We start from the raw sequence: 68630 nt of genomic DNA on the forward strand, positions 1-68630 counted from the left end.
TGTCCATCTTTCTCTCTCCCACTCTCTCTCCCACCCTCCTAATTTATCTCTGTCCTATCTAATAAAAATAGAAAGAAAGAAAAGAGAGAGAGAGAAAGAGGAAAAAATGACCACCAGGAGTGGTGGATTTTAAGTGCAGGCACCGGTAACCCTGATGACAAAGACAAAAAAAATTTTTTTTTTCTTTTTGCCTCCAGGGTTAACATTGGGGCTCAGTGCCTGCACTATGACTCCGCTGCTCCTGGAGGCCATCGTTGCCATTTTTTTTTATTGGATAGGATAGAGAGAAGTTGAGAGAGGAGGAGGAGGTAGAGCTGGAGAGAGGCCTGCAGACCTGCTCCACAACTTGGAAAGTGCAGGTGGGGAACTGGGCCTCTAATCAGGATCCTTGTGCTTAGTACTATGTGCCCTTCACCTGGTGTGCTATGGCAGCCCCTCCACCTCTGACATTTTTTTTTGAAAACCCTCAGAAATCTTTCCCTTTCTTTCCAAAAGCCTACTCAATAAGAGATAAGTAGAAAAGAAAAAAAAAAGAGAGAGAGTAGTCAGAAAGGCTGGCCTGAGCCAGATTAAGCAATTCCTGATGGGTGGCACTCAAAGAGGCTTCCATGGCTGGCTTCCGTTTCATGCCAAGTGCCAGGTTTTCTTACAATGGCCCCAGGGCAGACTCCTCACTGTTCTGGGGGCCTGCCCTGGCTTCTGGCTCTCCTGCCCTTTTTGTTAAAGCCATTTCACTACATCTCTGCACTTCAAAAGTCTACCTCTTCTGAAGACACTTCCGGTAGGAGCCTTTTCCCAGCTTGCTCTTTGGCTATTAGAAAGTTCTCTCTCCTTTTCTCTCTCTCTCTCTCTCTCCCTCTCCCTCTCCCTCTCCCTCTCCCTCTCCCTCTCCCTCTCCCTCTCCCTCTCCCTCTCCCTCTCCCTCTCCCTCTCCCTCTCCCTCTCTCTTCCTATTTCATAAGGGTGAGGTGGGTGTCTTTCTTACAGCATTCTATAGTCATTTCCCCCCCTCTTTCCACTTCATTTTCAGTCTTTTAGCCCCTTGTGTTTCCTCATTTCATACAAAAAGTGGGTATTCAGTGCAGGGACTACACTGAGTCCCTATGGCCCTGGGACAGGACTGAGGAGACTTGGTGGGATTCCTAGTGCTGTTTACATTTGTGAATACATAGTCACACATTTATGCTCCTGTGGAATGGAATGTACACCATAAATCTGGAAACCCTATCCCGGACAGTCCTGGTCCTGTTACTCTGCCCCCTCCCCCCCAAATGCCAAAGGAAAACATAAACACATCTTGAAAGACCGTCTGAACTGAGCCAACAGAAGCTGAACGAGACTGCCCTCCCTCTAACACAGTCTGAGTGAGTGTGGCTGGAGGCGGAGTGAAGTGGACACATTCACCACCTGCCATATTTGGGGTGGGCTTACCTCTTTGGAATGTGAATCTTTCTTCACTTTATCGCTATTTTTAAATGGGATCTGTGTAGAAGGAGAGAAAGAAGCAACATCTTTACAGTCTACCTGCAAATATATTTCCCAATATGACCAGGTCTTAAGTTTAAATTTAAGATCCCCATAAAAGAGCAAGAAATAGTAAATGTTCTTATTTTTCTTTTTAAAATTTTTTTGTTAATATTTATTTATTCCTTTTTGTTGCCCTTGTTGTTGTTATTAATATCATTGTTGTTGGATAGGACAGAGAGAAATGGAGAGAGGAGGGGAAGACAGAGAGGTGGAGAGATAGACAGACACCTGCAGACCTGCTTCACCGCCTGTGAAGCGACTCCCCTGCAGGTAGGGAGCCGGCGGCTCGAACCGGGATCCTCACGACAGTCCTTGCGCTTTGTGCCACATGTGCTTAACCCGCTGCGCCACCACCCGACTCCCTATTATTATTTTTTTTCTACGCAGCACAGAATGACTAATTTAATGCATCCATTTTACTGAGTTGGCCCGAGTTGGGGTAGACACATTGTGTCCAGTTTCTCACTGTTCGACCTGCTGATAGGCTATGCTCAGGGTGTGGGTGGTGGGGACCGTGTGGGACATACACACTTGACTTTCTTTCTTTCTTTTTTCTTTTTTTTTAATATTTCTTTTATTTATTTATTCCCTTTTGTTGCCCTTGTTGTTTTATTGTTGTAGTTATTATTGTTGTTGTCGTTGTTGGATAGGACAGAGAGAAATGGAGAGAGGAGGGGAAGACAGAGAGGAGAGAAAGATAGACATCTGCAGACCTGCTTCACCGCCTGTGAAGCGACTCCCCTGCAGGTGGGGAGACGGGGTTCGAACCGGGATCCTTATGCCGGTCCCTGCGCTTTGCGCCACCTGCGCTTAGCCCGCTGCGCCACCCGCCCGACTCCCACACACTTGACTTTCTATCAAGTTGAGAAAACAGCTGCTCTTTGCTTTCAGTTTGGCCTGAGAAAGTGCAGGTTTCCTCACTGCTCAGTGCTGCTAGGATGTGATCACTCTCAGTGAACAAATATTTCTTTTCATTATGCTTAATAATGAGGCCCTTCTAAAACGAAAACATGTATTTCCTCATGTTTTTGAAGAAGCCGTGTTAAACTGAAATGAACATTTTATTAACTCTTAAGTTAATCATTACGAACCACAGGAACTACCTCCGATGTTCAACACTGGGATTGTCTCTGGAACCACTAAAAACTATAGGACCACTGACTATTATCCTTTGGCTCCAGCCCACCACTTGAAAAAACTCTATTGTGGGGGAGTCGGGCTGTAGCGCAGCGGGTTAAGCGCATGTGGCGCCAAGCACAAGGACTGGCATAAGGATCCCGGTTGGAACCCCGGCTCCCCACCTGCAGGGGAGTCGCTTCACAGGCGGTGAAGCAGGTCTGCAGGTGTCTGTCTTTCTCTCCCCCTGTCTTCCCCTCCTCTCTCCATTTCTCTCTGTCCTATCCAACAATGACGACAACAACAATAATAACTACAACAATAAAACAACAAGGGCAACAAAAGGGAATAAATAAATAAAATAAAATATTAAAAAAAAAACAAAAAAAACCCCAACTCTATTGTGGGAGGCTGAACGGTAACGCAGCGGGTTAAGCTCACATGGTGTGAAGCGCAGGGACCAGAGTAAGTTTCCCGGTTTGAGCCCCCGACTCCCCACCTATAGAGGAGTCGCTTCCCAGGTGGTGAAACAGGTCTGCAGGTGTCTGTCTTTCTCTCCCCCTCTCTGTCTTCCCCTCCTCTCTAGATTTCTCTCTGTCCTATCCAACAATGGTGAAATAACGACAACAATAAACGACAAGGGCAACAAAAGGGGAAAAATGGCCTCCAGGAGCAGTGAATTCATGGTGCAGGCACTGAGCCCCAGCAATAATCCTGGAGGCAAAAGCAAAACAAACAAACAAAAAAACCCAAACCAACACAAAGAAAAAAACAATTCCATTGTGTCCATTTCATTTTCCTTTTCTGTTGCTTCTCTTACCCTCCCTTTTTGCTGTTCTTGCTCTCTTAGCTTAGCTCTGTTTTTTTTTTCTGTATCTCGCTGATGAAGCCAGATGACACTTCTTGCCCATATATAATACCTAAACAGTGAATTCACAGAGAGTAGCAAAGACTCTACAATGTATAAAGCACCCAAGCTTTGTCAGCTCCCATACATTCTGATTAAGCATGATTCTAAGTGGTGTTTCTCCCCTGCACACACCTTTGTTTCTCCCCTTTTGGCTTCTTGGCTACGATGTGGACAGTGAGAGTGCTGAGTAGGCCATTGCCAGATCAGTGATTTATTCCTCCCCCACACATAAAGTCAATTCTGTCTGAGGCACAAATAAGAGGTCTTATAGTTGCAGTTGTTTGGATTCATGGATGGGTAAAATATTAATAGCAGTGTCTAGGTGACTTTAGAAGTCAAATAATTTCACTGGTTTATTTTGGCTTTGTCAATTTTACTTTTTTTTTTTTTACTTTTTTTTTTTTTAACTTTGTCAATGTTAACCTTTTTTTGCATATTAAAAAAAATCCCACCTTCACTCCCATGGGAAGTGGAGAATTCACTTGTATTTACACATGAACCATGATTACCAGAAAAACTCCAGAACTGTATGTTTGTATGTATATATGTATTTTTAAAAATTATCTTTATTTATTTATTTATTACACAGAGACAGCCAGAAATTGAGAGGGAAGGGGATAATAGAGGGAGAGAGACAGAGAGACACCTGCAGCCCTGCTTCACCACTTGTAAAGCTTTCCCCCTGTAGGTGGGGACCAGAGGCTTGAACCTGGGTCCTTGTGCATTGTAACACGTGCACTCAACCAAGTGCGCCACCACCTGGCCCCCTGCATATATGTATTTATCTATTTATCTTGTTCTTTATTGCCACTGGTGCCTGAGTGATGAATCTTTGGCTCCCTGGTGGCCATTTTTCTTTAGAGACAAAAAGAAATTGAAAGGGAAGGGAAGGGGGAGCTAGAGAGGGAGAGACAAAGAGACACCTGCATCACTTCAACGTTCCTAAGGTTTCCTCCACACCCTTGTAGGTGGGGACTGGGGGCTTGAACCCTGATCTTTGCACATGGTAACGTGTGTGCTCAACAAGGTGAGCTGCCAATTGGTCTCCCGCAGGGCTCTCCTATCAGCTAAATAGCCCACTGGTAAAGCAGAAGGACAGAGCTGGAGGATGACATCAACAACATCCTAGCATCGGAAGGATGTGCCATTTTGCTACCCACTGAAGCAGCTCGCTTCTAGGTAGGCTTCACTTTTTTTTCACCAAAATTATTCTTCTCCTTTGCCTTCTCCCCCTCCCCTGCTCCTTCTCCTCCTCCACCTCCTCCTCCTCCTCCCCCTCCTCCTTCTCCTCCTCCTCCTCCTTCTCCTCCTTCTCCTTCTCCAACCAGAGCACTGCTCAGCTCTGGCTCAAGGGACTGAATCTGGGACTTTGGAGCCTCAGGCAAGCGAGTCTCTTTGCATAACCACTATGTTATCTACCCTCTCCTCTTCACAATTCTTTTACATTTTTTGGCTGAATTTTTATGGCCATTTGTATTTGAAGTTAATTATATAGATGACTAGCTTGTAACTACCTATGTTGCCTATGTCATAAACAGATCAGATTTGCATCTAAATGCATTAGTCCATTAGTCCACCTATATATTGAAATTGTGTCAGACCCTGCCTTGGGTTTCTAAGAGCTTCCAGGCTCATTGGTAAGATAAAAGACAATGAGACATGGTGTGTGTGTGTGTGTGTGTGTGTGTGTGTGTGTACACCACACAATGAAGTATGGGTCTTAGATTATAACTGTGGATAAAGGCTATATATGCCAGAAAACTTCAGGAAGGTAAATATTCTAGAAATATCAGGGCAGACTTCTCATGGGAGCTTTAACCTGGGGTGGGAGGCGATCTTGAAAAATTTGTGAGGTTTGACCATTTTATCTTCCAGATGGAAAAGATAGTACTTATGACCCTAAGAACATGGGACATTGGAGGAGTAAGAGGAACATCCTTTTGGCAAAAGCTGGGGCCGGGGTCACAGCTCCAAGTTTTACACAAAGGCTTGGAGAGGTCCAGGCTGGACAAAATGTGGAAGTGTGGTAATTAGAGCACTGCTCAACTCTGGTTGATGGTGGTGCTGGAAAATGAACTTAGGACCTCCAAGTCTCAGGTATAAAAATTTTCTGCATAACCAGTATAGTATCTCCCTGTTCCTCTTTTTTTTTTAAAAACGTATCTTCATTATCTTTAGTTATTTGATAAAGATAACCAGAAGCCAAGAGGAAGGGGGGCAGAGAGGGAGAGAGGCAGAGAGACACCTGCAACACTGCTTCACCATTCTTGAAGCTTTCTTCCTACATGTGGGGTCTGGGGGCTTGAACCCAAGTCCTTGCGTATTATAACATGTGTGCTCAACCACCCGGCCCCTGCCATTCATTCTCTCTTTCTGGTCAGCATACTTATACAGAAGCTAAGATCTGAGCCTTTGGAACTTGGGTCTCTACTCTGAGATGTTTCAAAGCAGAAAGGGGCTTTGTAGTGGGATGGGGCAGCCCAGAAGCCCCAGGAGAAAGACTAAGGCTAGCCAGAGTGGTGGAAGTGTCCTCTAACAACTCTTGGGAAAGAGCTACAGAGACTTCCTTGCTAGGGAGGGGAGTTCTGGTGAAGTCAGACACCAGATTCTGAATTTAAGGAACATTTTCATTTTGCCTAAGGTCCTGTGGAAGATCTCATATTCTCAGGGACAGAAAACCACCTCCCTAAGAAGAAAATCTTTTACTTTTGGATGGGGAGTAGGGAAAGGGAGAGGACTTTTTCTCCTTGACACTAATAGAGATCCCAGGAAGCTGGGATCAAGGTGCCAGGGGGGATACACCAGGGAAGGTGAGTTGAGGTGGCAAGTAAAGGACCAAGGGCCCCACTAGGAAACTTTGGCTTCTCCTTCAGGGCTCACAGAACTTGGTCCAGCTGGAGCGACTTCCTCACTCCCTGGACAAGGCTGCAGCAGTGACCAACTGTCCCTGGCAAGAGCTGCTCAGCCTAGGCTGGCAGTGCCTACTCCCCAGGGACTCCCGAATCCCGGCCAGTAAGATCAGACACCATGTCTGAAACTCCAATGAGACAGCCCCCACCTCAACAGTGTGCACACTTCAACCTCCAGCTCCCTTCCCCATGTTACAATCCTCCCCAACAGGTCTGTGCAGCAGCACCCCGGGCCCCCTTCCTGGCCAGCAGCTCCGGCTTTCATTGCATAGTTGGGGTGGTGGTGGTGGTGGTGGTGGTGGTGGTGGTGGTGGCTGTCGTTCCTAACCCCCAGGTGAGAGTCGGAGGGCCAGGTATCCCGGGAAGGGTCAAGAAGATAGGCCTGTGCCCATCAGATATGACCCTACTTGTCCGTCTCCAGGATTTAGGACTCCAGGGACTCTGACTCCTCTATGTCTCCCAGCCACCTACCCCGACCCCAACCCTGGCCCCCCAGTACTAGCCCCCAAAGAGTACCCACCCCTTGAGGCGCCTTTCCCCAGTTTTCCCTCCTTCCTCTCCAGTCTTTCCTGTCCGCTGTCTAGGGCTAGCGGCCTTCGCCTCTGCAAACACCCCCCGCCCCTCCAATCCGGGCAGAAGTCCGAGGGGGAGGGGCTGCAGGCCCCCCTTCCCGCCTGCGGTCCGAGGGTACCGCGCTGCAGCCCCGGGTGGTGGTGGTGGTGGGGACAGGACAGGAGGAGGCTCTGCGCTCCGCCCGATCAGGCCACTGGGCACTCTGGGGGTGGGGATGTGGGTGGGGGCGGACGGAGAGGGGGGGTCCCGCGGGGGCAGGTGCGGGCTCCGGCCCCGCGGGGCGGGCTCCGGGGGCGGGGTCTCAGGTTACAGCCCGGCAGGGGGCCAGGGGCGGCCCGCGGTTTGGGCGAGCTGGCCAGCCTGGAGAGGGGCTGGGCGCATATAACGGGCGCTGCGGCCCGGGCTAGACGCAGAGAGCTGCCGGGTCTCCTGCCTCTTCCTCCTGCTCCACTGGCCTCCTGCATGAGGGCGCGGTAGAGACCCGGACCCACGCCGAGCTCCTGCCGCCTCGCTGCGCTCCGCCCGGGCCCGGCTCCGCCAGGCCCCGCGGTGAGCCATGACCCGTCTCGGGGCTCCCCAGAAGCTGGTGCTGCTGACGCTGCTCGTCGCCGCTGTCCTTCGGTGTCAGGGCCAGGATGTCCGTAAGTTGCCCGCTACCCCGCCCCCCCGCCATCCTGCACCACCACCCGCGCCCCACCCTCACCTCCGCATCCTCCTCTCAGGCCCTCTCCTGCCCTGGAGCCCGCGGCTTGTGGGGTTAGAAGGGCTCCCCGGGGCCATGCGCCCGGAGATCCAGGGCGCACGATGCACCGGAGCTCAGCTAGCGGAGTTCTGCAAGCTACGCGCCCTGCCCTCCTGGCAACCGCCGCTTGGAGACATTGGCAGGTCCCTGCTTGGCGCAAGAGAGAGACACGCGGCAAGTGTCCCAGAGATTTGCGCACAGATTCCAGGGCGCTCTTGCTGGGATAATTAGGCGCTCACACACACCGCTGGCGTAGCCGCAGCGCTCCGAGGTCCACAAAACAGGTCGCGGGCCGGTCGATTTTAGGCCAAGTAGGAGTGAGCGCAAGGAGCGAGCAAGCGCCTAGATAATTACTTTACAGTGGTGTCCAGCGGTTGGCGGTGTGTGTGTGTGTGTGTGTGTGTGTGTGTGTGTGTGTGTTAGACAAAGGAGATGCCCTAAACTGTTGGGCTGCTTTTCCAGGCCCTAGACAGGAGACCCCAGCGCCTCCTGCGGGCCTCTTCTCCCTCTGGCTATTTCCGAACAAGGTGCAACCCTCCTGCTCATCTCGGCTCCTCTCCTGGGTCTCCACAGCCTTCAGAAGCTTATCTCAGGAGAAGCTATCTGAAAGGCGAAAACAGTCCAACTTGCCTGTGTTTTTCAAACGCCCCGGATAATAGCGCCCCCTCCCTGTAGACTTTCTCCCTCTTAACCCTCCGAGGTACCATAGTGAGATAACCTAGAATTTCTAAGTTTCTGGGGACTCCCGGAGTGAAAGGTTTCCGCAGAGTGTGTTTGTGCGCCTTGCAGGAAGGGTGGGTAGGTGGGTATGGGGACGCGGGTCTATTGCTGTAACTATCGATATTTCAACCAAATACAGTTGGAGAGGGCAGCTTCACAGTCTGCTCCAAAGGCGGTTTGGATGGTACCTTTCCATCGCCTCTTGGTCTGTAGGCCCACTGTCTGGGATTATATTCAGAACCAACAGAGCCTGGAAAGTGTATTAGGTTGAGAAGATTTTTTTCCACGTGTTAGGACATGTTTCCAACGGCTGGAATTTCGGCCCTGTCTTTGTAAGTTACAGATTGTAGATCAATCTCAGAGAAACTTTTTTTCCCCCTTGGGTAAGGGTGAAGCTGATGGGGGGGTCAAAGTTTCTCTCCCAACGAGACAGCTATATGCTTGTCTCTCTGGCTGTCTCCAGAGACGGTTTGGAAAGCTGAGGTCCCCAGGGACCTCCTGTCCTTTAGAGCGGTGGACACAGGTAGGAGAGGCAGGACTGGAGGCTCCCGAACAGCCACAGGAAGCTCGGAGCCCCAAGTTGTGCCTCGTCTGCTGGCAGGTGTGCTCCACCCACTGGGCTCTCAGGCACTTGTTGCAATACCTTGTGTCTGTGAGTGGCGTTGGCTAGGTAATGATCATCCTTTTGGTACTTAATCTGCATGTACACACCCACAAAACTGTCTTCCTGACCGGCCTCTGTCGTCATCAGCCACGGAATTTGCTAAGAGCCTCTAAAATCCTCCCCAACTTCTTCCATCTGGTCTCAGAAGCGCTCACTTGAGTGGCAAAGAGCGCTCACTATCTCAGCTTTCCCCGGAAGGGAGTGAATTCCACAATTGGGGTGGGGGGGTAGGGGTGTGGGAAAGAAATCTGCCAGTCGCTCCTCCTCTTTCGTGACAGCGTCCTGGCTCGTCCTAGTGCGGCACCCCCCAGGGGGTCTGTGACCCCAATTGTGATGGGGGGTGAGGGGGGGCGAGGGAAGGCGCAGCCCGTGTGGACCTTGGGGTGGTCAGGAACCTCTTGCCCGGGCACACTCCTCCGCCCCATCTTTCCAAGAGTCTGAGAGACTTGTTGGCGGTGGCATCTTTGACCCACATCTCAGTTTCACAGCTGTCTCCCCTCCGAAAGCGCCCCTCGGCTCTGGGGGGGGGGGCAAGGGCGGGCACGGGGTGGTAGTGGGGGAACCCTCAATCCTCCTTTGTGAGACTTGTTTGCGTTGAGAGATTGGCAGCGATAGCTTCCAGATGGGGCTGAAATACTGCCCATATTTATTTAAGCCGGTTCCTCGCGGGGACCGGTGAATCAAGACTGTGTGCGCTTCGAGAAAAGCCCCATTCATGATGGCGAGGCCCGGTGGGTTCTCCGGGACTCCTCTCCCTTTGCCCCCCCTCCCGCCCGCAGCCACCTCCCCGGCTCCAGCCCTGCGCAGAGCGGCGGCGGGGCAAGAACTGTTCCCCGAAAGAGGCTCACTTTTTAATGGGCTTGCCACAAAGAGTCACTTGTGCTGCGCGGCGGGAATGGGGGCAACCCGATCGGGCGCGCCGGTTTGCTATCGGCCGCCCTTTCCAACTGCAATTACGGCGGCGGTGCTGGGCTCCCCAGTCCACACCTAGCAGATCCGGTTACGCGGCTGGCTCCTCTCTGGGCTGGTCAGACAATCCCACTTTTCACCCTCCGGGTGATTGCGGCCGAGCGCCCCGCCCCCCCCAGGCCGCAGCCCCCAGGCGACTTGCGCTCCGGCCCCGCCCCGCCGGGGAAACCCGATCCCGGGGCCGCGCGGCTTGCCGAGCTCCTCCCTGCGCACCCCGCACCCCCGAGGCCCTGGCTGCGCCCCTCCTTCCCGGCCGCCGCTTGCTCAGGAGTCTTTCCCTCCAAAGGCTGAATGGATTTCTTTTAGAGGGAAACTAGAAACACACACACGAGCCTCATCTCTAGATGCTCAAAGTGTCCATGGAGAGCAGAAGGCAGGCCTGCCGCTCCCTCCGCCCACCTGCTCTGCGGCGAGTCCTTCCCTCTTTTACCCCCCCCCCCCAGCCGCTCGCCTGCTCTCTCGGGAGTCTGATGAGAAAAACATCAGAGCACCCCGCGCTCCCCAGCTCGAGGTGCGGGCTCGGCCTCCTGTTCTCTCTCTCTCTCCCCCCCTGTGGGCACAGGCTGCCTTTGTTTGCAGAGTGGATTCCAGACGGCAGGGCGCTGGTGGAGGGGGGGGGGTCTCTGGTGCAGTTCTTGGGCTGCATTTTTGAGGGAGGCCCGGCGAGACCAACTGATCTTAGTTGAGCTCTCAAAGCCCCTCGCTGTTCAGATGGTGAAGACAGAGTTTGTCCACTGCCTGAAGGCCAGCACAGGGGCCCGTTGGCACCGCTTCCCTCCCAAGGCGTTTTATATGCGGGCTTGGGTTCCAAGTGCATTTTCCCCACAGGCGTGTTCCCTTCCCCAAATTGGGCCTGATCCTGACGTGGTTTAAAGAATGACATAAGCTCCGAATCCAAATAGTTCTTCTTGTCCACCCTGCCTCCATATTGGCTTTTCTGGAAACTGGCTGTTTACTAGATTCTAGTGTCTGTGGATAGAATTTTCCACATGCTCTCTGGATTTCAGCTGTCTGTTGTATTTAGCAATTCCTACAATTCCTTGAAGAAGGTGGGCGTGGGGGGGGGTGGGGGAGGCCTCTGTCCCCGGACTAAGGATTCTTTCCACAGCCCCCTGCCTTTCCCAGATGGAGTCACAGTTCCTCCTACCTCCTTCCCAGCATTACATCCTGGTTTAGATGGCCAAAGAGTGTGGAACAATCGCCCACCCTCACTTTCACTGAGGGGCCGGGGTTTTGCAGTGGGGAATAAACAGTGTTTGTTGCACATGTGGAGCGATGATTGACTGATGTCTTAGGGAGGTAATTTTGAAGCCTGGAAGGTGACTGGTGCCACATTCTTCACCATTTGAATGCCATCAACTTGACTGAGACCTCTTTCTCTTTTTTTTTTTTTTCTCTTCTGGCCCTGCACCTCTTCCTCTCCTCCACTCTCTGCTTCTCCTGCCCCACCCTTGGTGCAGAGGAGGCTGGCAGCTGTGTGCAGGATGGGCAGAGGTATAATGATAAGGATGTGTGGAAGCCCGAGCCCTGCCAGATCTGTGTCTGTGACACTGGGACTGTCCTCTGCGACGACATAATCTGTGAAGAAGCGAAAGACTGTCTCAACCCGGAGATCCCCTTCGGAGAGTGCTGCCCCATCTGCCCAACTGAACTCGCCACTGCCAGTGGTCGTAATTTATTTATTTTCTGTTTCACATAAATAAATTACTCGCAGGTGCAGCCAATGCCTTCCCATAGATGCTGGTCACCTCTGCCAAATGTGGTGGGGTGTGACTGGTTATCCATGGGACCCCTGCAGCTAAGACTGAAAGGAAAGGCCACTTCTTGCTTGTAGGTTAAAGCCAAGTGAACTTGAGACACTGGAGGGTCCTTTCTCCACCTGACACCTCCATGGAAGGGCAGATGTGATTCCACAAAAGTCACACTGCATTGGAGTCACCCTTGCAAATTACTAAACCACCATGGCGATCCAGTGCTCTGCCCTGCCAATCAGCAGCCGAATTCCTGCTTGGTTACCTGCACTTGCCTTCGTTCCAGAGGCCCTCTACACATTGGAGAAACTTCTGCCCACCAGCTGGGCAGATAGAGAGGGCAGGCTCCCTGTCTAAGATAAGGGACACTGGTGGTAGTTTCTTTGGGTCTCACCTCTCTCAAGTTCACTGCTTGCTAAGAAGCAAGTTACTAGGAGGAGGAGGGGGAGGAGGAGGCAGTGGTGCTCTGGAAGTGCCTAGGTTGGGAGACAGGGACAGAGCACTAGGTCTGCACTCTGCTGGGTAGTTCTTAACCCCCAGCTAGAACAGACTGCTGGGTGCCAGGTGTGCAGGTGACACCCCCATGCCCGGCACTTAGATGCGTGCATGACCTTCCTGCAGGGTAGGTGTGCACACAGGTTCGAGGACAGGTGAACAGGGTGTGAGAAGTTGCCTTTCCTTAACACTTCACCAACACTGGGAAGCTGTTTTGATGGTTCACATTTCCAGGTCATTGGGGTGACGGTTTGGGGGGGGCTATGCGGTGAAGTGTTGGTTTGTTGCCATTGAGCGGGAGGGTTACTGATCTGGGTTGGCACTGGCTGCAATGCCTTCTATAACTCAATGCCCTGCTCTCTGTTTTTCCCTCTCCTTTTTCTTTTTATGCAATCACTTCAAGGAGACCCAACTTGAATGTAAGACGTTTCTAACTACCTAACATTCCTTTTGGGAGGGCTTGGGCTATGGAAGGGCTTTCTACCCCAAGGGAGAAAGGCGGAAACCAAACTTTCTGCTAGTTCAGAGCTTTTTTTTTTTTTTTCCTTGGTGACTGACAGCTCTTGGCCTCTTCATTTCTCTTTGCCTTGCTCCTGCTCCATCCTTTGGCATGCCTTCTGTCTGCCCTTCAAATAAAGTCTGGGTCACCTCCATCCCCTGGGGTACCCCAGAACCACAGTAACCCTGATGCTCCAAGAGAGGATGTCAGTAGAGTATCAAGCAACAGCCCCCATCTTCTGGTTGTGTTTGATCCCTTAAAGAACATTTGGATTACAAGAACTTGTTCTTAATCCATCTTCTGTGTCTTACATTCTCTCTCTCTCTCTCCCCCCCCCTTTTTTTCTTTCTTGCAGGGAAACCTGGACCAAAGGTGAGGGTTTTGTTGCTTTTACTTTTGTCTTCACATTTTCTTCTTCAGAAGCCAGGCTATGCTAATCCAGCCTGTGATTTCTGAATTGCTAGCAGAAGCCTGTATGTGTGTGTGTGTGTGTGGGTGGGTGGTGGTGGTGGTGGTAAGCATGGTGCTGGTGCTTCTGGGCAGGGCTCTTTATGCCATAGAGACTTCTGGGTTTGCTTGGCTCAGTCCCATTTCAACAAGTTCCCATTTCATGTTTCAGGGACAGAAAGGAGAACCTGGAGACATCAAGGATGTAAGTCCGGGCTATTTTCACACTGGGCTACATCTACTAAGTCATTCTTCTGGGCTCCCTTCTAACTTACCATCTTGGGGGGTCTTTTACAGATTGTAGGACCCAAAGGACCCCCTGGACCACAGGTAAAAAAGGAAGGACTCATTCTCTCTCTTTCTCTCTTTCTTTCTTTTTAAAAATTATCTTTATAGATTTATTGGATAGACACAGCCAGAAATTTAGAGGGAAGGAGGTGATAGAGAGGGGGAAAGACAGTGAGACACCTGCAGCACTAATTCACCACTCATAAAACTTTCCCCTTGCAGGTAGGGACTGGGGGCTCAAACCTGTGTCCTCGCACACTGTAGCATGCATGCTCAGCTAGGTGTGCCACCATCTGGCTCTAGGACTCCTTTCCTTGAGTTACTAAAGTGTGGGTCCTTGGCCTGGTTGATAGCTCAACATTTTCTGTACCTTCAGGGACCTGCAGGTGAACAAGGACCCAGAGGTGATCGTGGTGACAAAGGTGAAAAAGTGAGTAGATCAACAATATGTCCCGACCCTGTGGACCCCCTATTCCCCCAGACCCTTCCAGAGCCCTCAGGTCTCCTCATAAACTGACCACCTCTTCAAGGGCAGCCTAGGCCATGGTTCTTACATGAACTCTGCTACAGATTGGTACCTTGTTCTCTTTCTGCTAAGGGTGCTCCAGGACCTCGAGGCAGAGATGGAGAGCCTGGGACCCCTGGAAATCCTGGCCCCCCTGGTCCTCCTGGCCCCCCAGGTCCCCCTGGCCTTGGTGGAGTAAGTATCCTTATGTCCCCTTCCTTCTGGCTACGTCTCCAGAAATGTGGCTTCTAAATTGCCACTTGTGTTACCTGGCCACCTCCCAGAGAGGCCAGCAGTGTGTACATAGCCTGTCTGTGGTCTCTCCCCCACAGGCCTGTAATTTTGTGGAATCACAGATGAGATTATGCCACTAAGGTCTGACTTTTTTTTTTTTTTCACTCACTGGGTTTCTGTGAAGAAAGTTTTTAGTTACCTGGCTCCCTGGCATCTGTGGGAGTAGGGGTGGGTAGGTGGAGGAGAGGGTAACTGGGCATTTGTCGTCCTTTGGAAGAAGAGTGACCACTGTCCTTGGAAGGCACTGATTCTTAGGTCAAGTACATTCCAAGCAACCATTCATTCTCATGAAAGAGCTCCACTGAGGGAAGGTGTGTGGCTAAAGTCAACATTGGAATCAAACCAGTCAACAGATTATATTATTGCCTGTTTTTTGCAGGCCTGTCATTGTGATGTTTACCGTGTTTAAAAAATTTCAACTAAAATGGCTCACAGACACCTACTACATCCCTTACTGAAGTATTTCAAGACTGTTGATTTTAGTCTTTTGTTGAGCATTAAAGTCTTGGGAGGGGGTGGTGGTAAAAAAGAAAAAGTTACCCTTAAAAGGTGATATTTTTGGTTCTATTTCTCCCCCTTTTTTTTTTTCTTTTTCCTTTTGCCAGTGCACTACTCAGCTCTGACTTATGGTGATGTGCTTGGGAGCCTCAGGCATGAGAGTCTGTTTATATGACCATTATGCTATCTCCCTCACCCTCTGTTTCTCAATATATGTCAAATGCATCTCATATTTGAGAATAAAAAAATAAGTTTATAAAATGAACTGCAAGCACTTCATCTCTCAAGAAATCTGTTAGCACAGGCCCAAGACCACTTTTTTAGGAATCGTGAGTAGTTCTGATCGATGTGAGGTGAATCATCTCAACAATTAGAAATGATGTCTCTTCTCTCTGTGTGTTAAATCCAGGTCTAGCTTGCCTTACCAAGTAGCAAAAACCTGGGACCTCTTAAATCCCTAATGTCGGGTTTCTTTGCAGAACTTTGCTGCCCAGATGGCTGGAGGATTTGAAGATAAGGCTGGTGGTGCCCAGATGGGAGTAATGCAAGGACCGATGGTAAGAAGAGACATTGATTCTTTGCACGTGAAAGAGCAGGGTTAGGGAAACCTTAGCAGAGCCAGAGAACCTGACTACCTCATGCTATAGATAATTGCTTAGAATAACTTGCTGCCATCGCTTATGTAACCTCCCATTTGGGTTTTAACGGCGATGGATGCCAGTTTCAGTGATGCCCGGGAGTGGTTGGGCAGAATGGTGATGGAGAGGTACGCATAGGCCGATCTGTCTCAAGGCCAGTTGCTATTGCTCTTGGAATGAGAACTGAAGAATGCAGACAGCAGCCACTGTTCTCCAGGGTCCACAAGACTTCCAGCAGGAAATCTCAACCCTGCAGCTCTGACTTGGCACCGGCTAAATGAGACTCAGACATTAGTAAACATGGCTGCCGTCCAGGAGGTAGTCAGGCCAGCTTCTCTATCCAAGTGGTGCCTATAAATAAAAAATAGAAATGAGAGAGAGCAGCTTTGTAGCCCCCCTGACCACAGAATAGCTCCTTGTCCTTTGTCTGGACTTTTGGCTGGGGATGGGGATTGGTGGTTGTCTGGATGACAGGCTTGCAGGGGGTGGGGTGAGGGGGGCGTTCCAGTAAACCTCACCCTTTTCCATTCCATTCCAGGGTCCCATGGGACCTCGAGGACCTCCGGGCCCTGCTGGTTCTCCCGTAAGTGTTCCACCCTCTTCTCTTTGTGCAAATGCTTTCACGCTCTCTGGTGTCAGCTTGTGGGGGTCAACCTGTTGTCTTTTCTTTGCTTCTTTAGGGACCTCAAGGATTTCAAGGCAACCCTGGTGAACCTGGTGAACCCGGTGTCTCTGTGAGTACTGACAGGGGCCCTGCAAACCTCTCGGGGAGCCCCAGTGACTCAGTATTTACACCCCAGGATTGTCACCTCCCCAGCTCTGCCCAGCACTTGTCCAAAGGGGAGAGCCTGTAGGGGCTCCATATGCCACTATTTCACTATTGGGGAACCCTGGAAGAGCAGCTAGGGTGACTAGAGCCACTGGGCCTCTCTTATAAGTGTTTCTTATCCGATACCTCCCACTGTGGTTCCTCCCCTGTGGTCCGTGTGCCTTTGCTGTTTCTTATCATAAAGTGCGTGTGTGTTGGGGGGGCACCTTTCTTCTCTTTAGGGAAACTTCTTCCCCAAAGCTACTGTTTGCTGATTGGCTGTCTCCCCACTTCTTAAACTCCCTCCCTTTGTTCGTAGGGTCCCATGGGCCCCCGTGGTCCTCCTGGCCCCCCTGGAAAAGCTGGTGATGATGTGAGTATCCCTGAAGTCTGAGCAGTGGCCCCTCCATTTGGGGGACTGATGTGAAGCAGGGCAGTGGCCTGGAGGCCCTGTGGTCCAGGATGGAGTGTCCTGAGGGCAAGGACCAGCAGACAATCTGCTGTCCATCTCTCCACATGCAACTGAGCTGGCCAGTGCCCTGCAGATAGATCTGGACCCAGGGAGAAGGGGAATAATGAAAACATCATTAACTCCAGGAAAGGAAACCGAGAAGTAAGGGGAGGAAGAGGGAAAACACAAAAGGAGAGGACCAGAGAAGGAAAACAAAGAAACCCTCAGCAGCCCAACATTATCTTAATTGTAAATGAGCTGGGGGAGTGCAGGCTGTCTGCAAAGGATGCAAACAGAGCTGGCATTTGGGCTGCTTGCTCTCCTGAACTGTATTCGAGTCTCTTGAGGTCAGAGACGCTCGAGCAGGCAGCCAGGCTGGGAGTGGAGAGAGAAAGCCAGTGGGGGTGGCTGAAGGCCAGTGGGGGCACAGGGTTGTTCACACCGCATGCAGCTCTACAAAGGTCTGTGTAACCCAGGCTAGGCAGGCTGGGGAGTCTAAGATCCCAAGGAGGTGAAGGAGGTGAGTAACAGGCAGACTAGACATACAGAGGGCAGTGGGAGAGGCTCCTGCTGGTGTGGTCATGCTAATGTGTGTCCTGGAGGAAGTTGAGGTCTCCTCTCCCCCTTTAGGGTGAAGCTGGCAAGCCTGGCAAGTCTGGAGAAAGAGGCCCTCCTGGACCTCAGGTAAAGCCTCCAGCTTTCCTCACTCACTGCCGGCCTCCTCCCCGAGCTTCACTCCTTACAGTCAAGGCAGTGGGCTCTCCCAGCTGGTTCACTTAGCTCACTTCCGAAACAAAATCCCTGCGTGTCTTATGCCTTTCTGCTGACGCTCCAACTCAGGACCTCAACACAGACTCCTGGGGGATTCTGGGCGGTGGCCACATACACCCATGTGGTGTAGGCACACGGGGGAGGGCGGGTAGCTGGGGCTCCCCTGGGAATTTAGAGCAAACCATGTGCTGAGTTTCTCCACTGCTCCTGCTAAACCCTGCAGATCCCCCGAGCAGCGCTGCACTGCGCTCTAATCATCTCCTCTTTGGGTTGCAGGGTGCTCGTGGTTTCCCAGGAACCCCAGGTCTCCCTGGTGTCAAAGGTCACAGAGTGAGTATCATGGGTGAGGGTGCCAAAAGAAAGATTGTCGCACCCCCCCCCCCGAAAACATTTGGGGTCACGTGTATTTCTTCTGTTTGGGCCTCTGGGGTGTGTGACCTACTGTTTCCTCTTGTCCCCCAGGGTTATCCAGGTCTGGATGGTGCTAAGGGAGAAGCCGGTGCCCCAGGTGTGAAGGTAAGGGCCGGGGTGCATGAGTTGGAGGTGGGGGTCAGGGGCGTGTGGTGGGAGGTGACTGGAGAGGCTGTTGTCCTTAATGGCCTTAGGGCATAGGGTCTGCTTTGGGTGGGAGGACCCCCCTGCTATATCCTGATGGACAGAATGGGCAGTCCGGGGCTTAGGTACAAGCTGAGGTGACCAGAGCCTCAACTGTGTCCTCAGAACTTTTCTGGGGGCTGTCAGTGGCTCCTAGTCACTGACCCTGTGGGTTCCTTTCTTCCCCCACAGGGCGAGAGTGGTTCCCCTGGTGAGAATGGTTCTCCAGGTCCAATGGTAAGTATGGCTTCCCCCACCCCCAGGGGCCCTCCAATACCCCCTCACTTCCCATCAACCACCTTTCAGTCATATAAGCCTAATCAATAATCTTTTCTATCATCACCACTGTGCAGTTTTGTAGATTTGATTAGATTCTGAGGAAAAAGAAAGATAGATGAAGTAGATGATCTGGTCAACACGTCCTTGAAATAGCTCCAGTTAGCCCGCTCACCGTGTGCTTCAGCTTTTCAAGTTCTGCCGGTCTGCAGTGTCTGGGGTTGTGCTTACTTCAAAGTTTCAGATGGGCAGACAAACATCTGGGGTGAGAGGAGGAGTCAGGCAGGACAGAGGGCATCACACGCTCCCTCCAGGGCCTACAGGCACAGTGACAGTGCAGAGTCCTGAAGCACACTCATGCTTGGTTTCCCTGGTGTCTCCTGCAGGGTCCCCGAGGCCTGCCTGGTGAGAGAGGACGGACTGGCCCTGCTGGTGCTGCGGTGAGTAACTGACAAGCCCTGACGCCGACATTGTGTCAGAACTAGTACTTTCTAGGGTCTTCCATCTTGGGTTCTTTCAACCCTCAAGACAACCCTATCATGTATAGAAAGCATCCCTTAAAGATTCTCTCTGAGTGTTCACCTCCCAGGCTGCCAGGCCAGGTCTGCAGAGTGGGAGGGGCAGGTGGGGCATGGCAGGGCTGGTTGGTGAGGGCCAGACTCTTTTTACACTACCCCAGACTCTTCAGCTAAATCCCTCAGTCTCTCCAGTCCATCCAGCTGGAATTTATGCACTGACTTAGATTGGCTGTGGTGCTGTGTTACTTGGTCTGTCTTCTAGTTGCTCAGAAGATGTCCTAGAACAGAATAGCCATGTAGCTTCAACTCCAGGGGCCTTACACTCAACACTGCTGCTGCTGCTGTGTGTTGCCATCGACCTAACCAGCACCTCACCGTTAGACTCATCACTGTTATGTCTAATCCAGCCTTTCTTCAAATCCCTTGAAGTAGAACCTGTTACTTCCCCATTTTTAAAATTATCCTTACTGAGGTTGGAAGGTAGATAGCATAATGGTTATGCAAAGAGACTGTCATGCCTGAGGCTCCAACATCCCAGGTTCAATCCCCCGCACTACCATAAACCAGAACTGAACAGTGTTCTGGTAAAAAAAATATATATCCTTATTGATTGGATAGAGACAGCCATAAATCAAGAGGAAGGGGGAATATAGAGAGGGAGAGAGACAGAGGAACACCTGTAGCCTTGCTTCACCGCTTTCAAAGCTTTCTCCCTGCCGGTGGGGACCAGGGGCTTGAACCCAGGTCCTTGTGCATTGTAATGTGCGCTCAACCAGGTGTGCCACCACCCAGCCCCATAATCTCCTCATTTTTTTTCTTTTTTAAAAAAATATTTATTTATTCCCTTTTGTTGCCCTTGTTGTGCTTATTATTGTTGTTATTGATGTCATTGTTGTTGATGTTGTTGTTGTTGGATAGGACAGAGAGAAACGGAGAGAGGAGGGGAAGACAGAGAGGGGTAGAGAAAGACAGACACCTGCAGACCTGCTTCACCACCTGTGAAGCGACTCCCCTCCAGGTGGGGCGCTGGGGGCTCGAACTGGGATCCTTAGACTGGTCCTTGTGCTTTGCGCCACCTGCGCTTAACCTGCTGCGCTACCGCCTGACTCCCCACCTCCTCATTTTTAAAGACGCAAGAACTAAGCCACAGAACCAGTTTACTTTGCTAGGGTAGGAAGTCAAGTGCAGAGATTTGTGGCTGCAGAGGTACAAGTGTCAAGGTTCTGTCCCACCAGAGAGCCCTCGACCAAGGCTGGCCAGGTGAAAAGTGTGGTTAGGCTTTCCGCTGACCCCACACCGCAGCTGCCCGAGCTCTGTGTGCCGTCTCTGCCTGTGCAGCTGTCTAGGTCCTGCACCTCTTTGTCAGACATTTCCTTCCAAAGCCCACCAGCGACTAGCCAGCAGCCTCAATGCTGGTTTGTCTCCCTGTCCTGGGTTGCTTTGTGGGGGCAGGGGGACTAGAGTGCATCTTGCCTGCCAAGCAGGCCAGACCTGCTCCTGCAGACTGGCAGGACTCTGGCATGTGACACTGGGGCTAGAATTAGTGGCCACATCTCAGAGAGTGGCCACATCCCTGTCCCTGTGTTTTTTTCTGCCTGGGCCCAGCAAACCCTGCTTTTGGTCCTCTGTGCTGGTTCCCTGCCTCATGGCAGTCAGGTTGGAAGGCTGTGCTTGGGATTTGGCCTGGAAGTTTGGTAGTGTCACAGGCTGGGTGGGGCATAGGGCCTCTGCCCGCTGCAGCCACGTGCCCCGATCAGGCCCCATTACACAGAAGGCCCCGGATGCCAGCTTTGCAGCCCCCTTCACTCATGCCAGACCCCAAGCCAGTCCCCTGGCTGATGCTGCAGGGAAACTGATCCAGGGCTTCCATCAGAGAGGCCCAGACGGGCTCTGGCCAGCACTGAGGCTTGATGTTCCCTCTGACATTTTATTCTGTCAAGTTCTCTCTTGTTTTCCTGTTTAATGCCATCCTGGAAAGTCTCAGTCAGGAAAAATGGACTCTAACCAGGGAGAAAATGTGGCTCTTATTTCAAACCTGAGATCCCCATGAAGCATCCTTCAGATTCTGAGGAGAGGCAGGCAGGCAGGGCCCCACTGGGCACAAGCCGCCTTCGGCCTTGTAAGGCCCAGCAGTTGCCAGGCCAGCCCTGCCTCCCCTAGTAGATTTTGGAGTTGGGGTACAAGTTCTCTGGACCCTAAGGGGCTTTGAGAGAGAAGCTGGGACTAAGGTACTTACCACAGACTCAGAGATATAGAGAGATAGAGAGAGAGAGAGACAGAGACAGACAGACAGACAAAACAACCCTTGGGGGCCAGGTGGTAGCGCACCTGGTTGAGTTCACATGTTACAATGTACAAGGACCTGGGTTCAAGTCCCTAGTTCCCACTTGCAGGGGGGAAAGCTTTGTAACTGGTGAAGCAGGGCTGCAGGTGTCTCTCTGTCTCTCTCCCTCTCTGTCAACCCCTTCCCTCTCAATTTCTTGCTGTCTCTATCCAATAAGTAAATAAAGATAATAAAATTTAAAAACAAGACAAAACCAAACCAACCCTTAAAATACGAGTTTCTGAGGAAGAGCCGGCAGCCCTGCCTTGCTGTGTGAAGGAGTCTGGGGGCCTGAGCTCAGCTAGGCCTCTCGGGTCATACCCTGACACGGGACTTCTTCCTGGGTCAGCAGCCGAGACACCCTGCGGGCAAACCTTGTTTTCTTCTGGAGCAGGGTGTCCAGCTGGTGGGGGTGGGGAGTTAACCAACAGAGATGCCTAACCAAGAAGGTGAACCAGTACCTGAAAGTGCCCCTCCCTACCCCCCATGTGTGCGGGCAGGAAGAGCAGATCCAGGCCTGCGGAACTGTTTTTTTCCCTTCGTCTGAGTTCAACCAAGTCTTTGAGTCTTTAGTTACTCAGCCTTGAAATTAGGAAATTTTGGGTTCTAAACAGATGTTTGAAACACAAGAGGACAGCTGAGAAATTACCCAGGTTTTGCCTCAGCTGAGGGCAAGCCCCCTGTGCACCTACTCACGAAGCTGGCAGAAGGATTCTGGGCTGCTCCTTGTGAGGGACTGTGCCCAGCCCACCCCTCAAGGCCTTGTGCTGGGCCCCAGCATTTGCAGGGATGGAATGCCTGAATGCTTCTCACTTCTGCTTCTTTCCTCGCTCACAGGGTGCCCGGGGCAATGATGGTCAACCAGGTCCTGCTGGGCCTCCGGTAAGTTCCTTCTTTCTCAGCAGACTGCTGTGGAGTTCTGTGAGGAGCTGGACCTGAGTGCAGGTTCAGTGTGGGCATGACAGAGCTCTGGCTTCTCCTGGGAAGGAGAGATGTAGTGAGCTTTCAGTCAGCCCTACATTTATGTCTTGGGAAGTGTTTATTTTTTTGAAGGATAGTTGGGAGGCCAGGGTGAGAGAACTGTCTCCCTCTCACTTTGGTTATAGTCAGAAACGTGTTGCTTCTGAAACTATGCCTGGGAACATGGGCAGTGGAGGCAGTTCTCATCCAGGGGAAAATCAGTGCTGAGGTGGGAAGGTTAGAGAGGCGCTCTCACTGAAAGGCCTGAGGGAGTCTACTCAGGGAACTGCTCACCTCTCTCTCTTTGTCTCTCTTCCTTCAGGGTCCTGTGGGTCCTGCTGGTGGTCCTGGCTTCCCTGGAGCTCCTGGTGCCAAGGTGTGTGCCCTACTGAGTCAGTGGGAAGCCCCTTTCTCTATAACCCTAGCTGGGATCCCCTCTGAACAGCCCTCCCCTTACCTCTCTTTTGAAGAATGCCTCCCATCCCACTTTGCAGGGTCCAGCTGGAAAGGGGAGTGGGATGGGGTGGTAAAAAGCTGAACAGTTGCAGCTTCAGAGTGGGGAAAGGTAGAAAAAGATAAGGAGGCCTAAGAGCTGGGAGGAAAGAATGAGATAAAATTGAGGCGAGAGCTGGCAAGAAGGGTCTTAGCTTCCCTCTCCCTCTCTCGGTCTTTTTGCTTTCTTGGGAGGTGTAGTGGGGGTTAGGGCTGTCTCTTCCAGGTCATGTTAATTGAGTTCTTCCAAGGATTAGTGGAGGCCAGCAAGAGGCCAGCCAGCTCAGGGGAAGGCCCCCAGGTCCAGGAGGGATTCCAGCGTGGGCCTCTGTCTCTGGGAATTCTCTGGGGGGGGGGGGGGCAGCCAGGAGATGAATAAGGAGACTGCTGGTCACTGGTATCAGGTTGCTCTTCCTCTCCTGGGGGTTTCCATGGCAACCAGACAGTGTCTGAGTCCCCTGGAGCCTGTGAAGGGAACCCATTGTGAAGAGGGATAGCAGAAGGTGAGGGGGCCTGACCTTTGGAAAATCATAATTCCCAATGTGAGGCAAGAATGTTCTGAGGAGAAAGCTGAGGCAGCTCTGCCCTCACTCCAGGTCAGCAGCCCTCTCCAGGGAGAGCCCAGCTCACAGCCAACTGTGACTTTCAGGAAAAAAAAATGAAAGCAAAAGCAGAGGCCTTCTGTGTGTGTGGGGCACGGGGGGGGGGGGGGGGGGGAAGGGGGTGGCTGCCAGAGGCTGAGGAGAATTGGACAGCGGTTCAGGGAGAGTGACCAGCTCGCAAATGCTGGCTTCTTGGCTCACTTCAAAGAGCTCCAGCCAGAGCCAGGGTAGCAGCGTCCACCCAGGGGCCAGTTACTGTCATGTGGTGCCCTGAGCTGAGGCTTCAGAGGGCCTCCATTTTCTTAGTAGAAATGAAATTGACGTGGAGGAGGTGTAGAGCTCCTTGCCCAACCTGCCGGCCATCACCTGTGATGTGAGCATGGCAGCCCCCCCACAGTGCCCACTTTTCTTAGAGATGCTGTAGGGTCCTTGCAGCTTGTTCCCAGGTGTCCCCTTTAGATGTCCTGAGCATAGCTGCCCCTGTGCACACAGTGACTCCCTCTGTGTTCCCTGCCTGTGACAACTCTGTCTCCTCACTCCACCCCCTCCCACCCCGCTCTCTCCAGGGTGAAGCTGGTCCCACTGGCGCAAGGGGTCCTGAAGGCGCACAGGGTTCCCGTGGTGAACCTGGCACTCCTGGGTCCCCCGGGCCTGCTGGTGCCTCTGTAAGTGTCTTGTGCTCTTGCCTTGTCTGGGAAGTGGAACCTCCTCACCCCTTAAACTCCACGACTGGAGTGCACAGCTGGGGTCGGGGAGGGCTCGAGGGCAACTGAAGACGCAACCTCCTCTATTCTTTCTTTTATAATGACACCCTCTTCTTTTTCAGGGTAATCCTGGAACTGATGGGATTCCTGGAGCCAAAGGATCTGCTGTGAGTGTTTTCCTGGGCTTGGCTCCAAGTGGGTTAGGTTTCCCCCTGCTTGCCCACCCCGAGTCCTGATGTCCTCCCTTCTGCTTCCTCCGACAGGGTGCTCCTGGCATTGCTGGTGCTCCTGGCTTCCCTGGGCCCCGAGGTCCCCCTGGCCCTCAAGGTGCAACTGGTCCTCTTGGCCCCAAGGGTCAGACGGTAAGAGCCTGCGGTGCACCTCAAGTCCCACAGACACCCTTGACGTCAAATCCTCCATCCCACTGTCTCTCACCTACAGCAACATCCCTGGGGGATCATGGGAGGGGGTGTCTCTGAGGGTTTCTGGAGGGTTTTCACAGAGACCCCCATGTGAGAACCTGCCTTTTTCTTTTGTGCAGGGTGAGCCTGGCATTGCTGGCTTTAAAGGCGAACAGGGCCCCAAGGGAGAAACTGTGAGTATCTGCTCCCCAGCCTTCAGCTTTCCTTGCTGCTTTACTGGGGCCATTCCTCCCCCTCCTCCAATCTGATTATCCTCAGCTTGTGTCCAAAGAAGGGGATGGCACAGGGTTGAGAGACTCCCAAACTAGGCCTTACAGCTGAACTCAGACCTTCTCTCTCCTGGCAAGCTGGCTCTTGTTCTTGCCCAGACAATCCTTCCTGACCCCTGGCTCCCGGTGTCTCTGCCTCCACAAGAGACCACTTCCTGGCAAGACTGACTCTTTTCTGTTTTGCAACACTCTTCAGGGCCCTGCGGGACCCCAAGGAGCTCCTGGTCCCGCTGGCGAAGAAGGCAAAAGAGGTGCTAGAGGAGAGCCTGGCGGAGCTGGTCCCATTGGCCCCCCTGGAGAGAGAGTAAGTGGGTGGAGGGTCCTCCTTTGCTCTGGGTGTGGGCTTGAGATGGAGATCAGGTCCTCTCGACTCTGTGCTCTCCCCGAGTCCTGTGGCTTCCTCGGATTTTCTATCCTTCTCTTCTCTACCCGTGGCTGTGGGGAGAGGGGTCTCTTATTTGTGTTCCCTACACCCCTCACGCCCCTCCCACCCCCTTGACATAAAGCAGTTTCAACTCCACAGAAAGATGGCGGGGGTGGGGTGGGGCTGTATAGTGGCTCACCCTGCACAAGGCACAAGGCACAGGGTACATGTTGCCTCTAGGTGAGAGGAGCTGGGTTCAGCCCTCTCTTCTCCACCTACTGGGGAAAAGCTTTACTGCAGGTGTCTGTCTTCTGTTTCCCTACCCTGCACCCTCCCTCTCTACTAATAAAAGATGGCTGCCTGGACATGGAGTTTTTCAGGCACTCAACCCCAACAATAGCCCTGTTGGAAAAGGAAAAGAGAAAAGAAAAGAACAAAAAAAAAAAAAAAGAAAAAGACAAGAAAAGAAAAAAGCCTCCCAGATTCTGGCAGGCCATAGCAATGTTTGCAGAAGGCATAGTAGCTGGTGGGTGGTGACATGAACCCCAGGACCGGCTGGACTCTGTCTGGCCATGGTGGAGTTGGGGCTGTTCTAACTTGTGCTCTCTCCTCTCCTTTTCCTAGGGTGCTCCTGGCAACCGTGGTTTCCCTGGTCAAGATGGTCTCGCAGGTCCCAAGGTAAGTAAGGAGGAAGAGCTAAGGGTTCTTTCCTATTCTGCTGGTCAGGTAGCCTCTCTCTGACTCCATGTTTCTCTTTGCACAGGGAGCCCCTGGAGAGCGAGGGCCCAGTGGTCTCGCAGGTCCCAAGGGTGCCAATGGTGACCCTGGTCGCCCTGGTGAGCCTGGCCTTCCCGGAGCTCGGGTGAGTAGCATGGCTTGCCCTCAGCGCCACACTCTCAGCAGACACCTCAAACCCTCTCCTGCCCACGCCCTCCAGCCCTGTGCTGCCTAGACACTCAGCCTCTTCTCTCTCCCCAACAAAGGGTCTGACTGGTCGCCCTGGTGATGCTGGTCCTCAAGGCAAACTAGGTCCTTCTGTAAGTCCAACATCCGGGGCAGCTGTGAAGGATGGGGGGTGAGATGGGACTCTGGGTGGGGCAGCTGGTGAAGCTTGAAAATTGGGGAGGGACTAGGTGACCATGTGTGGCATGTGCTGTGAGCTCTGAACACGGCCGCTTGTGTGTATGGGCTGCTTGTGGCAGGGCATCGAGCCTGGCCTGCACTGGCAGCTCAACAGTGCCCTCACCCAGGGATCCATGTGTGCGGTGTGGGCCGGGCAGAGACCCCAGCTGCCTGGGTGCTGTGGTGCTGCCATTGCCCAGTGCCAGTGGGCACTCATGGCTACTGGGTGGACAGGCGAGGTCAGAACAACTGCTCTAAGAGCGGCACCCTCTCTTTCAGGGTGCCCCTGGTGAAGATGGTCGCCCTGGACCCCCAGGTCCTCAGGGGGCTCGTGGACAGCCTGGTGTCATGGGTTTCCCTGGCCCCAAAGGTGCCAATGTAAGTGAGCTGCTGTCTTCACTTTCCTTCCACCTGGTGCTGCCCCCCCCCCCCCCCCGCCTTCAGGACTGGCAGAGGGAGCAGGCCCCCTGGTGCCCTGGGCAGCCCTGGCCATCTTGTCCACTGGGGTTGTGTGTACTGGGAGCCCCAGGCTGTCACACCTCTGAGCAAGAGGGATGGAGCTGACCATTGGCTTTAGCTTTTGCTGTCCGTTGGGCAAACCCGGTCTCCTAGGTCACTCCACCCACACTCCCACCCATACCTCCACCTCACGGGCCTGCTTTTTCCTCCAGGGTGAGCCTGGCAAAGCTGGCGAGAAGGGCCTGGCTGGTGCTCCTGGTCTGAGGGTAAGTCCCCTTCCCCTCTGACTGCTGGGGGCTGTCCCTGTTCCCAGATAGCAGTGTGAGTGTCTGTGCCTAGCCTGTGCTGCTCTGAACCCCTCCAGTCCTTGTGAGTCAGGAGTCTGGGGGGCAGGGGAGGGTTCCTTTGGGCCACAAAGCACACCTGCCCTGGCTCGGGGCCTTCACACCTGAATTAACGCCACGATGCCCTCCTTTTTCCCTCTAGGGTCTTCCTGGAAAAGATGGCGAGACAGGTGCTGCTGGACCCCCTGGACCTGCCGTAAGTCCCCACCCAGCCTGGGGGTCCCTGTGGGCAGAGGTGGGGGAAATTCACCCTCACCCTGTGGTGGGACTGACCTGGGCCACCAGACTCACCATGTGGAGCTGGGGCAGGGGCCCCAGGAGGTTGTTTGGACCCCACTGTGGTGGTTAAGGGGAGTCAGGTGAAGCTCAGAGTTCTCTAGAGTCTGACTCAGCCCCTCTACCTGCAGGGACCCGCCGGTGAGCGCGGCGAGCAGGGTGCTCCTGGGCCTTCTGGCTTCCAGGTAGGTGGATGGATTTGGGCTTTCCCTCTCAGACCTCATGTCAGGACTCTTTGGGCCAACAGCAGGTATCATGGGGGAAGGCCTGCCCCCTTCAGGGGCCTGGGAGGGGTGCTGCTGCCCCTTGGGGTCTGCTCTACGCTGGGGCAGCAAGCTCACTCCTGCTAATTCCATCACTTTGACTTCCAGGGACTTCCTGGCCCTCCTGGTCCCCCAGGTGAAGGTGGAAAGCCGGGCGACCAGGTGAGTATGGGGCTCTTTGAATCTGCAGCCTGTTTCCGTGGGAAGGGTGCCTCCACTGCCCAGAAAGCAGGGCCAGAGTGTGTGAGGAGCCGCACAGGCCTGGGAAGCCCAGGGCCAGCCTCTGCAGCATCCATGGCCCTGCGGAGGGAGGCTTAGCCAGGGCTCTGGGACTTAAAATTCCTCCTCTCACTCATCCTCTTTTGCTGTCTAGGGTATTCCTGGTGAAGCTGGAGCCCCTGGCCTCGTGGGTCCCAGGGTGAGTGTCCTGTGAGCCATTTCCTGCGGGTGGCCTGTTCGCACCACCTCATTCTGTCAGTGATCCCAGCAGCATGGCCTCTCTTGTGCCTGCCCCCTACTCTGCTTCCCACATGCCTGCCCTCTCTCTCTTTCTCTATCTCACTCCCTCCCCCCTCTCTCTTTCTCTCCCTCCCTCTTTCTCTCTCTCTCTTGTCTTGATGGTTCTTCCGTGTCTCTGTCACAGGGTGAAAGAGGTTTCCCTGGCGAACGTGGCTCTCCCGGTGCCCAAGGCCTGCAGGGTGCCCGTGGCCTCCCTGGCACCCCTGGCAATGATGGTCCCAAAGTAAGTGAGGCTAGAGGCTGGGCCTGCTGCTGGGGGCCTTCTCTGGGGAGAAGTACGGAGGCAAGAAAGCCCAGGAAGAATGAAGGCCAGAAGGAGGGAGGAGGGGGATTTGGGGAGGAAGAGACAAGGGAATTTGTAGCACTGAGGCCCTTGGGCAGGTGCTGCCCAACCAGACTCCCTCTTTCCTCCCACTAGGGTGCAGCTGGCGCAGCTGGGCCCCCTGGGGCTCAGGGTCCCCCAGGTCTGCAGGGAATGCCTGGTGAGAGGGGAGCAGCTGGCATTGCTGGACCCAAAGGAGACCGGGTAAGGACCAGGATGACAGGGCACAGCTGCCCACCCCCACCTCACTTGATGCCCCTGCCCAAGTATTGTGTGTGTATGTGTGTGTGTGTGTGTGTGTGGGGGGTGTCCATCTACTCTTTCTGGAAGAAAGAACCTCTATTTTATTTATAAAATAAAAAATACCGACAAGACCATAGGATAAGAGGGGTACAATTCCACACAGCTCCCACCACCAGAACTCTGTATTCCATCCCCTTCCTTGAAAGCTTTCCTAGTCTTTATCCTTCTGGGGACATGGGCCCAGGATCTTTATGGGGTGCAGAAGGTGGAAGGTCTGGCTTTTGTAATTGCTTCTGTGCTGGACCTGGATGTTTATAGGTCAATCCATACTCCCAGCCTGTCTCTCTCTTTCCCTAGTGGGGCAGGGTTCTGGTTGCTCTCTGTTTCTCTCTCTCCACCTCTCCTCACTCACTGTGAACACAGTAAAGGAGGGTTTGAGTCCTCCCTGGAGCCCCAGCCAGGTGAGACTGAGCCCGTGAAGGGGGTGCTGGAGTGCCCTCTAAGGTGACCCGTTTCCTGTCTCCCACAGGGTGATGTTGGTGAAAAAGGCCCTGAGGGAGCTCCTGGGAAGGATGGGGGCCGAGTAAGTGACCGCTGGTTCCATCTTGGGAATTGGGAGGGAGGTCGTGGAGGGGGACCCATGGTGGGGGCACGATAGCCTTGAACTTGGGGGAGAGAGGGACAATGTGTGTCCTGTCTCAGCCATGTGGACTGGGCAGCTATGGGGGTGAAGGGGTTCTGGGAGACATGGGAGGGCACACTGAGGCCCATTGGGAAGGGGGCCCCTGAGTCCCGATTGGGCTCCAAGCCCTGACTTGACTGTTCTCTCACTGCCGCCTCCTCTCTCCACAGGGTCTGACTGGTCCCATCGGCCCCCCTGGCCCTGCTGGTGCCAACGGTGAGAAGGTGAGTCACGGCCCCTTTGCTCTCTGCCTTCTTTTCATCTCCTGTCAAGGATCACGCGTCTTTCACCCTCACTCAGTGTTGTTCTCCCACTTCTGGGGGCTGCAGGGAATCAAGGGTTGGGAGCTCTCAGAAGCAGAGAGGCTGACTGTGTTTGCCCGTGGAGGGGGGCTGACAGGCTGGGGTACACATGCACCCAGCAAAGGCCCAACAGGCACCTGTGCAGGTATGGGGTAGGCTGGGGCACCTGTTCACTGTCAGGGCTTCTTCAGTACACTCACTTCCAGTGCCCTACTCTGACCCCTCACATGTGGCTTTTGCCCACCCCTCTTAGGGAGAAGTCGGCCCTCCAGGACCTTCAGGAACAGCTGGTGCTCGAGGTGCCCCGGTGAGTGTCTATCCTCTGAGCACTGTGGTCCTCAGGCCCTGGGCTCATGGCCCTGCCTCTGTGCCTGGCTCCCTCCTTGCTCTGGGGGCCTGGGCTAAAGATGAGGTGGGCAAGACAGGAAAGGTCCACCACCACCACAATATGGTCAGGGGACAGGGCCTTTGAGCAGTCAGGTCTTCTGGCTGAGAGAGGCTTCACTTCGAGTGGAGCGCCCAGAAGGTTCCTTTCAGGTGTCCTGTCTTTCAGGGCCACCATACAAAAGGCTGGGCTGGGCTGAACTGGGGTGGGGGCTGGGGGGGTGGGCACTTCCCAGCTGGCAGGAGGGACGAGATGCAGGAAGGCAGGCAGTGGGGCCTTACTTGCTGGGCCTCTCTCTCCTAGGGTGAACGTGGTGAGACTGGACCCCCTGGACCTGCCGGATTCGCTGGGCCACCTGTGAGTCCCCCCTGTCCCCTCACTCCCACCCCTTGAGCAGCCTGGGGGAAGGGAGGGATAGGGCTTCAAGAAGGATGGCCTGTCCCCTCCTCTCCTCATCTTGCCACACTGGAGTGACTGTCTCCTCTCACACCCACTTGCAGGCCCTTGTGGAGACTCTCTCTCTCTCTCTCTCACACACACACACACACACACTCACACAGAGCCTTGGGCCCCATCTGAGAGCACCAGAGCCTTTGGCTCCCCCTCACCCCCTTCCCCCTCCTCCCTGAGACAGGGTGCAGATGGCCAGCCTGGTGCCAAGGGTGAGCAAGGAGAAGCCGGCCAGAAAGGTGATGCTGGTGCCCCTGGCCCTCAGGGTCCCTCTGGAGCGCCTGGGCCTCAGGTGGGTATTAGGAGGCTCCCTGGGGACTGTTCCCATTGGGAAGGAAGGACTGGCTGTAGGGTGGGGCCCCCCAGAGCGGGGAGTCCCTTTCAAGACACCAGAGCCTGCTGCTGCTCTGCTGGGAAGAGAGAGGCCCAGGAAGGAGGATTCATGCTGGGGCTCAGAGTCAAGCAGCTCATTCATTGGCTTTTACTGTCTTGTATATGGTGGTGCGGGGGACAGTCACAGAGTGCAGGCCATCTCCGGAGGACAGACAGCCCCCCAAAAAGCAGCCAGTGTCCTGGGGAGGGCGGGGTGGTGGTGGCCAGGAGCCCGGCCTTCTCCCCGAGACACCCCAGCCTTCTTCCCAGAACAGGGGTCTCCCTGGTCATGGTGACAGGTTCCTGTGAAAGATCTTCCAGGTTGATTTTCCTGTCAAGAGATCGGTGTCTTTGAAGACCTAGCCCTCAAGAGTCCATTGTTGGGGTTCAGACAGCACCCCCCCAGGGTCATCAAGTTCACTGTCCTCCCCACCTTCCTTTCCAGGGTCCTACTGGAGTGACTGGTCCTAAAGGAGCCCGAGGTGCTCAAGGTCCACCGGTGAGTAAGGGCCCATCCCCAGGGTCACTCAGTGGGGTGCAGGGTGTTTGTCTCACACCCTGGCCCCCAGGTTCTTGTAGCAGTGCCTGGATTCACCATGCCCCCTCGTCCATCTCAGGCCTTCTTTTGCCCCTGGTCTGATGCTATCCCACAGCAAGTGGGGAAATGGGGGCCTCTCTCTGCTGCTGAGCAGCAGCCCTGGGGGGAACATTAACTTGGGGGGCTCAGCTCCCCCAAGCTGGGCCCCTGCAGGAGCCACTGCTGCCCTTGGCCCTTTCTCCCCGGCTAACGTCCTTGACGCTTCACGGCACCTTAACTCTCTGAACTGCCCTCCTCCATCCTACATCATCTGACATCTGACCCTTGATCCTCCTAAGGGGCTGAGATATTCAGGGGTTCCCATCTCTCACACAGGGCGCCACTGGATTTCCTGGAGCTGCTGGTCGTGTCGGACCCCCAGGCTCTAATGTAAGTGACTCTCCAGGCTGGTTCCTGCCTTACTCCTGGCCTAGGGGACTCAGGCAGGCACTCAGGAATCTGGTTCTATTGACCAGAGAGCCAAGACTGGCATCACCCTTTCTTGCCCATCCAGAAGGACCTTCCCCGCTGCGGGTCACTGGTGGTGGTGGGTGGCCTCTTGTTACAGGGCCATCTTCCCTGTCAGCTGGGCTTCACCACTCAGACTTCCGGCTCAGCAGGGAGGGTGGGGCCTTCACAGTGGGCAGACATCTCATAGCCTGCCACATGCCCCTGGGAGATACAAATGCCCACACATATCTGTCTTGTCTTCAGTGAGATTTCAGTGGTGTAGGAGCAAGGAGTGGGCAGAGAGGGTGAAAAGTCACCCCACTCTCTGACCCATCGAGTGCAAAGGGAGTGGGTGCAGAGACTTAGGGGTCAGTGGAGCATGCTGTCTGTCACCTGTCCCTTGAAGCTGCAGGAAGCAGGAGGGATCCCACACAAAGCAGGAAAAACCAATCACACAGGGGCCAGAGAAGCAGACAGTGTGTCACAAGGGAGAAGACAGAGGAAGTGGGCTGGGGCGCTGGTCAGGTGTGGAGGGGGCCAAGGAGCCCCCACAGGGGACCCCACTGTCCCTGGGGCCTGATGGCTCTGGCAGCCTGGCTGCATAGGGAAGGGTGGGGTGAGTTCTCACTTCCTGCATTTGCTCCTTCTAGGGCAACCCTGGACCCCCTGGCCCTCCTGGTCCTTCTGGCAAAGATGGTCCCAAAGGTGTTCGAGGAGACATTGGCCCCCCTGGCAGAGCTGGTGACCCTGGTCTCCAAGGTCCTGCTGGCACCCCTGGTGAAAAGGGAGAACCTGGAGATGATGGGCCCTCAGTAAGTCCCTGACCAAGACCCAACCAGCCCAGGGCGAGGTCCCCGGGACCAGGGATGCTATAGAGGCTTCTCTCTGCCACACGGCCACAGAGCTGCACCTCCTCACCTCCCGCCTCCCCGCTCATAGGGTCCCGACGGTCCTCCAGGTCCCCAAGGTCTGGCTGGTCAGAGGGGCATCGTGGGTCTGCCCGGACAGCGTGGCGAGCGAGGGTTCCCAGGCTTGCCTGGCCCATCCGTAAGTGACTGCAGGTGCCTGCACTTGGTGACACGAGGCCCAGCCTGGCTCGGGTGCCTTGGCCTGGCCTCTGTGGGTGCTGTGTCTGTCCTGAGGCTTTATCTGTCCCTTGTCCGGCAGGGATATGGGGGGGTGAGCACTCACTGTCCCTGTCGTTGTCCCTCAGGGAGAGCCTGGCAAGCAGGGAGCTCCTGGGTCCTCTGGAGACCGAGGTCCCCCTGGCCCCGTGGGTCCTCCTGGCCTGACTGGTCCTGCTGGTGAACCTGGACGAGAGGTGAGCCCTGCCTGGGGTGAGCAGCCTGGGGCATCGCTGCCACCCAGCCAGGCCATGTCCTGGTGGACTGAGAGGGGCAAGGGGATGGAGGGCAGTCTGGGTGTCGTGGGAAGGCCCTGACAGGAGAGAGAAGGCCAGGCAGATGGAGGTCCAGGGAGGACCCTTTGGATCCAGATCTGTTGGAGGGAAGAGCTGGGCGAGGATGGAGGAGCCTTAGGGAGACAGACAGGGCAGCCCTAATGGCGCCTTGCTTTTTTCCCTTGCTCTCAGGGAAGCCCTGGTGCTGATGGTCCCCCCGGCAGAGATGGTGCGGCTGGCGTGAAGGTGAGTGTCTGGGTGTCTCTCTGTGGATGGGACCGAGTAAGAGGGCATTCCTTTAGGTCTAACATGCCAGCCCAGCTTGGCAGGCCGTGGCCAGGTTTGCTCTTTTTGCTTCTTCTGGAACATTCTTTTCTGAGCCAGATCTTTCTCCTGAAAGGGTGATCGTGGTGAGACTGGCCCCCTGGGTGCTCCTGGAGCCCCTGGACCCCCCGGCTCTCCTGGACCCGCTGGCCCAACTGGCAAACAGGGAGACCGAGGAGAAGCTGTGAGTTGCCTTAATTCAGTAAAAGCTGAAAGTGAAGCGGGTGGCTAAATGGTCAGGGAGCCTTTCACGGCCCCAGCCTGGAGGCAGCCCTGAACCAGGCTGTCTTTGGACCACAGGAGCAGGTTCGGAGGAGGCTCAGCCTGTCCTGACTTGCTCTAACACTTCTTACATTCTTTTTCTCACAGGGCGCACAAGGCCCCATGGGACCTTCAGGACCAGCCGGAGCCCGGGGAATCCCAGTGCGTATCTGAGTGTCTTGTGTGCAGTGCCCCACAGGGGCAGAGGCGGGAGTAGAAGGTACCCTGTGGGTACTGACCCAGCCCAACCCAGCCTGTGTCTGTCTCTCTTGTTTCCAGGGCCCTCAAGGCCCCCGAGGTGACAAAGGAGAAACTGGAGAGGCTGGCGAGAGGGGACTGAAGGGACACCGAGGCTTCACTGGTCTGCAGGGTCTGCCTGGCCCTCCTGTGAGTGGCACTGTTTGTACTTGGCTCCCTGGTGGCCCCCACCCCTTCTCAGAGCCCATCAGAGTGTCCCATGCTGCTAAGACAATTTGGTGGCTTCTTAAAGAATTGCAGGACCTCCTCAGGTTCGGAGTGAGGAACCAGTGAAAAGGAACCCAGGATGGGGGTGGGGGTGGGGTGGGGTACGTTATCTGCTCCTCCAAGATGCACATAGACTCAGGGAGGTCTCCATGCTGGCAGATGGGGCCCTGCATGTGCTGAGCCCTGACCTTTCACCTCTGCCCTCTGCACAGGGTCCTTCTGGAGACCAAGGTGTTTCTGGTCCTGCTGGTCCTTCTGGTCCAAGAGTAAGTGAGCTCAGTGGTCTAGGCACTGGCGGCTGTTCTGGTGTGTGTGTGTGTGTGTGTGTGTGTGTGTGTGTGTGTGTGTGTGCGCACGCGCGTGCGCGCGCGCTTCTGGGAAGCCTGGGGCTCGGGAGTCTTACTCAGCAGCAGAGATGGGCACAGTCTCTATGGCCAGTAAAGTCCCTGAGGTCACAGGTGGGATGGACACAAGAACCAGCCAGGTCCCCTGGTAGTGGGATTCTCTCTAAGAGGAGAGAGCCATGAACCACCCTGCTGGTTCTTGACTAGAGACCAGTTGGGGGAAAGTGTAGAGGACTGGGAGCCCAGCAGCTGGTACAGTGCATAGTCACCCATCTGCTGGCCACTGGTCAGCTTTCCCTGTGAAGATGGCTCTTCTCACCACCTTTTTAAAAAATTTATATTTATTTATTTATTTTCCCTTTTGTTGCCCTTGTTGTTTTTCGTTGTTGTTATTGATGTCATCATTGTTGGATAGGACAGAGAGAAATGGAGAGAGGAGGGGAAGACAGAGAGGGGGAGAGAAAGACGGACACCTGCAGACCTGCTTCACCGCCTGTGAAGCGACTCCTCTGCAGGTGGGGAGCCGGGGCTTGAACTGGGATCATTACCCTGGTCCTTGTGCTTCGCACTATGTGTGCTTAACCCGCTGCACTACCGCCCAACTTCCCTTCTCACCACCTTTTCCTCCCCTGGACTACAGGGTCCCCCTGGCCCTGTTGGTCCCTCTGGCAAAGATGGTGCTAATGGAATCCCAGGCCCCATTGGACCTCCTGGCCCCCGTGGACGCTCTGGTGAAACTGGCCCTGCTGTAAGTGTCCTGGCTCCTTGCCCTCTGTGTGGGGGGGCCCAGCTCTGGGGGATGGGGCCTGAACACTGGCTCAGAGGTTCTGCCTCAGGGCTTGAGCCTGCAGCTGCAGGTGACACGTGTCCTGGGGTCTCCCTGAGGTTTCAAAGCTCCGTGATTGGTGTTGGGAAACACACGTGGGGGTTATAAATATGGAAAGTGCTACGGCTTTGTCTGTCTTGGTCTACTGTGGTGCATCCCATCCCATCTTTCAGTCCCAAGGATGGGACTGAAAGAAGACCCTTTGGGGCTGGGGAGACAGCACAGTGGTTCTTCAAAAGACCAAAAGGTTCATGCCTGAGGCTCTGAAGTCCCAGGTTCAACTCCCAGCTCTGCCATAAGCCAGAGCTGAACAACACTCTGGTGTCTCTCTCTCCCTCTCTCCTTCTTTTATTTTCTTTCTTTCTTTTTTTTTGTTACCCCCAAATGTTTTATTTGTAGATAAGATGACATATCATTTCAGATTCAGCCTCTGGTATTTTCTTTTTAATTTTTTTATTCATAAAATGGAAATATTGACAAGAACATAAGATCAGAGGGGTACAAGTCCACACAATTCCCACCACCCGAACTCTGTATCCAACCCCCTCCCCTGATAGCTTTCCTGTTCATTAACCCTCTGGGAGCATGGACCCAGGGTCATTGTGGGATGCAGAAGGTGGAAGGTCTGGCTTCTGTAATTGCTTCCCCGCTGAACATGGGTGTTGACAGGTCGACCCATACTCCCAACCTGTCTCTCTCTTTCCCTAGTGTGGCAGGGCTCTGGGGAGGTGGGGAGGTGGGGCTCCAGGACACATTGGTGGGGTCATCTGCCCAGTGAAGTCAGGTTGTCATCATGGTAGTATGTGGAACCTGGTGGCTGAAAAAGAGCTAATATATAAAGCAGAACAAACTGTTGACTAATCATGAACCTAACGGCAAAGAATATTGCAGATGAAGATTTGGGGTCTCCATTTTGGAAAAAGCTAGTAGGTCTATTTTAGATTTATCCCAAGGGGCCCATGACCCTACTAGTTTTTGCCTGAGCCTCACATCTCATATGCAGGTGACCTAAGTTATTGTCTAGGGAGATTGTGTCATAGTTGGAAAAATCTCTCTCTCTTTCTTCCTACTCCCCAGGCTTTCTCTCTAATTCAAATAAAATTAAACATTAGAAAAAAGGAAAGGAGACCCCCCCCCAGTACATTCTAGTAGACATGATGGACACAGTGTACCTCCCCACAATGCTTGACGGATCCCTTGTCTCCTGCTACAGGGTCCTCCTGGAAATCCTGGACCCCCTGGCCCTCCAGGTCCCCCTGGCCCTGGCATTGACATGTCTGCCTTTGCTGGCTTGGGCCAGAGAGAGAAGGGTCCAGACCCCCTGCAGTACATGCGGGCCGACCAGGCAGCTGGTGACCTGAGGCAGCATGACGTGGAGGTGGATGCCACACTCAAGTCCCTCAACAACCAGATTGAAAGCATCCGGAGCCCCGAGGGCTCTCGCAAGAACCCCGCTCGCACCTGCCGGGACCTGCAGCTTTGCCACCCCGAATGGAAGAGCGGTGAGCCAGAGTAGGAGGTCAGACGCAGGGAGGAGAGGCTTCCTAGCACAGGACAGAAGCAGGCCTGGAAGGGTCTGCCAGGTGGCTGTTCTCCTGTCTCACGGCAGGGGCACTGCAGCCCTGGCTCCTAGCCTGCTCTGTGAGCAGTATGGAGGGTAGCGCTCCACCCACTAGGCCTCATGTCCTTTTTCTTCATGTCCCTGGTCAGCATCCCTCAGTCTCCTTGCCCCGTCCCTCCGCCTCCCCTCTCTGTGTCCACACTTTGCTCCTCTCCCTGGTGTCCCCTGCTTCCTGTCTCCCCCGCAGGCCCAGCCCTTTCAGGAGCCCGTGCCTGACAGAGGCCCCCTGGTGTTGTCACCTCCCTCCCTTGCAGGAGACTACTGGATCGACCCCAACCAGGGCTGCACCTTGGATGCCATGAAAGTCTTCTGCAACATGGAGACTGGCGAGACCTGCGTCTACCCCAACCCTGCCAACGTGCCCAAGAAGAACTGGTGGAGCAGCAAGAGCAAGGACAGGAAACACGTCTGGTTTGGAGAGACCATCAGCGGTGGCTTCCACGTGGGTACCTGGGGGCTCTGAGCCAGAGGTGGGTGGCCCTTTGGATCAGAAGTTTTCTTCCGTCTGCTTGGAAATTGGGTTTCACTTTCTCTTCTTCTTCCTCCTCCTCCTCCTTTTCTCCTCCTCCTCCTCCTCCTCCTCCTCCTCCTCCTCCTCCTCCTTCTCACCTTGCTCGTATTCTCACCAGTTTTCTCTGGGGCTTAAGAGGACTAGTGGATCCTTAGAGGCTGGCCATTCCTCTCCTGGATAGAGAAAGACCTCTGTTCAGCTCCTCTGGCTGCCCTGGCAGCCCTGACCCCATAGCCTGTATTCCTGGGCTTCACACCACTGCTCTCTGCCCTGACAGTTCAGCTATGGAGATGACAACCTGCCTCCCAACACTGCCAACGTCCAGATGACCTTCCTGCGCCTACTGTCCACCGAGGGCTCCCAGAACATCACCTACCACTGCAAGAACAGTATTGCCTACATGGACGAGGCAGCCGGCAACCTCAAGAAGGCCCTGCTCATCCAAGGCTCCAACGACGTGGAGATCCGGGCTGAGGGCAACAGCAGGTTCACCTACAATGTCCTGAGGGACGGCTGCACGGTGAGTGGGGCCAGTGGGGAAGTCAGCTGCCTGGGGCCTGGGGCTGAGGGCTGGTCCACAGCAGGTATCAGTCCTCAAGCGGTGGGAGCATCAGAGGCTTGAAAGTGAGGGGTTATGTGCAGAGTGACAGGTGCAGGGGAGGGGCAAGCTGCTTCATCTTCTGTACTCGATGGATTCCTTACTGAGTGTGGCCGGGGCTGGAATGCTCATGTGATGCACAGAAGAAGCAGCGAAGAGGGGGTTTTAGGTAGTGGCTTCCTGCTCCACAGGACAGGTGGGGAGCACAGGACAGGAATGGAGAGGTCTAGGGGTGCTGTGCTGTGCTCTGTGAGGCTCACCAAGGAGGTCAGCAGCTGGGACTGAGTTGCAGGGTTTCCACTGAATCACGTCTGCTCTCCCCTCCCCTCAGAGACACACCGGTAAGTGGGGCAAGACGGTCATTGAGTACCGGTCACAGAAGACCTCGCGCCTGCCCATCATTGACATTGCACCCATGGACATCGGAGGGCCTGAGCAGGAATTTGGTGTGGACATAGGGCCTGTCTGCTTCTTGTAAACCAAGCCAAGCCAAGCCAAACCAAATCAAACCAAACAAAGCAAAACAGAACCCAAACCCAGAAGCATCATGTTCCACTGCAAACCCAAAGGACCCAAGTACTTTCCAATATTGGTCACTCTAGAACGCGGCACTGAATGGCTGACCTGACCTGGTGTCCATTCACCTCCAGCCTCTCACAGTTTGGACTTTTCTCCCCTCTCTCTCTGAGAGACCTGAACTGGATGACTGCAAAATACAATCTCGGTGTTCTATTTATTTATTACCTTCCTGTAAGACCTTGGGGTCGAGGCAGAAAGGATACTAACTGGCATGAATCAAACACTCCCTGAGTGACTGCCCACCCCCAGCCCAGGCGAGAAGACCCCCCCCTTCAGGTGCCGGGTGCAGGAAGTGTGTACCCCACACAATGGTGCTATTCTGTGTCAAACACCTCTGTATTTTTTAAAATGTCAATTGATATTAAAAAGAAAAAAAAAATCATTGGAAAGTATCCATTGGCCTGTGTGTTGTTTTTAGTTTGTCTTTCCCTGAGTCCTTGAGCCCACAGATATGGTTAGACAGCTGTCCTGGGGGCTTCATCTGATGACTTTTCTCTCTTTCTTTCTTTCTTCCCTTTTGTTGCCCTTGTTGTTTTATTGTTATAGTTATTGTTGTTTTTGTTGATGTTGTTGTTGGATAAGACAGAGAGAAATGGAGAGAGAGGAGGGGAAGACAGAGAGGGGGAGAGAAAGATAATCACCTGGAGACCTGCTTCACCGCTTGTGAAGTGATTCCCCTGCAGGTGGGGAGTCGGGTCCTTGTGCTTTGTGCCATCTGAGCTTAACCCGCTGTGCTACCACACGACTCCCCATCTGATGACTTTTCAACCCAGAGGGAGGACGTTGAAGTCACACTGCCTGGCTTGGTGACCTCACGCATAAAACACACACTTTCTCTTTTCTCTCCTCCTCTCTCTCCTCCTCTCAATTTCACACACACAAAGTCTTGTGGAACCTAGGATGAGCCTAGGATGAGTGGGACCAGAGACGATAAAAAAGGGAGACATAGAGGTGTGGCCTTGACTGGGGTGAGCTCAGGGCACAGTGTCAGGGCAGGGCAGTGCCAAAGAAATCCTGTGTTCCCTGGCTCTGGGGTGTGATCAAATGGGAGGGGGCACATCTTGCTGGATGAGAGATCTCAGAGGTGCTCCCCAGCAAGTGTGGGGTGTGGGAAGGAACAAATCACAGAGGCCTATGGTCAGTGCATACATTCAGATCACCTCGGTGACCTGTTCATCTGTCTCTCTAAGACTTGGTGAAAGGATAGTCTAAGTGTTAGGTGCATACTCCCCAGCCCCTCTCCTGCTGTTCCCCTGCCCCTGCCCCCATTCCCTGGATGTCCCCCCAGCACTAGGCTTATGAGTAGAAGACCTTTCATCCCTCCTACTTCTACCACCAGGCATCCCCTGACTTCCAGTCACTGATGGTTGTATGACAAAAAGCAGAGGAAGCTGCCACTTTCTCCACCTGAAAGCACAGTGGTAGTACTGTGTCCAGTGGGCAGGAGACACAAAGTCAATCGCGACAACTGCAGTATTCTGCAAAACAGATGCCAAGAGACTTGGAAGCACTGATATGCCAAGGAGCCATCCCTTTCTCTGCTCCTGCCTCTCTTCCCTACCTCATCCCCCACCGCCCCAGTTTAATCAGGTTGGTAGCTTCTCTACAAAGACATACTAAAAGCCACAACTAGGCACTGTTTTTGTTGGAATTTGTACGCGTTAATATCCAACTTATGATGTTGGCTTGTTGAATTGGTATGCACCTTGTTAGAGCTAATTCATAACACACTTTTAAAAGAGCAAAACTAAAACATGTCATTTAAAATACGTATTTAGAATACCTATCCCATAGCTAGGAAGACCAAAAAAGGAAGCTGTACTGCTAAGGATGTGGGTTCAAGCCCCGGGCTCCCCACCTGCAAGGGGTCACTTTGCAAGCAGTGAAGCAGGTCTGCAGGTGTCTTTCTCTCCCCCTCTCTGTCTTCCCCTCCTCTCTCCATTTCTCTCTGTCTTATCCAACAACAACAGCAATAATAACAATAATAATAACTACAAGAAACGCAAAAACAAGGGCAACAAAATGGGAAAAAATGGCCTCCAGGAGCAGTGGATTCATAGTGCAGGCACCAAGCCCCAGCAACAACACTGGAGGTAAAAGAAAACAAAAAAGTTTCCCTAGGCAGTGGGTGGAGCTGCAGAGTTGGAGTCTGGTTCAAACCTGTCAATCACACTCAGTCCACCCAGTTCCCCACCCTCCCCACAGTGGAGTCAGACTCATTCACTCTTACTAGACAGCTCTGTAGACCCTCACCATCCTTCGGGACTTTTGTAAGCAGAGTTCCATTTGTTACAAGTGTATCAAGGTGAACCTTCACAAACTACCATCGCCTGGGCCCCAGCAGCTGCTCTGGAAGGAAGGGCTCCAGAAAAAAAAAGCCATGGAACAGGAAGTCCTTTGCCAAAAGAAGAGGCACCACTGTACCCCGCAGGGCAGTGCACGTAGCTGCTCCCTGCTCCCAGCCTGGCAGAAGGGAATGTGAGGGCTCCCAGGATCATCACCGATTCCCGTGAGCCCACAGACCCCAGCAAGGGCCTCTTTAGTGAGAACAGCTTTAGACAAGCATGACCGGAGAAGGACTGAGGGGCAGAGCTGCCTTAGCAATGTGAGTCCTTGCTCAGCTTACTTTTCCTCTCAATGAAAGTGACCAGCAAGTAAAATATATATTTTTTATTTATAAAATGGAGATATTGACAAGACCATAGGATAAGAGGGGTATAATTCCACACAGTTCCCACCACCAGAACTCCGTATCCCATCCCTTCCCTTGAAAGCTTCCCTATTTTTTTTTTGCCTCCAGGGTTATTGCTGGGCTCGGTGCCTGCATCATGAACCCACTGCTGCTAGAGGCCATTTTTTCCCCCTTTTGTTGCCCTTGTTGTTGTATCCTTGTTGTGGTTATTATTGTTGTTGATGTCGTTCATTGTTGTATAGGACAGAGAGAAATGGACAGGAGGGGAAAACAGAGGGGGAGAGAAAGATAAACACCTGCAGACCTGCTTCACCACCTGTGAAGAGACTACCCTGCAGGTGGGGAGCCGGGGGCTCGAACCGGGGTCCTTATGCTTTGCGCCACGTCGCTTAACCCACTGTGCTACCACCCGACCCCCATGAAAGCTTCCCTATTCTTTACCCCTCTGGGAGTATGGACCCAGGATCATTATGGGGTCTAGGTTTATGAGTAGGAAAGAAGTGGGGGAGGTTTGGCTTCTGTAATTACTTCCCCACTGAACGTGGGCATTGACAGGTTGGAGTAAAATGTTTAAATAGTCAGGAGTGTGAGCTCCAGCTAAACCTTGACTCAAGTTCCCCGGATCCTAGGTTAAATCACCGGAGAACTTTGGAAATAGTTTCCCCCTTGAAGCAAACAGAACACAAGAGTACTGTGGAGGTGGTGAAGAATCCTGCTTACAGAAGCAAAGAAACAGAAGTAGAACCTGAACTGGAATTGGCATATCGCACCAAAGTAAAAGACTCTGGGGTGTGTGGGTGGGGAGAATACAGGTTCATGAAGGATGACAGAGGACCTAGTGGGGGTTGTATTGTTATATGGGAAACTAGGAAATGTTATGCATGTACAAACTATTGTATTTACTGTTGAATGTAAAACATTAATTCCCCAGTAAAGAAATAAAAAAAAAAGAAGCAAAGATAAAGGATTATTTTGGCCAGAAAAAATACCTGGGGCCTCTCAATTTCTGCAGCATGGTTGTCAATAGGCTGATTAAAAAAAAAATGCTTGTTTCAGACTTGGGGCCCATAGGATAGCTGAGTCAGAGATCTCAGAAATCCTACTCTGGAGTAATGAGGGATGGAGAAGCCTCCCCAGTTGTGTTACTCTGTGTTACTCTGGCATGTGGGTTACTTTGAGCTGAGGTCAATTGAGGCCCTGCAGGTTTACAAAAAACCTTCGCCGATCTCTTAACTGCTTAGCAGAAGGAAAATCAGAGGCACTGCACCAAATTAAGGCTTCTCCCTTTCTTTTGGTTCCCATCTCTGTGGCAGGGCAAACAGTATCCAACTACAAAGCATCAACTCTTTGTCAGACGAGTTTCCCTGCTCTTCTTACAGTTCCGGGTCACTGTCCCATTCCTTTGCTCACTGCCCTTGGAACCCACACCTATGTACTCTCTGTTTCTACACATATGCAAATAAATAGCCCCCCCCCAGCCAGTCCAAGAACCCACAAGGGATGGGGAAGATACGGGGATTGAGATAGTGTTGTTTTTTTTTTGCCTCCAGGGTTATTGCTGGGGCTTGGTACCTGCACCATGAATCCACTGCTCCTGGAAGCCATCCCCCCCCCCTTTTTATTGCCCTTGTTTTATCATTGTTGTAGTTATTATTATTATTGTTGTTGCTGTTGGATAGGACAGAAAGAAATCGAGAGAAGAGGGGAAGACAGAGAGGGGAGAGAAAGATAGACACCTGCAGACCTGCTTCACTGCCTACGAAGCAACCACCCCCTGAAGGTTGGGAGCCAGGGGCTTGAACTGGGATCCTTCTGCCGGTCCTTGTGCTTCACTCCATGTACACTTAACCCAATGCACTATCACCCGGACCCCCGAGATAGTGTTTTAAAAGTGTCGCTACCTAACTGGATAGAACACATCTAAAGCCAGTCCTTGGCATACAGCAGATGTTTAGTATCCTTTTGTGCCACCACTGAACACCAAGATAAAAGGTTTCTGGATTTGGCAACTCTGTTGTATGAAGCATCTCTTTAAGGTTACACTTCCAGCAGTGAGAAGGAATTGAGAGAGAGGTCAGAGCCGATGCTGAACAAGACACAAAGTAGAGAGACCCTCTGGGGGCTGGGCAGTGGTATACTGGGCTAAGCGCACACAGTGCAAAGTGCAAGGACCAGTGCAAGGATCCTGGTTTGAGCCCCAGGTTCCCCACCTTTGGGGCGGGAGGGGGTCACTTGCAAGCAGTGAAGCAAGTATGCAGGTCTCTCTCTCCCACTTCTCTCTCAATTTATTTCTGTCCTATCAAATAAAAATGGAAAAGAAAAAAAAAGGCTGGCAGGAGTAGTGGATTTGTAGTGTTGGCACTGAACCCTAGTGATAAAGGAAAAAAGGTCTTTAGGGGGTCCTGGAGGTGGTGTACTGGGTTAAACACACATAGTAAGAAGCACAAGGACCCAGGTTCAAGCCCCAGGTTCCTCATCTGCAGGGATTCTTCATAAGTGGCGAAGCAGGTCTGGTGTCAATCCTTCTCTTTACCTATCTCCCCCTCCTCTCCCGATTTCCCTCTGTCCTATCTAAAAAAATAGGAAAAAAAATGGCCACCAGGAGCAGTGGATTCGTAGTACCAGCACCCAGACCCAGAGATAATCCTGGAGAAAAGAAAGAGATCTCTAATGAGGTTTCCTCTTTGAGAAATACACTCCTCGGGGGCCAGGCGGTAGGTAGCACAGCAGGTTAAGTGCACATAGCACGAAGCACAAGGACCAGCACAATGATTCCTGTTCGAGCCCTCAGCTCCCCCCGCCTGCAGGGAGGTCGCTTCATAAGTGGTAAAGCAGGTCTACAGGTGTATCTGTCTTTCTCTCCCCCTGTCTTCTTCTCTCTCCATTTCTCTGTCCTATCCAACAACATCATCAATAACAATAACAAGGGCAACAAAATGGCCTCCAGGAGCAGTGGATTCATAGTGCAGGCACCGAGCCTTAACAATAACCCTGGAGGCAAAAGAGAAAAGAAAAAAAAAAAAAAAAGAAAGAAATACTTCCCCCAACTCTCAGTCCACTGCAAACATCACAGCAAGGGTAATGACACCAGAGCCTGCTATTAGACCTCTGTAATTTGGTGGTGCTGAGAAAAAAGACCAAGCTGACACAGTTGACATGTAATTTTGAAAATCAATACTAAATCAATAATAAATAGCAGGATGATTTAAGACAATGAACACGCCAGTGTTCACTAAAGTGCTAGTAACCTGAGTTTTCCCTCTGTAAAGCATACATGGAGAGCCTGCTAAGTCACAATGCAGTAGTAAAATACGTTCTCTTCAAGTTTAATATATAGTCTTCACTTAAAAAAAAAAAAAGAAACAAGACCAAACATTTTTTCAAGAATTGACAGAAAGCATGATAAAACTATGGTCAACATCCTAAAGTGGGTTGGGATGTTTAGCATATAAACCGGCATGAGACTTCATAACAATGCTTTAAGACATAGTGTTGTGTGTTTAAAAAAACCGAAGTATTCTTCCATCCAAGTACTAACCAGGCCCGACCGTGCTTAGCTTTTGAAATCAGATGAGATCAGGTGTGTTCAGGGTGTTATGGACACAGACAAGTATTCTCCATGGAATAGTATAACTGGATTTTAACATAATACAAGAAATGTAACTGAGGTGCATTGCCACACACACACACACAAATTAAGCAAAGACCCGGGTTTGAGCCCCCAGTTCCCACCTGCGGGGGAGGGGGGAAGCTTTGCGAGTGGTGAAGCAGTGCTGCAGGTGTCTCTCTGTCTCCCTCTCTATCTCCCCTACCCTCTCAATTTCTGGCTGTCTCTAGCCAATAAAGATACTTAAAAAAAAATGAAATGTAGGGAGTCGGGCGGTAGCGCAGCGGTTAAGCGCAGGTGGTGCAAAGCACGAGGACCGGCATAAGGGTCTTGGTTCAAGCCCCCGGCTTCCCACCTGCAGGGGAGTTGCCTCACAAGCGGTGAAGCAAGTCTGCAGGTGTCTATCTTTCTCTCTCCCTGTCTCCCCCTCCTCTCTCCATTTCTCTGTCCTATCCAACAACGAAGGCATCAATAACAACAACAATAATGACTACAACAATAAAACAACAAGGGCAAAACAAAGGGAAAATAAATAAAAATAAATAAAAATGAAATGTAATAAAAAATATCTAAGAAAAAAATTAAGAACCAATGAGTACTCAAAATGATAGGCTAGGAACTATCTGGAAAAAATGGAAAAAACCAAGTGAAAATGAAGCACTGTGTACTTTTTTTTTTTTGGCCTCCAGGGTTATCACTGGGGCTTGGTGCCTGCACTACCAATCCCCTGCTCCTGGCAGCCATCTTTCTCCCATTGTTGTTCTTGCTGTCGTTGTTGGACACGACAGAGAAATGGAGAGAAGGGGAGACAGAGAGGAGGAGAGAAAGACAGACACCTGCAGACCTGCTTCACTGCTTGTGAACTGACCCCCCTGCGGGTGGGGAGCTGGGGGCTTGAACAGGGATCCTTACGCCGGTCCTTGCGCTTCGTACTATGTACACTTAAGCCGGTGCACTACCGCCTGGACCCCGGCACTGTGAACCTTTATGAACTTAGGGGATGTTCTGTCTAGGGAAATGTTCTCAGAAATGCCACCTTGTGGGGGAGTCATCATTGGGGTTCACTGCTTTAGGCCAGTTTCTTTTTTTCAGAGACAGAGGGACAGAGGGAAAGATACCACAGCACTGAGGCCTCCCCTGGGGCAGCGGTGTGAAGCTGGATTGCATACACAGGAAAACAGGCGCCCTCCCAGGTGAGCTGGCTGGCGGCCTTGCCGTCGGCAGATTCAGTGTGAGTCCCCTGACCAATGCACAGAACAGGCACTGCTCTCCTGCATGAACAAGACACTCGGGCCCAGCTCAACGCGGCAACTTGGGTTTCAACCCTCAGCTTCTGAGTGAGTCAGTCACGACCAGTGCCAGCCAGATAGTCATAAACTTTAGCCTTCAAGATGGGGGGGGGGGAGCAAAAACATAAGCAAATGTTGAAAGTGGAGCCCTGGGCATGGGGACAAACACTAGTGTGTGGGAGTCCGGCTGTAGCGGAGCGGGTTAAGCGCATGTGGCGCAAAGCACAAGGACTGGCGTAAGGACCTGGGTTCGAGCCCCCGGCTCCCCACCTGCAGGGGAGTTGCTTCACAGGCGGTGAAGCACGTCTGCAGGTGTCTGTCTTTCTCTCCCCGTCTTCCCTTCCTCTCTCCATTTCTCTCTGTCCTATCCAACAATGACATCAATAATGACAACAATAAAAAACAAGGGCAACAAAAGGGAATAAATATTAAAAAAATTAAAAAACAAAACAAACAAAAAAACTAGTGTACGGAATTTCTTCCTGTCTGCTGTTTTGTTAGGGTTCCCCATGGAGCTAGTGCTGGGGAAGGGGCAGAACCCCTCAGTCTCAAACTTCCTATTAGCCCCCCACCACTGTGGGGTTGCACTTCACTCTTGGGGGGGGGTAAGAGGGTAGAGATGGTTCAAGAGATTTTTTTTTTTTTAATTTCAACTATTGAATAGATAGAAATCAACTGGGGGAGGAAGAAATAAGAGAAACAATACTTGGGGGGTTGGGTGGTGGCGCACTGGGTTAAGCACACATAGTATGAAACACAAGGACCCGCACAAGGATCCTGGTTCGAGTCCCTGGCTCCTCACCTGCAGGGGGGTGGCTTTACAAGTGGTGAAGCAGTTCTGCAGATGTCTTATCTTTCTCTATCTTCCCCTCCTCTCTCAGTTCTCTCTGTCCTATCTAAAACAAAAACCAGCCACCAGGAGCAGTGGATTCCTAACACAGGCACCAAGCCCCAGTGATAGAGGCAAAAACAAACAAGCAAATAAAAAACAAACAAAAAACCCCTCCCCCCACCTCTATTAAAAAAAAAAGGGGGAGTCGGGCGGTAGTGCAGCGGGTTAAGCTCAGGTGGCACAAAGCGCAAGGACCGGCATAAAGATCCCAGTTTGAGTCCCCGGCTCCCCACCTGCAGGGGAGTCGCTTCACAGGCGGTGAAGCAGGTCTGCAGGTGTCTGTCTTTCTCTCCCCCTCTCTGTCTTCCCCTCCTCTCTCCATTTCTCTGTCCTATCCAACAACGAGGACATCAGTAACAACAACAACTACAACAATAAAAAAAGACAAGGGCAACAAAAGAGAATAAATAAATAAATAAATAAATAAATGAAAGAAGAGACAGAGCACTGCTTCACCACTTGTGAAGTTTTTTCCCCGGGGACCAGGGGATTGAACCCAGGGCCTATAACACCTGCATTCTACCTCATGGGCCACCACCCAGGACGAGAGATTTGCAGCCTTAAACCAAGTACTGCAATTTAGGATGACAACTAGCTGCTGGGAGGAGCTCCTCCCCCTCAGGGAAGCAGCTGTTAATGAAGTCCTCAGGCATCACTGCGCTACCTCCTCTCGCCTCCAGGGGGCACTGCTGCTGTTCTAGAAGAGCCGGGTAGCCTGTTGCTAGAAGGGGTGGATGGAGAGCTGGAAGGCTGCTTCCCCTGACAACTATGGGGACAGTCCCGGCAGGGCTCCTTCTTTCCTCCACTACCCTGTGCTGTCGCTGAGCCCTCAGCAGGCGATTCCAGACTACCCTGTGCTGCCCAAGACACTTGCCCAGTCAAGAGGGGACACGGAAGAATCAAAAGCAGTTTATTTTTCTACCAAATCCCCAATCCATGTTCCAGCCAATGGATAGGGGGTGAATCAAACCCCACATAGATTCCTGGCAAAAACAACAGTCAACTTTCTACAGGAAAAAAAAAAAAGTCTTTTTTTTTAAAAATTTTTTTTTCTTTTTTTCTCTCAAGTCACTAGGCATTTAGGAGAAGTGAAGAAAAATAAGTTACACCTTTGTCTGTGCTTTCTTCTGTTTTCCAAGGCTCCCTCCCTGCTGCCTCTTCTGTGGAGACAAGGCCCCATATCCCAGCTCTAACGCGGCCCGAGGGAACGAGCTACTGAGGAGCTCCTGAGAGCAGCTGGGAGGATCTGAGCTGGATTCTTCAAACCTGCTTTGAGCGCTTATTATCTGCTGAGGATGGTTCGACGCTGGGCAGTGACTCTGCTGGTGCTGAAACACAGGGTGCTGCGGAAAGGAGCGATCCTCCCAGGTGAGGAGGAGGGTGTCTGCTGGGATGGAGAGACCGATTTCCCTGCCACTTTCACCATCTGGGTAGGCTCGGCACTCAGGCCCCGGCCCCGGGAACAGACGCTGTCCGAGAGGCGCTCCCCTGAAGGAAACCAAAGGCAGCTTCTAAACGGCCGTGGAACTGGCTCCACAGTCCACGTAGTGATGAGTTTCCAAGGAGCTCTGGGTCATGTGGCCAATGTAGGAAATCTTCACTGACGTCCTGGAGAAAGGGGACCAAGGGGAAACAGATGCATGTGTGCTTTCTGTTTCTGTTTCTGTTTGGGTACCTAAGGTCGAGCTCAGAGATTCAGGCATGCGAAGCAAACACTCCACCACCGAGCTACGTCCCTTGATTCTGTGCAGATGAACTGAAGGAGAAAAACTCCCCAAGCAGTTTCTTGCACGTTCAGGCAACAAGGTGGGTCGGTTCTAGGTGCACGGCCTCATGGCTACAGAACCAGGCCGAGAACCATTCCCTGTCGAGAGGCGCTTGGCCACAAGGTGACTTTTTTTTTTTTTTTTTCCTCCTCCAGGGTTATTGCTGGGCTCGGTGCCGGCACCATGAATCCACCGCTCCTGGAGGCCTTTTTTTTTTTTCACCTTTTGTTGCCCTTGTTGTAGCTTCGTTGTGGCTATTATTATTGCCCTTGTTGACACAATTCGTTGTTGGATAGGACAGAGAGAAATGGAGAGAGGAGGGGAAGACAGAGAAGGAGAGAGAAAGACAGACACCTGCAGACCTGCTTCACCGCCTGTGAAGCAACTCCCCTGCAGGTGGGGAGCCGGGGGCTCGAACCGGGATCCTTACTCCGGTCCCTACGCTTTGCGCCACATGCGCTTAACCCAATGCGCCACCGCCCGACCCCCACAAGGTGACTTTCTAAATAAGTGATTCTCAACGGGGGCTCACTTTACTCCACAAGAGACTTTTGAATGGGAGCCTGCCGGTGGCGCAGCGGGTTAAGCGCACATGGCGGAAAGTGCAAGGACCAGCGTAAGGATCCCGGGTTGAGCCTCCGGCTCCCCACCTGCAGGGGAGTCACTTCACAGGCGGTGGTGAAGCAGGTCTGCAGGTGTCTGTCTTCCTCTCTCCCTTTCTCCCTTTCTCTCTGTCCTATCCAACAACGACGACATTAATAACAACAATAGCAACAATGATGGTGATAAACAAGGGAAACACACCGCATCTGCGCCTGGGAGGTAGGGAGCAGATGTCGCCTGTAGAGCTGGGTCACCTCTGCCTTCCAGTTCCAGGCCACACAGGCCCTCCCCCCCCCCCCCCCAGCAAAGGCAGTGAGTTCCTGGAGCAACGAGCACGGGGACGAAGAAGGGACGGGAGGAGGGCAGGAGCGACTCACCGCATGAAGATGACGATGTTGTGCACCAGGATGCCGGGTAATGTGCAGAAAAAGCTGCCGAAAAGCAAAGGTGGGAGGCTTGAGTTCGGTCTTAAAAGACAAGACAAGACAAGACAAGACACCAAGAGAACAGGCACCCGTCAGACTGAGGAGCCGCCAGTCTGTCTGAGGAGCCGTCAGTCTGTCTGGGGCGCCCTTCGCCTGCACCCGCCCCAACCTGGTCCTCCCATCCTCCCGTCCTCTCATGTCGTTGACATATTTTGTTCTTTCTAGGTTGATCATACCAAAGCTGGAGTTGGGCAGTATCTCTAGAGGCTTAATTTTCTCTTTGAAAATGACAGCACCTTGGGGGCTGAGTATCACATGACATATCCTCCAAGTAAGCCCCGGAGCAGCCACAGGGGGAGCCCCCCAGCCTGGGACGTTAAGTGAACACACATTTCTCTCTGGGGGAGAGCCCACACCAAGACCATCATCCTTACTACACATAGGAGTAGGGTCCTCCCATCTCAGCCTTTGTGGTAAAATTCACCTGAAAAGAAAATACCAGAGTCAAATCTACAGGCGACAGGTTTGAATGCTACACAGACGAGCACTCTGACTAGCTATCCAAAGACCCGGGCACGTTCCTCTACCACATACAGAACGCTTCCTCCAGGGGCCGGGAGATGCCCGTTCAGTGAAGGACACACTATACCGCCTGTGAGGCTCTGGGTTTGAGCCCCCAGCACCACGTGGGAGCACCACGTCTGGCACCAAGGAAAGCTCTATGAATAACAGACTGGTCTCCCTCCCTCTCCCTCTATGTCTGAAACTTAAGGGGACAAAAAAAAAAAAAAAAAAGTCCACTGGGAGCGGCAGACTTGTGCAAGCAAGAGCCCCAGGTGGACAAATTAAAAAACAAACAGGCAAAAAGCCCGCTCCCTCAGGTGGTCCCCAAAGCAGCCTCCAAAGCTCTAGAAGGGCTCCGACAGCTCTTCCCTCTGAGAGCAACACATGGCAGTTTCACCCTGCCTCCTCTTGATTTCTTTCTTAAGTTTTTAATGATTTTCTTAGTTAAATATTTTTCATTATCTTTACTTATTTATTGGATAAGGACGTTCAGAAATGGAGAGGGAAAGGGGAGACAGAGAGGAAGAGTCTCAGAGAGACACCTGCAGCCCTGCTTCACCACTTGCAAAGCTCCCCCCCCTCCCCAGGTGGGGAATTAGGGGCTTGAACCTGCTTCTAGTGCATTGTAGCAGGTGCACCAACACCCAGTCCCCTCTTCTTGACTTCTATCAAATTATTTTCTTGGGGCTGGGTGCTAGCACACTGGGTTAAGCGCACGTCGCACGAAGCCCAAGGAACCCGGTTTGAGCCCCCCATCTCTCCACCTGCAGGGAGTTCGCTTCACAGGTGGTGAAGCAGGTCAGCAGGTGTCTATCTTTCTCTCCCTCTCTGTCTTCCCCTCCTCTCTCCATTTCTCTCTGTCCTATCCAACAACAACAATGGGGAAAAAAAGGATGCCGCCAGCAGCAATGGATCCATAATGCAGGTACCGAGCCCCAGCGATAACCCTGGAGGCAAAAACTAACTAACTAACTAAAAACCTATTTGTAATTCTTACAAATTCATTCATTCTTTCCTTTGGGAATAGATGGAGAGAGACATCTGCAGCACCGCTTCACTGTGTATGAAGCTTTCCCCCTGCACGTGGGGCTTGAACCCACGTCTTCCTGCACTGTAGTGCGTGCACTTAACCAGATGCACCACCACCCAGCCCCTCAAATTCCTTTGTTCCTCTCATACTCAATGTTAGCTGTTCCCCTGCCCCCACCCTAATTTTTCGTAATTCCAGAACCTGCCAGGGCCAGTGGGTCTTATTCACCAAGTCATTCCCACCACGTGGACACGAGAGGACAGGCGGCGAGGCTGCAGCATCCCCACAGCCTCCACGCTTCCCTTAGGCTTGAGCAGCAAGGACCCTCGAGGAGAAGCCTACCAGCTGCTCGCTCCGAGGTGGGATGAGGGAGACGTTGGTGGTCACGTGTGTGCCCACCACCGTGTTCATGTACTGAACCTGGCTGGACAGACTGGTCACTGCCACCGAGTAGAAGTTGGAGTTCTTGATTTTCAGGGTGGCCTGCATGAGGACGAGTGAGGAGACAAGTGTGAGTGCGCGTAAGAGGCTCGCGGGGGTGGGATCCAGCACGCGAGGCCTGAGGTCTTACCGTGATGGCGAGGACGACGAGGGAGTCCTGCTTATTAAACGCGACTTTCACCACGTTGATGCCACCGTCATCCACGAGGACCGAATGTGGAAACAGGAAGAAAACCACCAAGCCAGAGGCCAGCAGACAGAGCAGGACAGACAGGAGGACATACTGCTTACTGCAAAGACACAGCACATGACCCACCCAGGCAGTCAGACACCAAGCTGCAAAGAACAAGGGTAAAAGCAAACCCAGGATGAAGGGAGAGGGAAAGGAAATTACAAAGAGCTGAAAACCACAGTCCAGGTACAGACAGGTGCAGCACCAGAAGCTTTTTTGGTGGAATACTGTCCACAATCTGGGAAGAGGAGCTATGTGGACAGCACGATTTCCTCACTTCTCAGGACACACCTCTTCCCCAGTTCCTTCTAATTCATTTTCTTCCCTAGGTCCGCAGAACATTTCTAAGTTTCAGTCCCCCCCACGTCCCTCCGGGTTGTGAGAGAAGCAGAGGGCTTACCTGGCTAAGCAAAGAGGAAATGGGGGCGTTTATAATAACATCACGTTTTCAAAAAGTTAACTGAGATGAACACATGCAAGAGGGAGAAGGGCCAGAAGCAACGAGAGGAGACGGAGGTGACGTACGTTCTCTGAGGGCGCAGTCTCTGATCGCTGTGCGGAATCAAAGCCACCAGCTCGTTTACTTGCTCTAGAAAAGAACCAACGTGTTATTCTGCTAGAACAAACCCCAGGTGTCCACAGTACTTTGCTTCGTGTGGTTTTTTTACTGAGTCACCCCCAACACATTATTTGTCTGGACAGAGACCTTGCTATACGGTCCTTGGTTCACGTTTCCGGTCTAGTGAACACGACACAAAATAAAAAATCTACCAAGTGCCCTGTGTTGTGTCCTCTGCCAGTGCTGCCAAGGGAGCTGAGAAGTCCTGCTTCCTGTCCGGACTTTGTACCGCCTGGCCATTACTTCTCTAGGCTACTCCTTCCTCATTTCAAACACCAACGTTTTGGAAGAGATGGTTCACTTGAACTGTTAAGCCCTTCTGAGCACCGGCTTAACAGTAGCTAATCCTAACCCCGATCCAAGTTTCTCTCCTAGGTATTTCTTGCCCCACTTGACAAATTGTTCAGACCACAGCCCGTTAATGACTCCCTTCCTGCTGCCTAGAAAAGACAGCCCCCCCCCCCCCGGGACTTCCCCCACCCCAACCTCACATGTGCCCTTTGAAGCAGAGCAATGAAGAAATGAGTCTCTCAGGGCTGGGTCGGGTCCACCTGGTAGAGTGCATATCCTCTCATGGGTGAAGACCCAGGTTCAAGCCTGCCACCCCTACCCCATGCAGAGGGGAAGCTTCACGAATGCTGGAGCAGTGCTTCTGGTGTCTTCCTCCTCCTCTCTATCTCACCCTCTTATATAAAAAACAAAAACAGACAAACAAACAAAAACACCTCTGGGAACGGTCTAGCCTTGCAGTGAGCCACTTAGAGATAACGTGGTGCTGGTGAGGGGGAGTCTGCCAACAAATCCCATGATGCAGAGCAAAATAACGTCACAACTGGGAACAGGTGGGGACGCACCTGGTTAAGTGCTCACACTACAGTGCACAAGGACCCAGGTTCAAGCCCCTGGTCCCCACCCGCAGGGGGAAAGGTTTGCTAATGGTGAAGCAGGGCTGCAGGTGTCTCTCTGTCTCTTATCCTCTTCATCTCCCCTTCCCCTCTCCATTTCTCTCTGTCTCTATCCAATAATAAGTAAAAATAGGGGGTCGGCGGTAGCGCAACAGGTTAAGCCCACATGGCGCAAAGCGCAAAGCACAAGGACCCGCGTAAGGATCCCGGTTCGAGCCTCCCCACCTGCAGGGGAGTCGCTTCACAGGTGATGACGCAGGTCTACAGGTGTGTCTTTTTCTTCCCCTCTGTCTTCCCTCCTCTCTCAACTCCTCTCTGTCCTATCCAACAACAATGACAACGATAATGACAACAACAAGGGCAACAAAGTGAAAAAATGGCCTCCAGGAGCCACGGGTTCATAGTGCAGGCACGGAGCCCCAGCAATAACCCTGGAGGCAAAGTAAATAAATAAAAATATGGTTTAAAAAAATCTGAATGGGGAGTTGGGCAGTAGCACGATGGTTTAAGCACTAGTGGCGCAAAATGCAAGGACCAGTGTAAGGATCCCGGTTCGAGCCCCCGGCTCCCCACCTGCAGGGGAGTCGCCACACAGGCGGTGAAGCAGGTCTGCAGGTGTCTGTCTTTCTCTCCCTGTCTCCGTCTTCCCCTCCTCTCTCCATTTCTCTCTGTCCTTTCCAACAACAGCAATAATAACCACAACAAAGATAAAACAACAAGGGCAACAAAAGAGAATAAATAAATATTTTTAAAAAAAACCCTGAATGTTACAATCTAAGAAAACAGACTTAAAAAAAAAGAAAGAAAGAAAGAAAGAAAGAAAGGCTTGTGGATATAAAGAGACCAAAAAAAAAAAAAAAAAAGTTGTGGAAGCTGGCTTGAAGGATCATGTCGGCTGAGCTGGCTTCTGTCCTGGGCACAAGGCCGCGCCATCAACTTGCCGTAACGTCTGGGGGACGGGACGAGCCCCGCCCGGCGCCCACCTGTTGGGATGAAGCCCGTCCCCTGGCAGGTGAGGCAGGTGACGCTGTCTCGCCCGGTGAACTCCACATACGGGAACTGCGCGATGGCTTCCTCCTGCTCTCGCTCGGCCAGCAGATCGTCCCCATTATCTTCTTTCCTTCGCTTGCAGGAACGGGGCCGAGCAAAAGCGGAGTGGCGGGCCCCCATGGCCGCGCGGTGCCGCCTGTGGCATGTCCTGCGGTGGCCGGCGAGCGCGCCGTCAGAGGTGCCCCGCACCTTCCAGGTGACTCGCCGCCCCGCGCCCCGCGCCCCCGCGCCCCCGGCCCCGCGCCCCCGGCCCGGAAACTGCGAAAGCCCCGGCGCCTCGTCGGCAACACGACCCACCCCTCCCGCCCGGGCACCGGGGCTCAGGTCACGCCCCCTGGGGCAAAAAGCGACGCCCTTTTCGGCCTTCACGCTGCAGAAGCAAACGCCAGGGGCCCCGAGCCCGCCATGCCGCCGGCGCCCCTCCAGGCCGCGCTCCCAGGCACCGGCCCGCACCTGCCCGCACCAGCCGCGGTTCTACCTGCCCCTTCTACCTAGCGGCCTCCCAGCTGCGCGCACCCACTGCGCACGCGCCGCGCCGCGCCGCCTGGCAAGCAGGCAAAGGACTGTGGGTCGGCGCTCGCGTCTGCGCCCTTCGCACCAACTGTCGACGCCAGTAGAGGGCGACAGAGGTGCAGGAGAGCAGCGCCCCCGTGCGGCTCGGAGGCCTTAGAACATGAAGACACCGCAGTGGGCGCCCGGGGAAGGAGCGCCGCTGACATGCATGCCTGAGGTCCGGGAGGCCACGGGTTCAATTCCATGTTACTAGCGCTGAGACGGGCTTTTGTAGCTTTATAGAGCATACAATTAATAAGATTAATAAATAAATATTAAGGAAAAAACACGGCAGGGGAAACAACATTCAGTGGTTTCTTCCCCAAAGCCCCCAAATTAAGTTTTCATAGCAGAATCTTTCTTTTTTTGCCAGAACAGAAACAAGGATGCGAGCATAGGGGCTGTGTAGATGTTGAGCATACAAAAATGCAGAAGACACATCTCACACACACACACACACACACACACCTGCAAAAAAAATAATAAAAAGGGAAAGGGAGTCGTGGAGAGGGGAAGAGGTTAAGGGCATGGGGTTGTGATGAGGAAAACTCAGGGAGCCTGAGGCTTAACTGGCAGAAATCCCGAGGCTTTGCGACCATCTGTGGCTGGACATGTGTCCGGGACAGAAATCGTACCCTCCAGTATGGTTTTCACTCCTCTCTGTCTCCCTAGCACCTAGTTCAATGCCTGGTGCACAGTAGGACCTCACAGATGCTTGCAGAGTGACTCCGCCTGGAGGCTGGCCAGCACTGCCCGCGAGAGTAGGCCCGGATCTGCCAGAGCCGCCTGGGAGGCATTTTTAATTGGCGGCACATTCCCAAGGAGACACCCATCACTCCCCACCTGGGCCTGGCTTCCAGGTTTTATCTCAACATCCCGGTTCTGAGCAGTGAGGTCACTGCAGATGTGAGCTCACCGAGGCTCTCTGGGTGGGCCAGGGCAGAGTGAGGCCAATCTGGGATCCCTGTCTCCACCAGCTGCCTCAGTTTCTCCACTTGCATTATGTAGCAATGACCTCACAGGCTGTTTTGAGAGGTTATGGAGCATTGAGGAATGTCAGGGGATCTATGTCCTCAGCTTATGTGTGATTCACTTGTCTGGGCCACTTTCAAAAAATCATATATTTATTTATGTATCAGTGAGAAAGATAGGAGGAGAGAGAGAAAGAGAACAAAGCAGACATCACTCTGGTACATGTGCTTTCGGGGATCCAACTTGAGCCCTCATGCTTGAGACGTCACTGCTTTATCCACTAAGCCACCTCCCGGAACACCTGGGCCATTTTGTAAATTTAGAGAGATGGAGAGAAGGGGAGAGACAGCATAGGGTAAAGACTCCCTCTGTTGCCATGGCGGCTCCCACATGGTGCTTGAACATGGTCCACGTGCACAGAAAGGCCGGCATTCCAGGCGTGAACACTCACATTGACCCAGAGTCACACCTGACTGCTATCAAGAATCACCATTAAACTTCTGTGTGTGTCTGCTCGGCCAGAAGAGCCTTTCCCTCCGGCTGCCCATGACTGTCCAGAGAAACAGAAGGACAAGCACCAAGCAAGTGCCTTGTATTGAGCGGGCAGTGAAAGTTTGGGGAGAGGGTGAAGAGGTCCGAGGGGGGCCACCGGGAGCGTCTGAGGACAGAGGGGAGAACTCTGAGAAACAGAGACCAGACCCACCCCCACCCCCACCCCCAGTCCCATTCATTTGGTCCCAAATGACACAATTACATCTTTTAAAAATGCAGAGTAATATTCCATTTGCTTTATTTCCTCACTATTTATCCTAGCAGAGCTGGAATTCAAAGTGTGAATGAGCTGAATGAATAGAGAACATCTGGGGGTGGGGAGTCGGACAGTCACGCGTATATGTGTCCCCCTCTCATGGCGTGTGCCTGACACCCAGCAGGCATCAGTCCAGAGTGAAAGATGGAAGAGAGGAGAGGAAGAGAGCACGGGAGAGGGTGAGCTCTTGACTTTAGGGTGGAAGCGGTCACATCTCAGTTCTCTCCACCAGGGGGCGTGGGAGGCCTGGGAGTCAGGGCCCGCTGATGGTAGTTCCCCTGGCACCGGCTCTTAGTGGTTCCCCTCCCTGGAAGGCTCAGCACTGAGGGCTGAAGCCCACTAAAAGCCGGGTTGCCACAACAGCAGGTCCCAGACTGGCCTGCCCCTGTCAGGCAGAACTGGTAGAAGCCAGGTTCCTGTCGTGGGTTCTAGACACCTTTAGGCAAGGCCCACCTGAGGACAGGTAGGTGCTTACAGGTAGAATGGGCCGCTGGAGCTGTGTTGCTTCAGAGCTGGGAGAGGAAGTACCGAGTACTCGTGACATCGCAGGCACGGGGAAGGTAGTTTGCACCAACTCCCAGCTAGCTCCCAGTATCTGTTAGAATGCACTGCTTTGTTTCACTGCTCTACTCCATGCTGGTCAAGGCCAGCCCATTCACCCAGGGCATCTGGGGGCTCTGGAGACAATGGCGTCATGGCATAGGCTCTGCCTTCTGGATGCTCTCCAGTAGACGGGAGCCTAATCCTGAAGTCCTTCCAAGAGTTACTGCCTGCACCCTCCCCGCTCCCCCATGCCCTCACTGGCTGGGTGACCCCAGGCGCAATCTGCAGCCCTTCCTGAGGCTCACGGGGGGGGGGGGGGGGGTAGGCGGCGTGCTCAGAGGCATGGCCCTATGAAAGGCTTCTCCGAATAGTGCCCGGTGGGCACCCACATCCACTAAAGGGCAGCTCTTCGTGCAGCTGGTCCTTTGTTGGCAGGCGGACAGAAGCTTGCAGCTACAGGCAGACAGGAGACTGGGCTCACTCGTGTCCGGACGGTACCGCTGCCGGCTTTGGGTCGGCCTTGAGCATCTGCCTGGCTGCTGCTTCTGCCACTAGTCTTTGGTCAGGAGAAGGGAACAGGGTACTCTGAGCTCCTGGGGTTCTCTGCAAGGAGCATACGCCAAACAGATCCCAGAGAGCACTAAGTCCCAGAGACATGGGATGGAAATGGTCCCAGAGACACAGAGACAGGCAGGGAGAGGACATGTCCATATTCAGATCTTGATGTCCTAGCTCCTGGGGTCTTGATGACACATTCCTAAGATACCAGCCTACCTTCCTAAGCAAGGTCGTTGAGGTGTGAGTGTGCGTGTATGTGTACAGTCAATGTCACCCAACACCTGTATCCTTAAGGGTGTTTGGGGTGTCATGGTTGCCACCTTGCTTCTGTCCTTGTGAGCAGGTTGGCCAGGGCACCTGTACAAACAGAGAGGGATAGCTCAGCAAGTAGGGAGGTCTCGGAGGGAGAGTGGGTGGATTTCAATCACCTGGCTTGAGTGGCCGGGCCTCTTCCCTGAGCCAGTGTCCTTCTGGGCACCGGGCCGCTATGTGGACAGCCTCTTGAACGGTGGGGACCAGAGGCTGAGCACCGAGCTTTAGTTTCTCGGCCGTGTGATGCCTTCTGTGTTGCTGAGCCGAGGCTCAAAGTGTGCCCAGTCCTGCCTTTCTTCTGACCCTCTGCCAGGGCTAAGCTCTCCCTTCTGTGGCTTTTCCTGTTTGCTCACTTGTGCATCTACTTGCATGACTGGAAGGGGATGGCTGAGTGCAGCCACCAGGAGCATGGATTCTAGACTGGCCGGGAGCAGAGGCCGACTGCCTGCTGCCATTTGTACAGTGGTGCGACGCTTTCCTTTAATCTTCCTCCTTTGCTTTTTCTCCTCTACTTTTTCTTCCTCCTCTCCCCCTCTGCCATTGTCCTCTCCTTTCCCATCTTCCTATCGCCCTCCTCCTCTGCTTCATTTATTATTATTATCACTATTGTTATTATCCTTACACATACATAATCCCACCACTTGTGGGCTGATGTTTTGATTCTTTTTTTTATTTCTTTATTGGGGGATTAATGGTTTACAGTCAACAATAAAATACAATAGTTTGTACAAGCATAACATTTCCACAGAACAATGCAACCTCTCCCAGGTCTTCCTCTGCCATCCTGTTCCAGGACCTGAACCCTTCTCCACCACCCACCCCAGGGTCTTTTCCTTTGGTGCAGTACACCAATTCCAATCCGAGTTCTGCTTAGTGTTTTCCCTTCTGATTTTGTTTTTCAACTTCCGTCTATAAGTGAGATCATCCCACATTCATCCTTCTGTTTCTGACTTATCTTACTTAACATGATTTCTCCAAGAAGGTGAAATCACCATTTTAAATAGCTGAGTAGTATTCCATTGTGTTTATACACCACAACTTTCTCAACCACTCATCTGTTGTTGGGTACCTGGGTTGCTTCCTAGGTTTTGGCTATTACACATTGTGCTTCTATGAACAGGGGGGAGCTCTCAGAAGGCTAGAAGTGGACCTACCCTATGACTCTGCAATTCCTCTCCTGGGGATATATCCTAAGGAAACCAACACACATATCCAAAAAGATTTGTGTATGCCTATGTTTATAGCAGCACAATGTGTAATAGCCAAAACCTGCAAGCAACTCAGATGTCCAACAACAGATGAGTGGCTGAGTCAGTTGTGGTCTATATTCATTTTTTTTTTTTTTTGCCTTCAGGGTTATTGCTGGAGCTTGGTGCCAGCACTATGAATTCACTGCTCCTGGAGGCCATTTTCCCCATTTTTAATTGGATGGGACAGAGAGAAATTGAGAGACGAGGGGAAGATAGGGAGAGAGAAAGATAGACACCTGCAGACCTGTTTTACCACTTGAGAAGTGACCCTCCACTGCAGGGCTGGAACCAGGATTCTTGTGCTGGTCCTTGTGCTTCATATTCTATGCACGTAGCTTGGTGCACCACCACCCCTTTGCTCCCTGATGTTTTCATTATTTGTAATTTTATTTTATTTTATTCTTGCCTCCAGGGTTATTGCTGGGGCTCAGTGACTGCACTATAAATCCACTGCTCCTGGAGACCATCTTTTCCCTTTTGTTGTCCTGTTTATCATTGTTGTTATTGCTGTCACTGTTGTTGGATAGAACAGAGAGAAATTGAGAGAGGAGGGGGAGACAGAGAGGGGGAGAGAAAGATAGACACCTGCAGACCTGCTTCACTGCCTGTGAAGCGACTCCCCTGCAGGTAGGGAGCTGAGGGCTTGAACTGGAATTCTTTTTTTTTTCCCCTCCAGGGTTATGGCCGGGGCTCGGTGCCTGCACTACAAATCCACTGCTCCTGGAGGCCGTTTTTTCTCTTTTGTTGCCCTTGTTGTTTTATCGTCATCATTGTTGTTATTATTGCTGTTATTGCTGTCATTGTTGGATAGGACAGAGAGAAATTGAGAGAGGAGGGTAAGAGTGAAAGAGAGAGAAAGACACCTGCAGAGCTGCTTCACCACTTGTGAAGTGACCCCCTGTGGGTGGAGAGCTGGGGGCTCGAACTGGGATCCTTACACCAGTCCTTGCGCTTTGTGCCATGTGTGCTTAACGTGCTGAGCTACTGCCTGGCCCCCTCTTTGTAATTTCAGATTGAGATGTATAGGGAGGGAGAGAGAGATCATGTCACAGATTTACCATACAAGGATCTTCCTCTGCTGCTCTCGGCCTAGCACATGGTAAGGCTTATGTTGTACCAGAGTAAATATTTCCTGGTCCCGTGAGAGTTTCTCAATGGGAAACTTCTGTGTGCCTCAGCCTCAGTTTCTTCCTCTAGCAGATGGGAGATAGCACTGCTTTCCTCACAGGGCTGACCAAGCTAGAATTGGCCCACACGAAGTAACTGGCCAAGATCTTTCTTTTCTCTTTTATCTCTCTTTCTTTTAAACACATATGACAGAGAATTTTACATGAGACAGGGGGAGAGAGAGAGAGAGAGAGAGAGAGAGAGAGAGAGAGAGAGAGATATCTCGGAAGAAGCCAGAGTACCATCCCAGTAGATGTGGCGTTGGGGATCAAACCAGGAACCTCAGGCATGTTGTCCAGTGATCTACCAGTTGAGCCATTTCCCCAGCCTCTGGCAGGATCTGGGATGCAGCAAATGCCCTCTACGTGTGGAGAGTTGCCACTGGGCCCTTCAAGCCTCCTCATCAAATCAGTCTCTTTTACCCAAGGCCTCCAGGTCTCAGGACAGTCTCCTGCCACTGCAGATCCTCGCTGTGAGTTGTGAGGGGCAGGGGGTGCCCGTGTGTCACCCCAGTGTGGCTCCCCTAGAGCTGGGCTGAGTCTCCGTGGAGGAGGCCCTTCCTCCCACAGGCCCGCCCGAGCTCCGGCAATTTTCCCTGGCAGCAGCCACGCTCTGGACTAACTTTAGGGTTGGTTTCCAGCTGTGGTTGGATTTTTCTGTTTGAAAAAATATTTTAGGCAGCTGCTGGGGAAGGGCTGGAGAAGTGGGAAAAGAATAATAAATACGCTTGTGAAAGAATGGTTGTCTGTGTGGCCATGTGGGGGGTTGGGGTGCAGGTGAGGGTGGGGGTGAAGGTGGGGGGCGGGCTGTGCCTGGCTATCAGGTGGTGGGGGCGGGACTCAGGTAGCTTGACAGCCCAAGGAGAAAGACCCTCTGCCCCTCACAGCAGCTCTGTGATGAGCTCGCTTTCCTTTTCTGTCCCGTAGGAATTCTGAGGATGCAGGAAATAGATGGTCCAGAGCGAGTTCTGAGCTTGGTGCAGGAAAGAACTGAGTATCAGAGACTCTTTATCTCACCCCACACTGGTTTTCTCTGGAACTTGACTTCCTTCTCGATCCTTCTCACATGAGAACACCTCACCCAGCTCTCACCCCAGGTCCTCTTCAATTCACAAACACCCTCAGACAGCCCTCTGGCCTCTTCTGCTCCCCACAGGTCCTGCATACTACTCTTCCTTTCAGCTCAGCTCAAGCACTTTTCTGAAACCTTCAGCCCAGTGGGCAGTGGGGGGTATGGTGATGGAAGAGGCCTGCTGGCTGGAGAGCAGTACACACAGAGACCCACAGAAAACCAGTGATAGGAGAGAAAGGAAATCATGCTGAGGAACAGAAGTGGAGTCAGAAAGAGCCAGGGAATGAGTCTGGTGGGGCAGGGAGCTGACTGACGGTCACCGGCCGTGCCTGGGCCAGGCACACGTGGAAATGCCTGTGGCCTCTGATAGCAGAGTGGGCTCAGCTCTGGGCACTGCCTGGTGCCAGTCAGCACTGGGGCCCAGAATGGGGGCTCAAGCCTGGGCCTCCATGCCGGTTCATCTTAGGGCTCCCTGCACTGAAGTGTGAACTGAGAACAGGGGGTGATGCTCTTGGCCAGACAGAGTTCTGGGGCCTCTAGCAGTGGTAGGTGTCAGAAAGTGCCCCTCACAGCCTTGGTGGGCCACAGAAGAGGCTGGGAAAGCTGGAAAATGGGGTTGGGGGGGCTTCAGGCTCAGAGTGAGCAGTCAGTGGGACAGGACAATACTGGGTGAGAGGGCGCTCCTGGTGTACAGGATACTGTGGCTGGGTCTGAAAAGGAGCTTCTTGGAGTTCAGGGAGTCGTGCTGGGGTAAGAATTACTCTAGCCAGGCTGTCTGGGTGGGAAGACACGCCTGCAGTTTTCAGCATTCTGCTGTGTGGGAGGACCTGGGGAAGGGGAAGCTCAGCGTTAAGGGAACTGACAGCTTCCTCCAGGGTCTCCCTTGCCGGGCTAGCGTTACAAGTGGGAGAGAGGATCCAGGGACTCGTGGTGATGTGGTAATACAATTCTTTATTGATGAGGGGCACCAGAGTTGGGCGTGAGCACAGCAGGTTAGGCCACGTGGTGCCAAACCGCAATGGCTGCCTTCCACTCTGCACGCCAGCCCTTCTCCAGGTCGGGACACGGGAGAGAAAAGAGAGAGAAACCAGGAACAGAAGTGGGTTTTATGGGATAATACCGGAAGTGGCAAGTAGGAAACGGAAATGGTTAAGAAAGGGGGTGGAGAGAGGCAAAAGGCATGCTGGGAAGGTGGAAGTGTCCTTAGAAACTGTTCCGATGGTTTTAAGTGGCGGGAATTAGCAATACACTGATGGGATAACATGGTGAGGAGACCTTTAGTCATTTCTAAGACAAAGCAGAAGATTGGTACGTAAATAATAATACTTGCATGGAAATATGGTGGTTTGTGGGCCCTGCCAATGTTCAACTACATCTGCACAATTTCCCAACACTTCCTCAAGCCAGCTACACCAGGCCGGCAAGCTAGCTCACCTGAGAGGCACCTGCTTAGTCATGTCTGGCCGTCACTGCACTGGGGAGGCTTTGATGCTGTGGTGTCTTTCCCTGCATCTCTTCCTTTATTTTAAAAATATTTATTATTTATCTACTTACTTACTTTTTTTTAAATTTAATTTATTTGTAAAATAAAAAAATAGAAAATATTGTCAAAAGCATAGAATAAGAGAGGTGAAATTCCACACAGCAGTGCTGTTGGTGTCTCTAACTCTCATCCTATTTCCTTCCCCCCTTCTCAATTTCTCACTGCCTTTTCAATTATAAAATAAAATGAAAGGGGCCAGGTGGTGGCACACATGCTTAAGCACACTCATTACAGTGTGCAAGGACCTAGGTTCAAGCCCCTGGTTCTCACCTGCAGGGGGAAAGCTTCACAAGTGGTGAAGCAGGGATGCAGGTGTCTCTGTCTCTCTCCCTCTCCATCCCCCTCCCCTCTCAATTTCTTTCTGTCTCTATCCAGTAATAAGTAGATAAATGCTACCAGAGAGATAAAGAATAGGAAAGCTTTCAATGGAGGGAAATGGAACTCTGGTGTGTGTGCTCAACTGAGACTGTTACCTCCTGCCTCCTAATATTTTACTTACTTTATTTTAATGAGAGAGATTTAGAGAAAGATAGAGAGAGACAACAGAGCACTGCTCAGCTCTGACTTATGGTAGTGCTGGGGGTTGAACCTGGGATCTCAGAGCCTCAGGCATGAAAGTCTTTACAGAACCATTATGCTGTCCTCCCAGCCCTAATCTTTCTCTTACTACCTGAAAAGTTTGGCCTGGTGTGGTGACGTCCCAGGGATGACAAAGAAAAAAAAATCCATCCACACCCCTCAGATATCTCTACCTTTCTCTGCCTTCCCCAGCAGGGAGAGCAACCTGGGTCTAAATTCATTACTGAAATCTCTGTTTGTCAGTGGTCTATTTTCTACCTAACGAGCTTGAATCCCAGGGACTTTTAGGCTTTCACAGTCCTCTCAGAGGTTATAAAGATGAGAATGTACACTTCCTAGTACTAGTACTATTTTTTTATCATTTTATTTATGTTTTTTTTCTTTTAAAGTTTTATTTATAAAAAGGAAACACTGACAAAACCGTAGGATAAGAGGGGTACAACTCCACACAATTCCCACCACCAGAACTCTGTATCCCATCCCCTCCCCTGATAGCTTCCCTATTCCTTATTCCTCTGGGAGTATGGACCCAAGGTCATTATGGGACGCAGAAGGTGGAAGGTCTGGTTTCTGTAATTGCTTCCCCACTGAACATGGGCATTGGCAGGTCAATACATACTCCCAGTCTGTCTCTCTCTTTCCCTAGTGGGGCAGGGCTCTGGGGAAGTGGGGCTCCAGGACACATTGGTGGGGTCATCTGCCCAGGGAAGTCCAGTTGGCATCGTGGTAGCATCTGGAACTTGGTGGCTGAAAAAAGAGCTAACATATAAAAACAAACAAATTATTGACTCATCATGAACCTAAAGGCTGGAATAGTGCAGAGGAAGATTTGGGGTCTCTGATTCGAAGATAGCTAGTTGGCCTATTTTATTTGACACCAGTGTTACAGTTGGGGCTTAGTGCCTACATGGCTCTACCTCTCCAGCAGCCATTCTTTCATTTTTTCTTTCTTTTAGATAAAAGGTAAGAGACAGGGAGAAAGACAGAGGAAGAGAGAAGAAGAGACCACCTGCAGTACTGCTTCAGTGCTTGCGAAGCTTCTTCCCTGCAGGTGGGGACAAAGGGTTTGAACCTAGGTCCTCATGCATGTACCATATAGTATGTGCTGTACTGGTGACACCACCACCTGGTCTCCAAGTACTATTTTTTTAAAGACATATTTATTTACAAGGAGAGAGACCAGAGCTCCTGTATCAGTGGTGTTGGGGCTTGAACCCAGTGCCTCTGGCATGCAAGCCCTGTGCTCTAGTGCTGAGCTACTTTCCTGGCTGACTAATACTGTTTTACATTTATGCCAACCATAGAAATTTCCATAAAAATTATCATAAAACATGGCACAGATTAAACATATGTGTTCTATTTAATAAAAACATGACTCAAAATCCCATGTTCCCATTACCCAGTCAGGAAGCAGGAAACCACCAGCACCCCAGAACTGCCTTCACCCTTCCTCACGGCTGCTCTCTCCCTCCGCCTGGAGGGAACCAGGCTCTTGACTCCTGGTTTCTCTTCCGAAGCATTTAGTCTTTTATCACTGCATTTAGTATTTAGTATTTTATCTTTTAGTTTAGCGTTTAGTGTTTTAGTTTAGTATTTGCCAGGCTAGTGCTGCTGGAGAGAGAGAGACTCTGGAACATGTGGCTGAGTGGGAACACAATGCAATTTTTTCTTTATTGATCAGATACAATGCCTTTTATATATATATATATATATCTTTAACCGGAAGTGGCACGTGGGAAAAGGAAATGGCTAGGAGAGCGGGTGGAGCAAAAAAAAACAGAGTGAAGCTAGCAAGCTTCCATAGCAGCTGTTGCAAAGGTTCTAACCAGCGGGGATTAAACCAATATCCTGCAGGCAGGGCGGGTCTCAGTTAAAACAATGATTATGTAAATAGACCACAGCATCGAGCAACGCAGGGAACTGGCATAATGACCAAGAAGTATTTAGTATTTTAGTCTATCTTTTTAGTTTAGCATTTAGTATTTTATCTTTTAGTTTATTATCACTGAGTTTTGCAATATCTTTTTTTAAATTAAATTAAAATTTTAAATTTTTTTATTCCCTTTTTTTGCCCTTGTTGGTTTATTGTTGTAGTTATTATTGACGTTGTTGTTATTGGATGAGACAGAGAGAAACGGAGAGAGGAGGGGAAGACAGAGAGGGGGAGAGAAAGATAGACACCTGCAGACCTGCTTCACTGCTTGTGAAGCAACTCCCCTGCAGGTGGGGAGTCAGGGGCTTGAACCAGGATCCTTCCGCTGGTCCTTGAGCTTCGTGCCACATGCACTTAACCTGTTGTGCTGCTGCCCAGCTCCTGAGTTTTGCAATATCTTATATTCTCCATTTCACAGATGAGGAAATCAAGGCTTAAACAAACAACCCCAAACCACCCAACAAAGCAGCAACAGAAAGGCCACATCTGGATTGATGGAGACCAGTTTCTTAGTCAAATCAGAAATCACAGCAACTGTTCCCCTGGGACAGCTTGGGGTTTGGAGACCAGACTACCCAGACTACCCAGTACTACAGAGAAGGGGAGACCTTCTCCTCCTCCTCCTCCTCCTTCTTCTCTTCCTTCTTTTAATTTTTATTTATTGACAAGAAATATTGACAAGACCATAGGATAAGAGGGGTACAATTCCACACAATTCCCACCACCAAAAATATGTATACAGTCCCCTCCCTTGACAGATTTCTTATTCTTTATCCCTCTGAGAGTATGGACAGAGGATTATTATGAAGTGCAGAAGGTGGGAGGTCTGACTTCTGTAATTGCTTTCCTCTGAACAGAGACCTTCTTATAGCCAGGCCAGCAGCTCTACAACCAGATTTGTTGACTGTCTTGACTCCCAGGGTTCTGCTGTTCTGAGGGCCTGACAGGCAGTGATGGTGAGGCTGGGGAACTAAAGGCTTTGGTCACTAAGCTGGGCTGGGACTGCAGCCCAAGAGAGCTTTGGGCTCTGCCTTAACACTCCAAGAAGGTTAAGACTCTGGGGGTGAGCTGAGCCGGGTGGTGCCCCAGGCTTCTGCCAGCTGTGCCAGGTGTGCCCTCCTTGGCTGGCCAGGTGCGCTGGTGTGTGTGTGTGTGTGTGTGTGTGTGTGTGTGTGTGTGCCTGCACGCACACCCAGTTCTGTCTCCACACTTTGATCATCCTGAATCATCACCTCCAGTCACATCTTTTCCTCTTCCTTATAAATTTACATATGCCTATTATGAACAAATTCAAATATGAAATCCCCTCTTTTCAAACCCGAATCTAAATGATCCCAGATGTAGTTTTGCTTAAGAATCTAGCACTATCCTTCTCCTTTAAAAATTTAAAAAAATATTTATTTATATTTATTTTCCCCTTTTGTTGCCCTTTTTTTAAATTGTTACTGTTGATATCGTCCTTGTTAGATAGGAGAAATGGAGAGAGAAGGGGAAGACAGAGGGGGAGAGAAAGACACCTGCAGACCTGCTTCACCGCCTATGAAGTGAATCCCCTGCAGGTGGGGAGCCCTGGGCTCAAACTGGGATCCTTCCGCTGGTCCTTGCGCTTTGTGCCACGTGCGCTTAACCCACTGCTATTGCGCACTCCCATCCTTATCCTTCCATGCTACTTTCTTTTTTAAATTTTTAAAAATATTTGTTTATTCCCTTTTGTTGCCCTTGTTATTTTATTGTTGTAGTTATTATTGTTGTCGTCATTGTTGAATAGGACAGAGAGAAATGGAGAGAGGAGGGGAGGATAGAGGGGGTAGAGAAAGATAGACACCTGCAGACCTGCTTCACAGCCTGTGAAGCGACTCCCCTGCAGGTGGGGAGCCGGAGCTCAAACTGGGATTCTTTCGCCGGTCCTTGTGCTTTGCCCCACCTGAGCTTAACCCAGCTGCGCTACCGCCTGAGTCCCCCATAATACTTTCTATGCACGTTAAATATATATTTACTTAGATACACACATCAGTGCTCACTTCAGTTGCACATTGACTAAATACACATACCCACGGGGTGGGGGTTGATAGCATAATGGTTATGCAAAGAGACTCTCATGCCTAAGGCTCCAAAGTTGCGGGTTCAATGCCCTGCACCACCATAAACATAAAGCTGATCAGTGCTCTGGTAAAAAAAGCAAAAAGCAAAACAAAACAAAATAATTCCAATACATACACAATCCACATCTGGTATTTTCAGGTTTGATTTAAAAAAAAAAAAAACAGAAAACTAATATCAGAGTCTATATACTGTTTTCCACTTTTTTCCTCACTTCATATATACTTTGATCATCTTTCCTGCCAGTATATGTGGATTTATCCCCACTTTTTTTTTTTTTTTTTTTTGCCACCAGGGTTATTGCTGAGGTTTTGGTGCCTGCACTACAAATCCA

General features: G+C 52.2%; 2 protein-coding genes across 5 annotated transcripts; one reads left to right on the forward strand and one right to left on the reverse strand.

Moving 5' to 3' along the window:
- Positions 1 to 7341: 7341 nt before the first annotated feature.
- COL2A1 (collagen type II alpha 1 chain) lies at positions 7342 to 39155 on the forward strand. 3 transcript variants are annotated; one of them, XM_007516228.2, is made up of 54 exons: positions 7342 to 7676; positions 11591 to 11797; positions 13231 to 13247; positions 13495 to 13527; positions 13620 to 13652; positions 13987 to 14040; positions 14209 to 14310; positions 15387 to 15464; positions 16084 to 16128; positions 16226 to 16279; positions 16673 to 16726; positions 17435 to 17488; positions 17852 to 17905; positions 18038 to 18091; positions 18362 to 18406; positions 18832 to 18885; positions 22124 to 22168; positions 22569 to 22622; positions 23907 to 24005; positions 24167 to 24211; positions 24308 to 24406; positions 24586 to 24639; positions 24932 to 25039; positions 25724 to 25777; positions 25863 to 25961; positions 26083 to 26136; positions 26501 to 26599; positions 26893 to 26946; positions 27167 to 27220; positions 27432 to 27485; positions 27672 to 27725; positions 27937 to 27981; positions 28207 to 28305; positions 28501 to 28608; positions 29177 to 29230; positions 29500 to 29553; positions 29885 to 29938; positions 30320 to 30373; positions 30651 to 30758; positions 31284 to 31337; positions 31752 to 31805; positions 32516 to 32677; positions 32805 to 32912; positions 33079 to 33186; positions 33457 to 33510; positions 33665 to 33772; positions 33958 to 34011; positions 34129 to 34236; positions 34527 to 34580; positions 35299 to 35406; positions 36698 to 36986; positions 37360 to 37547; positions 37894 to 38136; positions 38546 to 39155. In XM_007516228.2, exons 1-54 carry the CDS (start codon positions 7592 to 7594, stop codon positions 38690 to 38692), a joined length of 4464 nt encoding a protein of 1487 aa, XP_007516290.2. In that variant the 5' UTR covers positions 7342 to 7591; the 3' UTR covers positions 38693 to 39155. The 3 variants fall into 3 exon arrangements, with proteins under 3 accessions (XP_007516290.2, XP_060051458.1, XP_060051456.1); XM_060195475.1 differs by lacking the exon at positions 11591 to 11797; XM_060195473.1 differs by lacking the exons at positions 7342 to 7676; positions 11591 to 11797 and adding an exon at positions 12521 to 12795.
- A 9007-nt stretch (positions 39156 to 48162) lies between these two features.
- TMEM106C (transmembrane protein 106C) lies at positions 48163 to 55496 on the reverse strand. Of its 2 annotated transcripts, none has more exons than XM_016185221.2 (8): positions 55372 to 55494; positions 54842 to 55056; positions 52860 to 52923; positions 52233 to 52392; positions 52004 to 52144; positions 50502 to 50551; positions 50020 to 50073; positions 48163 to 48881 (listed from the first exon to the last, which is right to left on the reverse strand). In XM_016185221.2, exons 2-8 carry the CDS (start codon positions 55026 to 55028, stop codon positions 48785 to 48787), a joined length of 753 nt encoding a protein of 250 aa, XP_016040707.1. In that variant the 5' UTR covers positions 55029 to 55056; positions 55372 to 55494; the 3' UTR covers positions 48163 to 48784. The 2 variants fall into 2 exon arrangements, 1 of the variants encoding a protein (XP_016040707.1); XR_009550869.1 differs by having other exon boundaries at positions 48808 to 48881; positions 50020 to 50109; positions 55372 to 55496.
- Between the last annotated feature and the right edge of the window lie 13134 nt (positions 55497 to 68630).

Source organism: Erinaceus europaeus, chromosome 7, assembly GCF_950295315.1.
Source record: "Erinaceus europaeus chromosome 7, mEriEur2.1, whole genome shotgun sequence".
Classification (NCBI taxonomy): domain Eukaryota; kingdom Metazoa; phylum Chordata; class Mammalia; order Eulipotyphla; family Erinaceidae; genus Erinaceus; species Erinaceus europaeus.

Coding starts and splice junctions, on each gene's coding strand:
- TMEM106C (XM_016185221.2), bottom strand. CDS start 55,028: ATGGGGGCCCGCCACTCCGCTTTTGCTCGGCCCCGTTCCTGCAAGCGA. Junction 52,924..54,841: donor GACGGGCTTCATCCCAACAG/GTGGGCGCCGGG, acceptor GTTCTTTTCTAG/AGCAAGTAAACGAGCTGGTG. Junction 50,074..50,501: donor GGACCCTACTCCTATGTGTA/GTAAGGATGATG, acceptor GCTTTTCGGCAG/CTTTTTCTGCACATTACCCG.
- COL2A1 (XM_007516228.2), top strand. CDS start 7,592: ATGACCCGTCTCGGGGCTCCCCAGAAGCTGGTGCTGCTGACGCTGCTC. Junction 17,906..18,037: donor CTGGTGTCAAAGGTCACAGA/GTGAGTATCATG, acceptor CTTGTCCCCCAG/GGTTATCCAGGTCTGGATGG. Junction 36,987..37,359: donor CCACCCCGAATGGAAGAGCG/GTGAGCCAGAGT, acceptor CCTCCCTTGCAG/GAGACTACTGGATCGACCCC.